The sequence below is a fragment of the Apaloderma vittatum genome, unplaced genomic scaffold (assembly GCF_000703405.1).
Source record: "Apaloderma vittatum isolate BGI_N311 unplaced genomic scaffold, ASM70340v1 scaffold1794, whole genome shotgun sequence".
Classification (NCBI taxonomy): domain Eukaryota; kingdom Metazoa; phylum Chordata; class Aves; order Trogoniformes; family Trogonidae; genus Apaloderma; species Apaloderma vittatum.
The window spans coordinates 2,779-74,867 of record NW_009713077.1 but is presented as its reverse complement, the minus strand read 5'-3'; the positions used below and the strand labels follow the sequence as shown (position 1 = coordinate 74,867).

The 72,089-nt window shown below is 43.2% G+C and overlaps 1 protein-coding gene across 1 annotated transcript; it reads left to right on the top strand.

The window, feature by feature from the left end:
• Positions 1–31,022: 31,022 nt before the first annotated feature.
• On the top strand, positions 31,023–65,806 carry LOC104273033 (the record flags this gene model as incomplete). Its single annotated transcript, XM_009868220.1, has 20 exons — positions 31,023–31,084; positions 51,607–51,665; positions 51,800–51,892; positions 53,539–53,666; positions 55,025–55,171; positions 56,319–56,390; positions 57,345–57,512; positions 57,605–57,701; positions 58,571–58,788; positions 59,859–60,012; positions 60,891–61,099; positions 62,332–62,449; positions 63,523–63,728; positions 64,340–64,457; positions 64,543–64,709; positions 64,835–64,935; positions 65,027–65,148; positions 65,237–65,317; positions 65,417–65,600; positions 65,683–65,806. Coding segments are annotated over exons 1-20 (2,628 nt in total), but the record flags the coding sequence as incomplete, so codon positions are not given.
• Positions 65,807–72,089: the final 6,283 nt, after the last annotated feature.

Here is a 72,089-nt window from a genome sequence, read left to right as displayed (position 1 = left end):
ACCTATCTACAAATATTAGAGTTCCATCTGTTTCAGAAGAAGCTTTAAAGCTCGCACTTTTGAACTCTCTTTTGTACTTTCTGGCAAGACCCACTCTATGTGACCAAGGTCATAGGTAGTTCTGGCCAAATTTATATAAATGGAAAAACAGTTCATATATTTACTTTGTTTGAAGTAATGCTTAGGTGAGGAACTGGGTATTTACCTAGCAAAATCTTTCAGACAAGTCTAATTTTGGCTACTACAATATCTCCCTACATTAAAGAATGTTTTTCTGCTTTCTGCTAAGACTTATCATATTCACATTTATTTTGGTAGCAATAAATAATATTTCTGGCCTCATCGCTAAATTATTTTGTTTGCTGTTCTAGCAGTTTGCTCATAGGATTATTAAGTAGTGTTGTAGGGGTTTTTTTTCATACAGCAAATTGCTTCTTCAAGGGTGACCATTTTAGGACTATCCTTTCCATAAGAACAGGGTAAATCTAAAGCTTAACTCACTGCAATAACTCCAGTTGGTTTTTGGATCAAGAATCAACAGACAATCTGCTGAGACGATCTACAGGGACAATCTACTGGGATAAGTGCTTCCAAATCAAGTTTTCTTCCAAGAACCGAAAAGAAGTGCCCAGTAATTTTCTTCAGAACTACCACAAAGCTACCATTGGCAACAGCAAGCAGTCAGATGGAGCACATGTCCAGGATAAGCCAGAACTTCCTAATCTCTAAAACCCCTTGCATTTTTGGTTCTGTTAGCCAGTTCAGATATTTTCCCATTCTTCTGTTTGGACACATCTCAGAACCTTGGTTCTGATTGTTGTTCTTTGCCACACCACAGCTCTGTGCCATACGTGATTTCACAGTTCTTTTCCAGTAATTAACATAATACCAAAGGGCAAGGAGAGGTTGTGGCTGAAAATTAATGCTATAGCAAAGGCCCATTAATCATGGCTTTCTACAAGCCAAATTAACTACAGAAGGTAGTGCTGATAACATGACAAAAATTAACTACAGAAAGCTGCTAAAAATATGTAAATACAGCCAAAGCCTTTGGACCTTTTGCCTTAAAAAGATTTTAAAAGAGCAAAACAATGATTTTAGTTATAGAAAACAACTTGTCAACTATTTTTCTATGCAGTATTAGAAACAGCCCAACAGTATGTTAGTGGATTTTACTGTCTGTTTACTGGTTTCTAAGCAGGATCTAATCTGTGAAGGGAAAAAAATGCTTTCCTGTTGCCCACAGATGTGAATTTATTAATGCACAATTATCAACTGCTAGGCATACAAAGCTAGAGGAGTGAAAAAACCCACTTTCCCAATATAATTAACTGCACTATTTTTCAATTAAAAAACACAATTTCCTTAACATTTGACAACAGCTTGTATCTTCCAAGCAATTAAAAAAAAAACATTTTGGGGGATTCATGCTTAAAAAAAAAAAAAACAAATACTTTTGACCTTAATACAGAAGTCACAGAATCACAGAATCACAGAAACACAGAATCACAGAATGTTTGGGGTTGAAAAGGGACCTCTAGAGATTATCTAGTCCAGCCTCCCTGCCAGAGCAGGATCACCTACAGTAGGTCACACAGGAATGTGTCCAGATGAGGTTTGAATGTCTCCAAAGAAGGAGACTCCACAACCCCCCTGGGCAGCCTGTGCCAGGACTCTGTCACCCTCACAGTGAAAAAGTTTTTCCTAATATTTTTGTGGAACCTCCTATGTCCCAGCTTGTACTCATTGCCCCTTGTCCTGTCATTGGACTTCACTGAGAGGAGCCTGGATCCATCCTCCTGACACTCCCCCTTGACATATTTATAAACATTACTGAGGTCACTCCTCAGCCTCCTCTTCTCCAAGCTAAAGAGACCCAGCTCCTTCAGCCTTTCCTCATGAGGGAGATGTTCCACTCCATCATCTCTGTGGCTCTGCACTGGACTCTCTCCAGCAGTTCCCTGTCTCTCTTGAGCTGAGGGGCCCAGAACTGGACACAGTATTCCAAATGTGGCCTCATCAGGGCAGAGCAGAGGGGTAGGAGGACCTCTCTCGACCTACTAGCTACTCCCCTTCTAATACACCCCAGGATGCCATCGGCCTTCTTGGCCACGAGGGCACATTGCTGGCTCATGGTCATCCTGCTGAGACTTGGACTTTGTATCATGCTGCAACTTTTCCCAGGAGAAGTATCTCTCTTCCTGAAGTGAATGAAATCAACCACCATGTTGAGCATTCGCTTACAGGGTAGGCATAATGTCAATGTGCTTATCTTGAAAAGAAATCGCACAAGTCACAAATGATCTTTAGTTTGCAATTTCATGTTTATAAGAATTTCATGTAATAACTAAATAAACCAAACCATTTCATCAAGTGAAAGATATAAGCTGATTTTCCCAGGAAGTCAATTAACAGTTCCAAGGACTTCATGTAGGATTCCTGTGCTATAGCTTATATATCTGAGATTTAGATATCTAAACCTGAATTAATCCCTGTGTTCCATTTAGGGTCAAAGAGAGAAGGGCTCACCTCTGAGAAGCTATTTATCTTATCCTACGGTAGACAATAGCAGCCAGGGCTATATGCTAGAGATACCTAATTCTGACTGAGAGTTGAAAGTAAATACTTCAATATTCATATATAAATTCAGGTCTATGCAGCTGACCTTGATACTTTCCATCAGTACACAAAGTGAACAAGAAACTGACTTAGCTTAAAACTTAAAACCCAACTTTCATGCTCACTATTTTTATAGACTACTGTGGGGAAAACTATGAAGAAAATTATGGATGCAAAAGGGAAAAAAAATGAGAAAAATGCAAGATTTTCTACAGAATATTTTTACTTTTTGAGTAAAACTCAGCAAAAGTCAATTCTCCACTGAAATTAATTTCATTGTGCAAGGAAACAAACTGACGACAATTAATCAAAAAACAAGTGCTCCTTCAATTCTTCAGACATGTTAACTTAAAGATAATTTCTTAAGAAAAAAATACTTTATAATAAAATTTCTTCTAATTTTAAAAACAGTTTTGACATGAAAGTTTCTGAAATCCAAAGCAGATACTCTCTGCATGTGTATGTGTATGTGTGACAGAGAGAGGGAGAGAGAGACAGTCTATCTGCCTTATCAAAAATTATGTGAGAGATTCCAATCAGGTCCTGATATGTGAGGCAAAACCAGATGTTTCAGTCCACAAAAACCTTTTCATAAAATGCTGGTGGTTTTGTTTTTCTTCCAATGTAAAAATGAAATTAAATAGTCCGATTTTGAGATTTTTTGGGCAGTAAACAGATTCCACCAGAAAGGCTTTTTACAGCCTAAGTTGTTCTGGTTGTATCACAGAAATTTAGAACCTCCCGACCACAGTGATGGGGTACGGTGCAGACAACTGGCCATCATAGGAACCAGAGCATTATTTAACACCGATTTTGCCCAGGATTATTAAGAACAAATAGTCCAGTCTCACCTCAATGTGAATGCAGAACAGCTCTCCTGCCCTTGGAAACATTCCTCTGGATTTACACTGGAGTAAATTAGAGGAGAATTCACTGGAATAATATAAAATTGTTTACAGTTTTAATAGGAAAGAAGGTTAAAAATACAAAGGGAACAATGAAGCATCTTTTTCACATTACCAGTGTTTTTAAAACTTTATCAGACTCAAATTTAGCTTTTAAATGTAGGTCAGAATCAGAACCAGGTTTTGAGTTCACCAACCCGCCCATGTTTTGTGCTTTCTGCTACAAAGAGGGGTAAGCTTATTAAATCAAAGTTCATGGAACTGGAATCTATAAACCCAAACTTACATATCCTGGTCATTGTTCAGTGTTGATTTGTTTTGTGATGATTTAGAATCACCACAAAGCAAAACAGTGTCTGAAAAGGAACAATGGGGAAGAGAAACATAAAAATAAAGAAGGAAAGAACTTCTTAGTACACCCAAATGCTTCAGGAGAAGAAATGTGTAGAAATCCATTTAACTCAGAGAACACTTATTAGTCCTTGGAGAAGGGAATATAAGTGCTATACTGTAAAATTTGGAGGTGACTGAATAACCTCATGCTGGACCAAATACAGGCCCATTAAAATCACTGGGAATCTCTCCACTGACTACAATGGGTTTTGGATCAGGTCTCTTTTCCTTTTTTAGGCAAGGCGACACAAGATGGGGTGAAATCCTATCCCCACTGAAGTCAATGGGAGTTTTGCCACTGACTTCATTTGGACCAGGATTTCACTGCTCCTCTGATATCAGAATATAAGGCGTGTTTTCCGGATCTAATCTGCTGATGAAGAGAAGAAAGGATTAAAAAAACTGCAACACCATCCAAAACACAGCATACATCATGAAATGACAATATTACCGCGTTTCCAAGTGGTGTGACATACTCAAAAGTGAAATGATGACGGAACTTGAAGCATGAGTGTGTACTAGAGGCTAAATTATCAAAATTACCTGCCAATGTTTCTTCATATTGCAAAGTAGGACATAGAAATTTAGTGGTAAATTAAAAATCAGGAGTCACATTTATGAAAAGACAGGCCCGCCTACTCAGCCCTGCTGCCATTTCTGTGGTTGATTATCTCATTAAAGTTGCACAAAAGATCTCAGAAACAAAACGTTTCCATCTGATTTTCCATGTTTGATCTTCACTCTCCATGCCCAAAGAAAAAAAAAGAAGAAAAAAAAACCTGACTCCAAATCTTTTTTCTTAAGTTGTTCTTGGACATGGATAACCAAAAAACACCAAGTGGATGCCCATCCAGTTTTGCTGGTTGTTAGGTCTAGTGGAGATAACGGTAGGGTCATGGTTCCTTCAGAGCAGCCCTTGTATGGGCTCATCACATGGTTGTGCAATCGTTGCTCTGGGACAAGGGATGCAGGGAGAGGGGGCACATCTTTTGGAGCTCACCCTCCCATCAGCATAATACTCTTGCGAAAGCAGGACTCCAGGAGCAGTTATGAAAAGCTGAGAAGGTGCAGCAGCATCTACCCCAGAGGACACCTCCCTCGATCTCTCCAATGAATTTGAACCTGAGCTGCTCTTTCACTAGGAGGCAGCCCAGGAAACACACTTGAAAACACAAAAAAAAAGGCACGTAGTGAAATGAAACATCTGAAATCTCTTGCAGTCCAGAGGCAGAAACACCAAAAAGAAAGCAATAAGGAGTGCTGTTTTTTTCAGCATCGATTGTAGATCAGAACCTGGAGACTGGGCCCCAGATGAGAGCGGCAGGATGCAGCTGACAATATCTTGAGTCATGTACCCGCTGACAAGTAGTAGTATTAAAACAGGGCAGAAAGATGCCACAACTCTGCATGAAGAATTCGTTGGCCAAGGCAGACACAAGCAAGGGAGTTCGCAAAGCCAGTAGTTCCCAGCTGGTACCTCGTGAGACCAGAGCAGATGCAGAGCTGTGTTCAGACCAGGGCCATCTCTCTGCCAGTAAAATAAACAGGAGGACCTTTGGCTCCTCCACACCAAATGGTGCCTGGGAGAGATGGTTGGCATGTGCCAGGGACCATGTTGGCACTTTCACTAAAGAGGCTGGTCTCAGCCTCCCGAAGCCCTCCTGACTCCCCCCCAGCCCACCATCCCACTGGCAGTATCACTAAATTGAATGGTAGCACCTGAGGCTAAGGGCAAAAGAAGCATAAACAAGGACAGCAATACGGGTTCCCGAGGTGCAGGGCACAGAAACTCTCTGAAGGGAGAGTTGGTTGTAGCAAGGCTGGGAAACACTGAGGAAAATCAAGAGGCAAGAGGCCAAAACAAGACATCAGGGGTGGAATGTGAGGTCCAAGAGGCAGCTTGCAGGCATGTGACAAGGTGTGCTGAAAGCAGAGTCACTTTGAAGTGATGTTAGCAATGGAGAGCAAGCTCTGAGAGTCCCAAGGCCGTGGTGGCGACCTCAGTGAGTTTGCTGTGATCTCCTGGACCCTCAGGGCTCATAGCAAAGCCAGACTGGAAAGAAATCCATAAGGAGAACAAAGCATTAAATATTTCAATCCAAGATGGAAAACTGATACTAGGACAGACCACACCAAAATGAGAAATGGGTCAAGCTACACTGTTTGTTAGTTATGTCTTCGTAGAAGAATAAATGGTAGTTTAAATACTAAGGAGCATCTGGGAGACACAGAAGGCTGCACAAGTCCATTGAGGACAAACCAGGGTGCACAGCAGTTTGCCAGTATCAGTGACTGTGGATTGACAAATATGCGGGTCAGTCTGCAAGGTTTTTTTTTTCCCTCCATACTTTTTTCCTGGATGTAATTTTGGCAACTAGATCCCTGGTAAGCAGATCTCTTAGTCACTGTCTGTCACTATTGGGCCAGTGCAGTTTCACACTGTAATTGCATCTCATAAGTGAAGTTACTCCTAAAAGCTGCCTTTGGTAATTGCTTTTTCTTCTTTGTATTGGGCAATCGTTAAAGACACAGGCACAAGTGAAACAATAGACTGGTAGGATTTCTTTCTGACGCACTGCTGTGGATGCGATCCAGTTGGCCATTCACAGTATTTTAAAGACAGTGTATATTTACCCACCCAGCTCAGCTCCAAGGTAAGCACCTACACTCATTGCTAGAGTGCTGACAGACTTTATTTACTTTTGCTGTAATGAAGTGAATTCTGCCACAAAAACGACCTTTGTTAACTGCAGGGGTATGCACAGAAGAACGACGGACACCACAGAGTAGATCATAGGAATCTGCTGCAGGGATCATGATACAGCAGCAAAAAATCTATCTTAAAAAAATATAACAAATAATCACTTTAATTCCATGCTAAAAATAGTAATGCTTTGAGTTTAAACATAGCAGTATTGCCTCCACACATGGTTTGGTAAGAACCCTACGCAATATGACCTGTGCTGGAATTCGCATTTTTAAACAGACCAAAAGCTGGAAGTGTTCTTGAAAACACATCTTCTAACAAGAAATATAAAGAGTTCAATTAGTTTAGGCCCTCAGATCGATTTTTAAAGCTTCTGAAGTAGAGAGGCATGATATGATCCACCCCTTAACTGTATCAGAGAAAGGCCCTACAAGATCAATTGGCTGAAAGTCCAAAGCAGAAAAATGTAAACTGAAAATAGGACACAAATTCCTTACAGTGAGAGAGTAATTAATCACTGAAACATGTTACCCAGGGAAGTGGTAAATTCGTCATCGCTTGGAGCCTTTAAATGCAGATTGGATGTTTAAGTGACATGCTCTAGTAGTTCAACAGCAAGTCAGCAGCCACGGTATCACTCACTTGACTAAGTCTAAAACGATCCCAGTTCCTCGCACTGCAAAACTTCTGCCTGGAACTAGGCGGCCGTTGTCACAGCCTAGGTCAGAAAAACTGGGATGGTGGTCCCTTCCAGCCCCAAAATCTATGAACCCCAAACCTCATTATCCTGTCAGCATTTAAATTCTGTTTGTCAATTCCCCTCTAATTTGTTTACGTTACATGTCATGCACGTTTAATATGTTACACACCATGCACCTTTAATATGTTACAGTTATCCTGCAAGTAACGTTTGCAGGTAAAGAGAAACTAGAACAGCGGATGCGTGTGAACAGGCAACACAGTTAATTTGCAACAACAGTTCGAACTCTGGAATCTCTTACCTTCTAAGTGCCAGCTACTCAATCTTAGTGCTTCAGTAATCAATTACAGGAAGTTTTTGCTTACTTTATTTTTTAAACCTATGAATCATTTGTTTGTGAATTCATAAATCTCACTGCTTCAGCTGGGAGAACATAAAGGTTTCTGTACTGTGTTAGTCAGAAAGACCCAACAGGCTTAACAGAGACATCTTAAATTTAGCTTTCCCTAGTTGACTGAGTACATTGCCTTAAATGGGAATTTTCAATCTGTGGAGCTGCAGTCCCTATTGACCACACCAGAAGAAAGTAATTTTATAGTGGATGTATTGCTGGATAATATTATAAGATATATCAGATAATACTGTAAGATAAATCTGATAAATAAGTTAACTCAGATCCCTGATGGCTCATGACTGATTTTTGGTATGTCAGAACTGTAGGATCCTGAATACTGGGGGGTCAACAAAATGAGCAAGGTCCAAAGGAAGTTTTTGAGGAGAGAGGACAGAAGACTGTGAGCCACCAGAAACATCAAAGGACAAAAGGAAATGGCAAGGTAGCTGCCAGTTAAAGGAAATAAATCCATGAGGTTTTACCATGGTTAAAGGTGAATTGAATTCTCAAGAATAAAACAGCACTTGGTTAGGAACTGCAGGTCATGACCAGATTCTCTTTATTTCATGTAGACAAACAGAGTACAGTCCAAATAAAAATACTTGGGTGTTTCCAAACAGTTATATTCTGACGTGGGGAAAATATAAGAGATATTTACCAATGTGAAAAGTGTAGATAAAAATATGAAAGACAGTGGAACCTCTTCAAGAACTAATTAGGTAACCAGACAGTATGTGATCAACGAAACAGAAAACATTACCTGAAAGCTTGCCTCAGTTCAGTGTTACACTGAATGATTGGAATTTCAGAAGTGTTATTCAAGAAATGGGAAAAGATATCAAATGCAAACCAAAATGTACAGTTAAGTAATTGAAAAAAGTAGAAGGTGTGGAAAAAAGGCAAAAGATCCTAAATGAAGAAGTGACAGTTAGAAAAATCAATTATCAAAAGGAATTAGATTATACTGATATCAAAGAAAATTAAGGCAGATTTCTCAGAGACAAAGGAAAAGTTCATAACAATAATAATAAAAACAAATAAATATCTGTTTTCTTTTTGACCATGATGTATTTTAATGACCTAAGTATGATTAATTTTATTTTTTTTTCAAAGAGGGTAAAAAGGGATGTAAAAGATGGAATTTGATATTACCTACTAAGGATGCACATTTTAAAGCCATCAGCCTGAGTACTTGAACCCAAGAGTCCTAAAGGATTTGCTTGGAGAAATCACTGCTCACTTGTTGCTTATTTTTACTAAATCCCAGAATACCAAAGAAGTCACCAGATGAATGATCACCTTGTGCAAACATTTGAGAGAGGCAAACTGCACCTACCAGAGTCATAATATTGATTATCCTGACATCAACCTCAAACAAAAGAATAAAAAAGAACATATGGAATTTAACTGATAACATAATAAAGGAGAATAATGTAATGAATACCAGACAACATGAAATGCTTTATGGAAAATAGCATTGCTTAAACAAACTTGAGTTCATTCTTTAAGAAGTTTTTCTTGGATAAACGTTAACTGTATAGATGTAATAAAATTTTATAGGGTGTTTGACTTGGTACCACACAACATTCTGATATAAAATTCGGCAGTATATAGTAGTAAGAAACCACATATGAAATATATTGAGAATTATCTAACTATTATACCTCAAGATATTTCTCAGTAATGTCACTAAACAGGACTGTTTCTAGGAGAGTCACAAAATGATGACTATAAACTTGAGACTGTACTCAAGTATTTGAAATTATGACTATAGAATTGCACTGTACTCAAGTATTTGAAAGGAAGTATAAAATTGCTGCTGATATTTTTTATAGATGATGTAAAGATAGTTGGAATAGCAGACAAATGTGGGGAGAGGACAACCAGAATGAATTGAACTGCTAGGTAATCTGGGTATACTCAAAGAAAAGTCTTTCATAAATTCATTAATTTATAAATCCATATGTCTAAGGAGAAAAAAATGGGCTGTTCCTATAAAACAGGAATGGTCCTCTGGAAAGTAGCAGTTCTGAGATGGAATTTAAAGCCAGAATGGGCCAGGCGGAGGTCACAGCATCAAGCAGTGGCAAAAAATGCTGCTGCAGCCCTGAGAAATATAAGGTGATAATTTCTAAGATTAAATTCCTCTTCTATCTTTGGTGGGGTCAAAGCCACTACACTGACTAAAATCCTGACATTTTTACAGGATGTTTCCGTACCCTTTTTCTCATTCACTTTATGCCCAACAAGCACAGGCAGAGAATGAAATAATCTACCGCTTATATCATGAATATAAAATTAACAATTATTAAAGCTTTGGTAATTTGATGATAGTATGCCACAACCTTATAAGAACAAAGTAATAAAAGTGACCATAAATCTACCAGAACACACAAGGACAACTATTGCCAGTAGCTAAAGCAAAACAAATGTGCAGTTAAATATTTAATTATTTTTAATGCTTAGATGGACCGAACAGCCGAAGAAACATGACATGAGAAAGATTAACTCCCTGAAAGTAAAGTTTAGGCACTTTACTGCTATCTATGATTCAGCCAATCATGACTTTTGGGTTCAGAAGCGAGTTAACAGGATTATACTTAAGGAGGCCAAATTAGATGATCTCATGGTCTCTATTGACTTTAAACTCTATGGAAAAGGACTTTGCAGTTGGAATGAGATGTTCTCAGATGGGCAATCCCAAATTGAGGCATTAAAAACACATCACTGGAGAGGTTCTAATAAACGTATGAAAAGCTGCTGAATTTCAACCTTTGTAACTTCAAAATCACTGATCCAAACATCTTCGATTTTTGTCAGTTAATATTATAATCCTTTTGAGGCATTTATCTATAAAATACCTTATGCTGAAGCTACATGGAATTTTTCTTTCTCACCATGGAAAATTCTGACCTTTCATCAAAAAAAAAAAAAAAAGAACAAAATTCCATTTTCAGCCAAATTGCTATTTTTCAGGGGAATTTTTTTTCCCAAGAGTGATCATTTCTTCACCAAAATAAATTGCTCTGTCAAAAGCGAAACTTTCATCCAAAAACAATTTTGACAGAAAATTTTCAACCCACCATATCTACAATACTGATGGTGCTATAAATAAACAGACCAAAACCACATTCACTTTAGCCAGCTACATGCCAGATAAAATAAATTATTCCCTCACTTTACCCTGAATCTTATTAAATTTGAACTGTGTGGGATGGTTTAGGAAAAAAATAAAGGTTATCTCTGGTTTGCATTCTGTAGCTATGAAACTGGATCACCTTTTTATCTCCTGTCTGTCTACAGCAGTGATTGACATTTGGGCATTAGCTTAATCTGAATAAAAATGCAAACGTGATTTGTTTCCTACACATGGAAAAGTTAAATAATCCAAGCGTGCAGATCTCAGCTGTGAAATCTGACTATGGTGGATGGAGTAGTAGGTTTTGTGGGGAGGAGGAAGGAGACCTGCAGGGATATCACACGCCACATAGGTGACCACACACCTTGAGGCCAACCAGAGGCCACTCTGGCCTCTGACATCAACACAGGAACTGACATCAAACACATTCACTGGGTCAGGTTGCCATGAAATGAAACAAAGTCTGAAAGTATCTGAAGGCACTTGAAGTATGGAAAGAACTGAACTAAATTTCTCTGTGCCAATTTCCAGCTTTGATTTCTAATTTTCTTGCTTTGGCTAGCCTGTGTCAGAATTCACATTATTTGCTCTATGGTCAGTCTTTCATTTGAGTCAGTGCTGAAGGAGTAACACTCTTATTCTGCAGATTACCTGCCAACAGCACAGTATATTTTCATACCAGAGTGTTTCTAATCATAATTTTACTCCTGTTAAACAACACAGGTTGCTTCACAACCCTTTACTTAACAAAAATCTTCTTAACTGAGGAGTGGCAAGAATTTTCTAGGACAGCAACTCCTTCTCTTACAGTCACACATTTTAACTATGCAAGTGAAAAAGAACCCACACAGGTCATGTGTAGCATAGTGCAGTGCACACAACTGTCACCTGTTAGAGGTCACTTGACCACCATCCTTCCAAACCAGTCTGGATCCCATTTATTGTTCCTACATGACAAAAGTCAGTGTCAGTCTAAAAGTGATTGCTACAGGCTCCAAGAAAAACCCGTGGGGAAAAAAAAAAATGAGAGTCACATGTAGACTTCTCTGAGAGAATATGCATGAAGATAAAGTGCTGTTAGATCTCATTAGATACAACTATTGCAGGTAGCTAGCAGAAAGAAGAAGAAGCTAGGTTTTGTCACTCTTTTAAGTAAAAATAAATAATAAAGCTGGTGGAAATACAGCTATTTTCTAAGGTTAATCATACTAGAGAATATTTTATCCTTCAGTGATGTCTGGTGATTTAAAATACACCTCTAATTTTCCAAGAGGAAATACGTCTGGGACCAGGATTTCCAGGGACCAAGCCCTACCTCTGGAGGTAACTCCATCCTGCAGGTGAAGGACATGGCTCTGAGGGACTCTGGGACAATGACACTCCATCAAGAGGTGGCTCTGAGCTCAGTCCTCTTCTCCCTTACCCTCCTTCTCTAGTCTTTTTTACATTCTTTCCAAATCTCTCATATTTCCCAATAGGTATCCACTGCAGGGGATCCATCAGCCTGCAGATTACACTGCAGAAATGATTGACATTCCAGACAAGGTCCATGTTGGCAGCATTAGCTTTAATAAACATTAGCTACCCATAGCTGCAGCTAGACATGCAGCACTCCCTGAGGGTAGAGTCCACATCCCACCCACAACATGAGGTATACGTGATAGGAAAAAGAAAAAGTGTTTGAGAGGCAGCAGAGAAAGCATTTCTGAAAGGAGGAGAAAGTAGAAAGTGTAAAAACTTGGCCCTTTCATGGTGGGAGTCTTGCTGTTAGTTTCACCTCTTTCTGGGGCTGCAGTGAGCAATGCTTGCTGAGCCTTTATCCTTTCGAGGAAGCCGCTGCCCACAGATGAGTGCTGAAGGCCTCAGGAAATCTGGTCACACTGCTTGTCCTGACTGTTTTTCCAGGTGGTAATTTATTCTTCCTGAACGATGAGATCCCGAGGACACAGGCATCTGTATCCAAAGAGTCCAAACAGTGTGCAGGACAGTAACAAGTGACACAGGAGCGTGAACAATGTGTGGCAATAAGTAACTGAAGTGTTTTGGACATGGATGGCAAAGTAAGAAGACACTCTTGCAGCAATGCAATTGGTCAACTCCACCCTTTCCACAGTCCTTGGCCAACACTGTCTGGACTATAGGTCCAGCATAGGTCCCCCTGAAATTCAGACTGTCAGAAGAAGCAATCCCAGTCACAGCCATGAGAGCTCAACAGCTGGGATAGAAACCTCAGCGTTACCACTGATGTCAGCACAAAGGCTCGGTTAGGTGTTTTCAAACCAACCCACGCCTGTCCTTCACAAGGAACTTTTACTGATGGCCATCTCTCTGAAACAACACTCTCATTGGCTTCTATAAGGCATTTGTTTGCCTTGAGAAACCAGAATAAAATCCTTAAAGTTTTCTCTGCAGTTACTCACTTTGCTGCCAGTTAATGCTCAGTACAAATAGCAGACCTCAAAATTCTGGATGCATTCAAAGACACAAAGTCAAAGTAAGGGGTGGGGGGTGGGGGAGGCAGGGAAATGTTCTGGCAACTATCCAGTCACCAATGGAACTGGAGGAAACCCTATCATATGAATCATTTAAAAATAAGATCAGTCTGGACACGGCACTGGAAAATGTACCGTGGGGAACAGACTTGTATTGGCGGGGGAATGAACAGGATGAGCTAATCCTGTAGGTCTCTTCCATCTCTAGTTTCTGAGGGCCCAGTCCTCAAGGGACCTTGCAGGTTGGTCTCATGCCACAGTAGATTGCTTCAAAGAGGATTAATACAAGAGCTACGATAAACCTAGGACCATGTTATAGCATATTTACTGTTCAACTTAACACACAGTAAGCACATTTGCAAAGCTCTTTCAGGCAATAAGACCTGGTCCAAAAGGTCAGAGTAATTTTGAAAACACCTGATGAAGGGTATTTAAAAAACCATCTCTTCTTTGACCAGACAGAGGCTCAAGACTTAAAATCCCTATCTGATATAGTGAATGTTTGAGGCTGGGATTTTGGTTTGATGTATCATTAGAGACAAGACCCAGCTGTGAAGCTTGGAGCTGGAATCAGTCTACTATGGTATCTGTTTACATCCAGAAATTTGGTCTGGGACATTATCTAGTCAGAATATACTGGCAACTTGCCTCATCCTCTTCAAAACAAATGCCCTGGATATTGCTAAGTCCAAACATCAATAAGGAATCTTTTTGGGAGAAGATGTTGGACTAGAAAAAGATTCTGAGCCTTCTTCCCAGTCACTACTTCAATAAACTGAAGTGTCAGCGATTGCTATGATCAGTATCAAAACCTCAAGTTCGCCCTTCTCTTCTCTGCTCATTTTCAACTCCCTGCATATAAATTTGACTGGAGAGGTGAGAACAGGCTTTTATCCATGCAGGCCATGAAATGAGTAAGGAGATGTGAGGTTTGTGTCTGGTTCTAGTCATCACACTTTCTCTCCCAGCTCCTTAATTTCTTTGTGCAATGGCTATAAAGGAAGCAATAGCATCTACGTTTTGCAAAACGCTTTTGAATTCTCAGTGAACTGGTGCTCGTGGAGTGCTAGTGCTGCTAGCAAGGAGGAAGGAGAGGAACTGTTGAGGGTGGTGTAAGTGGGTAATGGGACAAAACTAGCAGAGGAATATTTTAGGCTGGAAATCAGGAAAAAATTAACAATGAAGACCATTAGACTGTGGAATAGGCTCCCAGAGGGAACTGCTGGCAGCCCCACCACTTGAGTCATTTCAAATAAGACTGGACAAAGCACTAGAAAATACACTGTAGGGAACAGCCCTGGGCTGACCTTCAGGGAGCGAAGGGGAGGGAAGGGGGGAAACGGACTGTGTGACCTAACGGGTCTTTTCCACCCCTAACTTCTATGAATCTGTTACTGGCTAGTGAAAAATGTGATGTAAGGGCAGCCTGCAGTGATTGGCAGACTAAATGAAGGTCAGGAGTAATTTTTTGGATGCCTTGAGCACAGTGCGTGTCCCAAGCACTGACCACACTCACTCGGCATGTTTAGCCACCTGGCAGCTCCGCTGTAGCCAACCCAAATAGTTCATATAAAATTGAAGCGAAATAGCAAACAACCATCATTCTCAGAAATGTTCACTTTTCCTGGGATTTCTTCTTCTCTTTCCTTTTTTTTTTTTTTTCAGACAAACTGAAAACAAGTGATTGAGTTGAGGTACTTGCTGAGTGAACTCAGCCCAGTCAAGGCTGACTGGTGTCTGGTGGAACCATTGTTGGAAACAAACACACTCTTATAAGAGAAAAGTCCACCTGCTGTATTTGGATATGAACTCAGGCTACCCTTGGGGCAGCAGACTGCTCCTTGAATTGAGAGATAGGCCATTGTAAACATGGGCTTCAAAATGGGCTTGTTCCCCTGTAGAAAGATATGCATCACCCTGGACTGTCGATTTTCCCTCCTCAGTGCCTTCTTCTCACAGAGTCCTTGGAAATAAAGCTGTGTGTTGCAAGCACCTGGAAAGACCTGACCAGATCTCATTGCCCTACACTGCCAAAAACACTCTCTCCCGCAATTACCAGAGTTCTTTCATTCCTGGGGCTACAGTTGGCTAAACTGTTTACTGATTCAGATGTGCTAGGTTTGTGTGTTTTGCCGGTGCACTTGGATTGCCATTCCTCATCTTGCCTTGGCCTCTTCCAGGCTCGTCTGCTGGAAGGAGGCAAGATGAGTGCTGGGAGTTGTTAATGAAAGGAACACTCTAACTGGCAACCAATCTTGGTGGGGCACTAGAGGAAAGATGGACTGAAAAAAACATGGGCAAGAGGAGGTAGGGGAAGTGGAATCATCTAATAAAAGAAAAGGAGGCATGAGTAGCCAGCGTAAGCAGAGAGGAAAGAGGGGAAATGAAAGGAGAATCTAGTGAAGTAGTGAAAAAGCTAGAGGTGTAGAGTTAATGCACAAGTCGTCACACACAGCTGAAATGCGGCTTTTCCACTCGGGAGGATTTGCTTTTTTGGAAGGTTGCCCAAATTTTTATGCCAATTTTTCTGAAGGCATTTTTATGGGCTCCAAGCAGTAAAAGTTGCCTCTACTGGAAGCACTCAGTGCTCAGGGCATGACCTGAGGGACCAGCACGATCCCTGTGTACAGCCCCCTTGGCCCTTGGTGAACTGAAACTGCTGTGCAGGGAGTCAGACTTTGGTAAGAGGCAGCAACCTCGAGCTCTCACTGCACAATCTGAGGACAATCAGGAATGCAGCCCCCACTCCACCCTCCACCAAAAGCAAGCACCACAGCTGGCTCCATATCATCTTGAGAAGCTGAGGTCCTTCTCCTTGATAGTCTCTTTCTATGACCCTCAAATATAGGCATGGCAATGAACGTTGCCCCTTTGACTTTATGCCATAAGGTGCTTCCACTGAATTACAGCCCTCTGAAAGTTTCATTTTCAGTTACAAGTAGAGAAAAGCAGGGAACAGGGCAGTTTTACTTTCCTCCTTTGCTTACCTGGTAAAGTATCTGGAGGTTTATTTTTTCTTACCTGTGGTTTTGTTTGTCAGTCCAAGTATATCAAATCAAATACAGGTTCTGGTCAAGATGGATCTTGAGGGAAAATAATACTTTCTTTCAGTATTCTGTAGATCAGAAGAAATTAAACAATGGCTGTAATTTCAGTGGTATAAGCAGCAAGTGATGTGGGAAGAGGGATCAAATGATGACAGACAAAATTAATTATATGCAGCAAGACCAATAGACCAGAGGCTGTTATGAGAAAGAATGAGCCAATTTGAGCTGCAACCTAGGTGAAATAGAAAGCACACTGCAAATTTAGCAGTGGGGGAAAGCAACATTGCCTTTTCAGAGATGGATTCCTCAGAAAAAAACACATAAAGGGACAGTGTGTCCGAGTCTTGTCCACCATCTGCCAATGTGGGGTTTTTTTTAACTATTTGCTTACCAGATAGAAGTCAAAACATCCAAGGTCCACATGAAGTCATGACCTGAAGTACATTTAGTCATTGTTTGAAATTAAAAATGCCAGATTGGATTCTTGCTGTTAGTCTTTACAAAAAAAAAGAAACCTTCTGGAGTCCCTCACAGGGACAGAGAATGAAGATTCACATTTTGGTTTGGGTCTTTTATACCTCTGAAGTACAAAGTGAGAAGTCTACAATAACACTGGTGGTTTTCAGCCTTTTGTGACTTGACGATACCTAAAATTTTCCCAGCAGAGGCACAGTTCTCATCCAGAAAACATATACCTAATGTGTGACCTGTTGCAATCTGCAGAGAGGAGGCTGAAAACCACAGTGCCTTATGGTGGACAGAAAGAGGAGCTGTCTCCTCACCAAAGCACACTGTCAGGGCAAGCACATTCAAACACTGTGCTCAGGTTTATTGCTATTCCCAAGCTTGATCTTCTTCTTGTCAGTTAGTGTCAAAATCTTTGGCCCGTACCTCAGAAAGTAGTTTACACCTGCTTTCACTCCAGACATGGTTGGACCATCCAAACTTAGGGCTCCAGGGAGCTCATTTGGCACCAGTCTTGGTCCTGTTATTAACTTTCTGTGTAGCTCCAGCCAAATCACACCACTTCAACACCCCTCTCTGTAGAAGCAAGGATGTGATTTCTCCTTTTTCTCTCGTCTCTCATAACTTCCATCAGCATATCTAACAACATTCTCATCACATAAAGCCCTCTCCTAGGCCAAAGCTTCTCAAAAAAGTCAAGCTTCTGGTGGAGAAGACCTCGGGTCCTGTCCCACCAGCCAGCAGGCCCTCCCTCTGTGTGCACCTGCAGTTCACTGCTCTTGAGCACAGTTTCCAAGGAAGAATCAAACGCTACTTCTGCCAGGCCAAGTGCGGGATATGAGAGCAAACATGAGCCTCTGTCTGCTCAAGGCTTAACAAGGAATTCAGTTTAAAATTTATTGCATATCAAAAGGGCAGAGGAAGATGTCGCTAAGTGGCTTCTCATGGTGTTCCTTTTCTACCTGAAGACAAGGCTCACAGATGTTTTGATAGCAAAGCTCCCCTTTTCCCTTTTCAGTCAACTAAATGAAAGTTTCTTGCTCATCAGTGAACTATGTCGGAGCAGGCTGTTTTGCATTTGGTAATGAATTGCATACCATCTTTAGATAGAGATCTCTTGGACTCGTTTTTGGCGTCTCTGAGGAAAAATGCTCTCCACCTGCTGCTCTGTCCCATGCAAACACCGGCCCGGCAGCCTGTGTCACTGTCGCGGGCAGACCCTGCCACCTAGTGCATCCAGATGTGTACTGGCCCCACGGCACACCCAAAACAGCTGGCTGGACCTCCGCTCCTCTCTGCGAGTAACCTGATTTTTCCATAACGCCCTTCCCTTCACTCGCCGGCGGAAACCCATTGCGACCAGCCGCAGCTTTCCTGAGAGACAGATCTGTGCAAATATTCTCTCAGGACCCTGATCAGTTCTCAAGAAAAAGCCATTCTGAGTTTCATTTCCATTGAGGAAAAAAAACATCTCTGTATTTCTCCACTAGTAATAAACGAGGTAAGCAGACACAGGGGCACGCTGCTTTGCGCTCCTACATTTCTTAGGTTAAGAACCCCTTTGCTCTGGCTTGCTCAGTCCAGCGACCAACAAATAATAGCGCTATCTGGCTTTATGGTCTCCTCTTACCCTGTTATTCTGTGGGGTTTGCTCTGTGTCGTGAAAAGAACCTGAAGAGCATGTCTATCCTTCAGAAAGCCCTCAACGCATTAACTGTGCTTCCATTCGCTGGTCGAGCAGCATGGCTAGGAAAACAGTACACAGCCAACAACTGTATTAGAGGTTGCCAGCAAACAAAACTGGTGTCCATTTTTGGCCTGAGTTACTCCCTGTATGTGTTACACAAAACATACTGACTTCGTCTGAAAATTCAGGTCTGGGACAGTGTTGGAGACAGAATATCAGGCTGGACACAAAAGATATGATATTTGACAAATTTGACAAATTCTGTTTCTCAAAGCAAAATCCTCCTTTCTTCTTACAAGAACAGTTTATAAATCTTCAGCCCAGGTTTGAAAGTCTTAACACTTCCACACTTTCCCCCTCACAGAGCCAATAATCCTGTTTTCAGACAGGACAACCATCAGCTTTTTGCACTCTATGCTGAACAAATATCCACTTCTTTCCTCATCTCTCATCTTTGGGAGGAAGGTATTCATTTTCCTCCACGGTAGCAACGTAATATACTGCTTCAATCCTTCATTTGCTGCCTAATCCAGTTCATGTCAGCTTTTTCTCTTCTCTTCTGCTCTGTGTTTCTAACCTTGTACCTAAAGAAAAGCCCTCTTTGCCATCCATTTTTCCAGCAGTTGACCAGTCTTGTCAAAATTAACACTTTTCTTCTGATTCATTTCTTTCTCTCCCATGCTTCTCATGGTAAATAATTTTAAACTAACAAAGTAGTGTATGTATTTCACAACGCTCATTGAAATGACTCCCCAAGGTCCTTGGTAGACTCTCCACTACTTGTGTGGCTTTTATTTAAGATCAGAGCCAAATCACAGCAGCAGGTGAGTAGGACTGAGCTCAGAGCAGTGGGAAAGGGGAGTGTAAAAGCTACTTTCTCACACAGTGCCAGAAAAGGCAGAGAGGAAGGGAGGTCCACAGCACAGCTCCACTGGATGCTGGGGTAATGCCCTGGTCCTGCTCCAAGGGAAGGATTGAGATTGGTGGTGGGGCACAGCTGGAGTGGGAAGCAGCTCATGCTCCATCCTGATGCTCCCAGCAGCAGAAGCAGAAAGGATCATTCCCAAGGTCTCCCCTCCAGCCTCATGCCTGCCTGCAACCCCCCTTCCCATCCATTTTCTTCAGTCCCCTGAGGTGTGGTAGGACAAATAGGAACTGCAGAAATAGGAATGGGTTTCCCACATGGAGGTAGGGTCGGCTGCTGTGTGAAGAACAGCTGGAGCTGCGGGGCTCACACCCCTCCAGAGTAGGGGGGCTGTAAGGGAAGACCAGAGGAGGAGGGGTTGGATAGGGTATGCGGGGAAGCCAAGGGATTACTGATTCAAATGACAGTCCCCTCAAACTTCCCATGTCTCTCAAATCCCTCTGACTCCCCACTCATACCTCTCCCAAAAGTTTCGTCACTTCTATCTCCTCTTTGAAAACCATGACCTTTCTTCTATATCTCCTACCTGAAAAGCTTCTGCTTCAAACCACCTGGCTCTGTGACCTCTTATTGAATCACATACCTGCCAAAAATAACCTTAATCATCTCCATATTTCATCTGCAGTCTTCTGTGATTTTTCCTAAGCCTATTTGACACTCATGGTCTCCAAAAGCTGATCTCACGCTTGCTTACTGGAGTCATCCTGACTGGTCCCAGCATCCTTACCCCCATCTCCTGATATCCCCTGGCCCCTTCCAGCCCTTCTCCTCTCACAATCCAGCCTGCTGCTGCTGTAAAAAGAAATTTCGCCTACACTGCCAAAAAGCCTTCAGCCATCTCTGATCATGACAGAAAACTTTCTTCAAGTACTCTCTCTCCCAGATGCAGGAAATCCTGTGGGGGCTATTCAGTGACCTCCATAATGAAATAGGTCAGATTAGATAACCACAATAATCTTTCCTGGCCCTAAAGGCCTCCTGCAAAACAAATTGCATGATCTTGCACATGTAAGAACGTGGATTAATAAGGACATTGAGGGAGGTCAAACTCTGTGTTCCTAAAGCCTCCAAAACCACAGATGCCAACTGCAGTCTAAACCTGTACATCTAACGAGGGAGGAAAACCAGCATAAGTGCGAAGGAATGATCTCTGTAGCTCTGATAATACCAGCATTATCCCCATATCATTTGTTTTGTATTATTAGACAAGTTACACAGACATCCCGTATTCCCCAGTTTGAACTAGCAAGATGCCAGTGGACAAGGAAAAAAAACACCAAAGTTTATTTTTGTAGGAATTACGTGATGACACATTTTCAGCAATATATACTATATTGTCAAGTCCTCATTAGACAAGCCAAATATTTTTGTGTAATTTCTGCAATAAAATATGAAAGCAGCAACATTCAAGACAGAGAGGCTGGCTTTTGTTAAAGTAGGGCTCCAAGAATAACAGCTTGTGAATTACCAACACCATTGTTTGGAGGAAGAAAGTTGCTTGATATTAACAAATTCATTAAGCTAAAACTGACATGCCTGTTAAAGCAGCCATTAGCAGTATCAATCTTTATGGACTTGTGTCCCAAATGTACCAAACTACGCCAATCGTGGGTTCTGTGTCAAGTGCTCTGACAGAGTAACCTACAACCGCTGGGGCACAGATACATTTTGCAGCAGATGTTAATGATGATTTATGACTCACATTTCTTCCGTGTACTATGGCACTCGTACAAGTCATTTGTGCTACATGCTTGCAAGAGTCATTTCACCCATCCATAATACTAGTGAAATGCAACTGCCCCTAAGGAATAAGGCAGGAGAGGGTTGGAGCTCTTATGGTAGCAGCATGCAGGTATCTAGAACAGAGGATGAGGAAGACTTTCATCTGCTAACTCCCACCTTGCCTGAGGGTCCTTGAGCCTCTCCATAACTCATTCCCTGAACACTCATCCCAAGTTATCGACCCGGTGAACAACTGACCCACAGAGCATGTCAATGCTGCCATTCTCAGAGAGCGACCATACACAGAGACAGCAGATAAGTCCAAACCTAAATGCAATCCAGGGCCTCAGCACATGGCAAATTTTTTTTCCTTCTCCATTAGAAACTGCCAAGATGATTTAGGAGGACAGACAGCAATTTGCCCAGGAGTAATTTGGCGTGGATGCCAATACGAGCATTCTAACCCCTCTGATAAACTTCATATGATATCACAGCTTTAAGTACACACTATCAGCATCTGACTAAACAAGCATAAAGGTTATTTATTTGTTATGTTATCTGTTCTCTTTTTTTTAATCTCAAGGACAGTTACTTCTTCTCTCCATCCCATATCTTTGAGAAATCTCAGTCCAGATAGCATGAGGAAAAAATGGACTTCACAGAAATATCAAGGAAAGGTACAACAAAACACATGGGAATCTGTATTTGAAGCACCTACATTGCTGAACATTCATATTGCTTGTTATCTATTCCTTTTCCAAAGGAACTGCTTTGGTTTTCCACCTCAGCTGAAACTCCGATTAGCACAGGATACTTTCAAAATCATGTTTCTGCTGTGTAAGACTATCACGTTAAACAGTCAGATTTGAATCTGGAAGGTCACAAACTTGAGCGAACATCAAAATATAAGACTATTATGGTGGAAATGCTCTTCTCATCCCTTCAAAAACAAAGGGGCATTAACAGACATAGAGCTATTACAAGATCAAAGCTTTTGCAGATGTGTCTAATGGAAGCAAAAAATTCAAGGCTCGCATTAGCACAGGATTAGGTCAGTTCACCAAGAAATCTCTCTTGAAGCTCAGATAAATCCATTCTAAACAAGGATCATGCTAATTTTCACCTTCTTACCTGTCCAAACATGTTCCATTTCTCTTAGAAATAGCACTTCAATGTCAGAATATCGTAGAGATGAGCAACTCCCATCACAGATAACCGACATCCTACAACACCATTTATGGAGCACTATCATCTGGAAAATGCTTCTTCCCTGCAGTAATTTATAGCTTATATAGAAGAAAAATGTCAAGTTTGGAGTGACGGAGACTTTTAAGTGAAAAAGAAACTCAATGTTCACTTTAATCCCTAGGTCCCTGGGAAACTCAGCTGCCAAATATCTGTCCTATCCAACAAAGAAAGCCAAAGAAGCCTTACTCCTACGTGTCACTGTCTTCTACCAGTCAAACAGAGCTAAGCTTTAGTTGGATTAAAACAAAACTGTACAAACCACCAGAGACACATTATCAAACAAACCCTTAGACAGCATGGAGACTACCATGGCAGGATCAGATAGGAGAGACAGATCAGTGTAATACGTTTTTGTGTAACCAAAGAGTAGTACGAAGTAGCAGCAAATCATCTGTGTTATTCTTCCACTTTCCTCAGGGAATGCATGTCCCAATGAATCAAAATTCACTTCTTCCACAGATCTTTCAAACATCCAGCGGAAAACCTGCTTCCCTCTTGCTTTGTCGCCAGTGATTTAACCTGAGACCAAAGCACCCGTTCATCCAGCAGCCCGTGGTAACGGCAGCAGATAAGAAACAGGATGCAGTTATTTGTCATATTAAGCCTGCCCTACACCAACGCTGATGGATAACCTATGTGATATGCCTGTGGTCTGTATAAGGATCCTAGCACCCAGAAGAAATCAGCACTGCATTAACAACTTCTGCTGTCACTGTCAAAAGAATGACACGGGACCAAAGACCAAGCCACTGTAGCCACCATTAAAAACTCGTTATGTTTTTTTAAGAGGTGCTGTGTTGCAGCTGAGAACAGAAGGAAGAGTAGATAATAAGCCACAAGCCCTTACACTAAGTGACTGGCATATGCTGGCAAACACCGGAAAATATTGGCATGCAAAGAAGCTCGTGCTACCACTTCCCCGTTATTGCACTTGTTCTGTGTGATCATTATAACTTATGGCACACAGGATGCTTGCTCTTGCGTAAACTAGCATAAACTTCTGCAAATCACACTATCAGTTACAGTCATACCAGAAAACAACCGAGCTAATTAATTGCATAATAGGGGTGCTTGTTATGAAAGGACAGCAGATGATGACCTAGAGCTTCTCAAAGGCATACAAATTGTAGCACTGAGCTGAAAGCCCCAGAAGAGCCTGTTATTTGGAAATGTGGGTTCCTGATTTGTCTTCCACTTTACTGAATCCCTCCATTTACTCACTCTCTCTGCTTTCGGTCCTGCGTGTAGCCGCTGAGTTCTGGCACCTTGTCCAAGTCTCCCCATCCTGGGAATACCGACCCCATTGGTTCTGGAATCAGAATGACCACACGGCACTTATAACATTTCCAGACAGACATAAATACACAGATTAGTCTTTTCTGCATTTTTCCTCATAAAAACAACAGCAGCTTCGAAGCACATTGGCACAAGCACTGAGATTAAGTATTGCAACCTGCTATTGTTGGCAGCACTGCTTTGGCTTCTTCTGCTTTCCCCACCTCCTTGTAATCCTCTCTCCACTTGGAGAGTAGTTAAATGCTATGTCCATTCATGTCACCACGGAGTAGTCTTGGCAGATGCACACCCCAAGGCTGGGATGTTTTTACGAGAACCGTTTTCATATTTCACTGTTTGCCTGGCTGATCCTTTATCTGTTCTAGCAGTTATACAACTAAACATACTGAACCCTCTGTCAGATGATTACATACTCCATGCCGAATTGCAGGATGTGGAAATACTGCCAAACACAGTCCTGGTCTAACTGTGCTGACTCCAGTGCACAGCTAAGAATGAATTCAGCATTTAAACTCCTTCACATCAGTCTTTGAGAATAACTAGACGCAAATTTTTAGTAATACATCTCACATTTTGTGCATCTATGCTTTTCTAGATAGGAAGGCTCCTGTGGACACCCTCCAGCTCTGAGTGGCAGGCTTGTATATACCACTCCTCTGCTCAGAGGTACTTATTCAGCAGGCTAGAATCCCCCAATTTAAAGCTGAAGGTATCTGAGCCTAGAAGCGATGGTTGCCAGGCTCCTAATGACCAAAGAAATGTGACAGAGGATGGAGCCCTTCCTTTCACTCCCCACTGTCGAGCAGCAGAGCTGGGACAGAGGTGGAGGAGAGGGAGGCAGGAGCAGAGAGGAGCTTGTTTCCCTTCTCCCCTCGAGAGCAGCCTCCTCGCTCTGCCTGCTCCCGGCTGCACAGCAAGAGCCCTCCGTCCTGGCGGCAGCTGCCTGCGGACAGTCGTTTGCTTTTCTGCAGAAAAACTTCAGGGGATTTTTACAGGTTGCTTTTCAACAGCCTCAAGCCCAAGGAAAACAGGGGGTGGGTTTTTTCTGCAGAAGCTTTCGTTACGTTCTAAACTCATGGTTCCCCAGAGATCTGTTTCAGGAGGAAAATGCTGATTTGATCTATTCCCGTATCATTCAGTTATTGCTACTGTATCAAATCATTAATGCATCCTGAAGGTCTGGTTTGCACATGATCAGAAGTGAAGCAGAAGACAGATGATTATAGCAAGAGCTCAGAAATGCACGTTCTCCGCAGGAGAATCCTAAGAGAGAACAGACACATGGTAAGAAAGAACAGACACATGGAAAGAAAGAACAGACACATGGAAAGAAAGAAAAGTAAATATACTGTTCATGAGTTTTAAAAATAGCTATCAAAATGTTCTGTGCCTAGGATTTCAAGGTGTTTTCAAAGCATCTCTGAGTCCTCCTAGTAATATGGCTACCTGGACACCTCCCAGTCATTTTAGCCAGATTTATCATGCTTTTACCTACTGTTTTCAGCGCTGTTACTCTGATCATAGCTACCCAGCACTCTTGGTATTAAATGCCTAGAAGGTTTATTTATGTATTCATGTGTTTTGACAAGAGTGGCAGCCCCATCTCCTACCAGTGAACAAAACAACATAAAAGAGGTCTAAGCAAGAGAAAACATGATCATAAAAAGGTGGAAAGGACAGTTTTTTTAGCAGGAAAGCACTTCAAAAGTGTCTCAGAGAGTGGCTGAATAATCATCCTTGACATCCCTGGGTGACTCACAAACTGAATTGCTGAAAAAAAATCCCAGACAGGTTCTGCTAATATTAGTGTTTCAGTGTATCAGTTCCCAAAGATGAGAGACCACCAAGTGGTTCCTCTTCTCAAATCATTTCTCCCCTGCATGACTTCTGTCCTGTCCGTCGCCATCCCAGCTTCTTTGGACACTAATGATAATTTCTGAGCACAGCAGATTTAATGAGGACTGCATGTTGCTGGCGATTTAGGTGGCTGCAGCTATAATTAGACAGCTGACAAAGACTGGCTTGTTGTGTGCTTTCTTTTTCTGTGATTACATATCATATTTGGTCTGCGTGCAAGAAGAAAGACAATTTTTCTTCTTTGTCATTCTCCAAACTCCTCAAGGGAGTTGATAAGAGTGTTGGCTGCTTTCTGCCACTTACCTCACTACCAGTAACAAGACATTATCATTGTTACTGAGCTGATAAGTTTTGGTGAAGTGACACGTAAAGGAATTCAGTCCGCACCCTACCTACACCACTGCTTTTCTCCCTTTTTCCAAACGTGTTGCCTTTTGGGGGGAAAATAAAATAAACAAATATTTTCATTCTGAAATACTATGTTGCTTGTTTCATGGTAATGGCTGGATGGTATTTCCCAACACATCATGGTGTCTTCCCATGGCAAAGGGAAGCAATGTGAGGTGCGAACCCTGTGGCTACAGCAGGACACGGACGTGGAAGTCAGGTCCCTATAAAAAAGGGACGATGTGAGGGTGGTCTGAAATGGTACTTTCTAATGAAGCTTTTCACTTGCAATATTTTCTGGTTCTACTCAAATCTTTGCATTTTTCATGTAGAAGACTTGACTTTCCCATGAAATTAGAGCCTTTAAAAGAAAAAGTCAATGAAAAAGTTTTTAGACAGAGCATGCTAGTAAAACACTCATTAGTTCACTAAGATAAACACGTTATCTTCAGTAATCACTAGCAGTAGTAACTTTAACTCAAAATGAATCCAGAACAGATATTTTGAGTGAGAAGGTGGCATTTCCAAGACAGTTACTTAGTTTGGGATCATATCAGTAATAACATACTGTGAAAACTATCTGTAGAGTTGCTTAAAACTATTCTTCAACTTCAATTCACTGAGAAGAGCTAGCAGAGTATTATTATGAAGATAAATGAGTAAAATAAATTCCTTAAAAAATAACACACAATTAAAAAAAAAATACTTTTGATCTCTAGTCTGCGAAATCTCCTAGTGAAGGCAATGGAAATTATACTCTCATTGGGACAAGGTTTCTACCCTACCAAAAAAGCTCATAAATAAAGAGAAAGGTCAAGTGACAGATCCAACAAGCTGGAGTTGCTGTAGATCACACCACACCTCTCCAACCAGAACCTGCCCAGAAAAAGGCAGGATGACTTTTTCTTCCAAGAGAAGCAGAAATCTTCTATAAGCTTCCCTCCCAGACTTAACTAAAAAGGTGATGTCACCATGAACAATAGCAAGAAGTGGCAGCGGTAATACTAGGCTTTGCTTCACGGTATCAGAGGGGCAGTGGAGGACTGGAAGTGGTCTACGAGGAGACGCTTTTCAGAGAAAAGCTGCATTGTAATTCCTCCATGACCAACCTAGCTTAAGTTGCTACACATTTTCTATCAGGTTGCTGCTGGCAAGTGAGCAACAAAAAGTAACTTATACATTTTAACCCCTGCCACCATTTTCTACCTTAGGAATGCCTTGGCTATTGTTTATATAACACACAAAAAGCTGTTTCCTTCAGCATAGCCCAAGCACCTTGCAACACTCAGTAGTGATACCTCAGGGTATAATTCCCAGCACCTTCTCAGTCCCCCCAACCGGCCGCCCCCACTTGCCTTTTGGGCAGACCTCCTCCCAAGTCAAGCGGGTTGGTAAAAATAGTTCTCCCTGTCTGCCCCACTTCTGATTCATGGTCCACTTAGGTAACGTCTCTTTTAGTTACACGGAATGGCTGGGGCCTCCTGGACCCCAGGGACATTACATCTTCATAAATAAGGAGATTTATTTACAGATATAAATCAAGCCACAACGTTTAGAACATGCTACAGGGAAACAGTAAAATGCAAGGGGAAAGAAAAAAGAATAATCAAAAGTTGAGGATTCCAGCCAAATTCTTCTTAAAATAGCTCTTCCAAGACATAGTGAACATTGTATCAAACTCACACAGGATCTCTAGCCAGCATCTTGGCTTCTTTCATGACTAATTTCACTCGGGCTGGGGAGTAACAATTTCCTCCCTAGCCACCGACTAACATGGCTACAACTAGGTAGACAGAGCTCAACCCGTTGTGATTGATCAGGTCCCTCTTTAGGGCAAACGATGCGTTTCATCAAAGGCTACTGTACATCAAAACGCCAGCATCAAGCAAATCTTCCTCTTTCCCACACGCACAGCCCTGCACACCCACACATACACGTCCGGCGGACAGACCATCACCTGCTAGTGTTAACATGCACACCAGTCATCACAGAGCAGACATCTGTTCGGGATGTTGCTCACTGGATTAGTATCTCCACGCTGAGATGTCTGCAAGTCTTTGAAGCATTTATATTCTAACTCCGCACTGTCTACTAGCTCAAGATGGTTTTGTCTGCAAATGTCCCTCACGCTGGCGCAGTGTTCACTGGCACGGATTATTCTGGTTAAGTGCTAAAGCGGTGATGTTAATAGGGAAAAGTCAGCCTTGTGTAGACAGACAAGATGAAGTCCACTTCTTTCAACTACTGATAAGTGGGAATTATGGAGTCCTACAGGCGTGCTCTGCACAGGAGAAGGTTTTGGAGATTTGCCTATAAACAGTGTATGTACAATTTTCTGTTTGGCAAGAGGGTCACTATTTCAGAGAAATCAAATAATGATTTGGAAATTAAAAAAAAAATATAAAGTCAGTTACAGGATCTCGCCTTAATTATACAAAGTTTTAAAATGTTCCTCAGAACAAATGCCAAAGCAAAGTTTGAGTTTTCACTGTGATTTCTGACTATAGGCTGATGCAACTCCCTCTGAGGGCATCAGTAATATCTTGAGATTGGCCTCAGAGGTAATTAAAAATTAAACTGGACAGTGGTTGCCAAGAGGTGGTAAATGCCCTTGCCAGGTCCTTCGTCCTCTGTCCCTGGCATTGGTAGCACAGGAACAGAGACCTGGCCAGGACACTTCAGAGGTCATCACGTCCGGACTCCTGTGACTGAGCACCATCACACTCAGAAATGTCAATTCTTCCTGTGCCCACCAGTTTAAAAAAAAAAAATAAATCTACAATACATGTGAAATACATGCAAGTTAGACATTACCCTAGACTTCACCATGCTGGACCTTGGGTGGTCATGAGTAATCCACAGAGGTCCCAGCATCTTCATTCATTCAGTCTAATGGGCCCTTCTCACGTGGGCTGAGCACCACACGGACATGGGTAATTTTCAACACAGCCTGTGGAGGCTACTCGCTGAACATGAGCCCCTTCTCCCTTTCAATCCCACTGCATTGTCTTAGTGCCTTTGGGAGTGTTGGATGGGGTGCCTAGAAGATGTTTCAAAAGTGAGAGACAGATTGGGGAGGAAGGGAAGGGAAGGGAAGGGAAGGGACTCACATATCTAATGCGGACAGAGTGAATTCTATACCTACACAGCTGGCTAATGCTGCCCATGGCAGGAAGCACATGCACTGGGGTTAGACATAAGGAGAGGCTACGCCTCCCTGTTTACAGTTTCCCTTACAGTGCAGCCGGCAACAGTTCCCATGTCAGGCAGGGTGGGAAAAGGAACTTGGCCCAACCGGCTGTCACAGCACCCATGAGAGGGCCCACACGTCTCCAGAGGAAAGGCTGATGACCAGCACCTTCTTGAAGCTGTGGAGGCAACGATGGAGCATATCCCGTGCATGGGAGTCCAGGCACTGGAGCGCGCTATTAGCATGTGTGTGAGCTCCTCACTGAGAGGGAGGCCAAGTCTGCAGCCAGCTTGAGGACAGCTGAAACAGCTGCTGCAGAGCACCCAGGCGCTCTCATGCTATATTTTTATGGTGAGCAGATATTTCATGTCTCTCAGCCATGGTGATCGTGCTGCGGTGGCTGTGGTTTGCAGCTCGCTGGGCTGCCACGGAGCCGGGAGCAGGGTGGGAGGAGAGAGGGATGGCCGACACTTCATTCAGTGATTGCAGGCCTCCTCCAAGGCTCAGACTTTGAAACAAGACGTTGGCAGGCCTGTTCAGAAAAATGATTTCATCTGTGGATGAATTAAGCCAAAGAACACAGTACTTGTCCCTTTGGTGTTTATTTTAAAATAATTATTACATGTTCCCTTTTCTTTCAGGAACATTAAACACAATGCTGCACATGATTTTGTTCAGGAGGGTTGCAGATGGCTGCGATGAGGGAAAGTCAGTGGCAAATACTGACACATGCATTATGGCAAGTACTCAAAAATGAAGTTCTCATTCCCTTCAGCCCAAGGAATGCTGAAGTCTGATACCATTTTTGGGGAAACTGAGATCAATAACAGCTAGCTGATTTATTTGGTTGTTGATTTTTCTAGTGCTGGGCCACCAGTCCTGTTGTATTTCTACTCGTTAAATCAAGTGCAGACCTTTACAACAAAGTGCCAGCATTTGGTAGCAAGAGAGGCTTCCCTCAAGCAGCTGTCCTCTGAAAAACATGCAATGGTTTGAAAATGTGGTTACAAAATGTGGACAATGTGCACAGGAGTTGTTAATGTTCACAAGAAAATGTGCTGCCTCATCTCCATTACAGTCATTAACCACAGCTGTGGTTTTGCAAGTGAGGAAATCAACCCTCATTCTTAGAGGTCAGATTTGGATGTTTGCAAGCAGAGGCACAGGTAGTTCCTAGAATTCCTTTCCCAGCTTCAATGAGAACATATACAGACACTGGACAAAGACTTGCCTTTATCTCAAAAGACCTAGCACACAGACTGCAGAAGGAATTTAAAACAAGGCTTTCATGTCAGATGTTTCATATGGACCACATTTCTCACAGTGAAAAAGGAATAAAATATATATATTAAAAAAAAAAGACAATACACTGTCCAGGAAAACAAAGCAAGCCAGCCAGCTCTACAACCATTTGACTAGGAGACAGCTCCAGAGTCATTCCAGTACTGGCAGTACAGCTAAGCCAGAGTTCTCCTATAAGCCAGATGACACAGTTGGAAAAATATATTCCAGAACTTGTTATCCACCTCCTGGACCTGCCAGATTTGCCCATATGGGACCACAGGTGTTGGCTCAACCCAAGAAGGAAAAGGATGGAAAAAGGCAGCAAGATGAAGAAGTCATGCAGAATGTATCATCAAGCCAGTGCTGAAGTTGCTACAAGTGCCAATTTCGGATGAAAGGGCTGTGATCTTTGTAAAGTCCAGTCCAGATAAGAGGGTGCTTTTAGATAGATGCATGGTAACGTACAAACACAGCCTAGGACACTCCGTTTTTGCACAGGTATGAACACAGAGGTTGTCAAACCTTTGCTGGCACGGTGTGCTAGAAAGCACAGCCTTCAGCCGCCATGGCAAAGGGCCTCTTTTTGGCAGTTTACCATGAAGCAGCAATTCCCCAAGCACTGTTAAGGTAAGTCCAATTACAGGGGTGTGGATAGGCCAACGTCCTCTACCCCAAATTCCAATCCAGCCAGATGCAGCCCAGCTCCTGCCTGGAAGTTGTATAGTTGTGTGAGTGCACGAGAGTGCCCAAAATAATTGCCATGCTGAAAAGCAGATGCATTAAGAAAAGTGTGTCCAGCAGGTCTAAGTAAGTTCTCCTGCCCCTCTATTCTGCCCTGGTGTGACCACACCTGGAATACTGTGTCCAGTTTTGGGCTCCCCAATTCAAGAGAAGCAGGGATCCACTGGAGAGAGTCCAACAGAGAGCTATGAGGATGGTTAAGGGGTTTGAACATCTCTCCTATGAAGAGCGACTGAGAGAACTGGGGCTGTTTAGTCTGGGAAGGAGATAGCTGAGAGGGGACCTTATTAACATATAGAAATATCTGAGGGGTGGGTGTCAAGAGGAAGGGGACAATCTCTTCTCAGTGGTGCCCAGGATTAGAGCAGGAAATGAGGGGTTTAAGTTAGAACACAGGAAGTTCCACCTCAACATGAGGAGAAGCTTCTTTACTGTGAGGGTGACAGAGCCCTGGCACAGGCTGCCCAGAGAGGGTGTGGAGGCTCCTGCTCTGGGGACTTTCAAACCCCTCCCGGACGCATTCCTGTGTGGCTGCCCTAGGGGATCCTGCTCTGACAGGGGGGTTAGACTGCATGATCTCTAGAGGTCCCTTCCAAGTCTGAACATTCTGTGATTCTATGATTAACCAGAGAGCATTGCTGTGCTAACACGGCTGTGTGGCTTTTGCAGCTGAGACCAAAGGAGCTGAGGTCTCTCTGAATCACGCAGATGTAACCAGGGAGGAATTCGCTTCACACCTGCACAGGTCTGATTTTTCTTCCAAGCGAACGAACTAAGGCAGAGTTGTCCTCGACTAAGTGCAACGTACCTGGATTTCAGCTCTGCAGGCTGGCCTGAGGCTGCTGGCTGCAGATGAGACAAATCCCGAGCAGCACACCGATCAGCACTATATTTGTCGAAAGCAAGCCTGGGAATTTTAGCATCAAAAGCACAAAAGCCCAGCACTTGAACAGGAACAGCGTCTCTTACGTTGCCAGCTCAAGCCATCCAAAAGTTACAAACAGGTTCCCATACTCACGAACTTGTTTTTAAATAAAAATCACACCACAAGATATGATTTTAATGACACATTTGGGGCTGATTGCACTTACTGTCTGGGGTTTAAACCACCGGGGTCCACTTTCAAAAACTTTCACAAGAGGAAAACTCAGAATATGTTATTTTATGTTATTTTTCAAATGAAAGCTGAGGTTCTTATGCATTCATCTTAACTCCAGGAGCTGTGTTTTTTAAGGCACACACAAAATGTCAAGGGACTCACAATAAAATCACAAGAATTGGCAAGACTGCCTTCACTGGCTTTGGGGAATGAGCAGGTTGTTGTTGGAGCCACACATTAGAGAGAGACACACTCGCATGTTCTTAACCAGTGAATTATGCACAGAGGTATAATGGCAATCTGCCCAGCACTGACATACAGCAACAAGAACAGGATGCACGAAATTCTCAGGCCTCTTAAGCTAATGGAGAAGCTTTGTTAGTTTCCCTAACAAGGGAACCAATGACATAACCTGTCATAAACGTGTTGGGACCATTATATACACAGACATGAGATGTATTTAAACTATAAAAACCCATTTAATAACCAAAAAGACAGCTGCGTAATCTGCACATTACACTCACAGAAAGGAAATAAAAGTAAAACGAACTGGAACATATGTGTCTGGAGAGAAAAAGGGTGAGAGAGGCATGAAGACCTCTCAGCAAAATTCTTCTAGGACCTGCTTCAGTAGGAAAGCACTCCTATCCTCTGTTCTCTACAGCGCTGTGTACCAGCTGCATCTTTACAGCTTTCTAAAAAAATAAAATTCAGTGGCCCATGCAGTATCAATGGGACCATCTTCAAGTAAGGGAAGGAAGCTGGGAGTAGGACTTCAACTTGTCCACTGATGGGGGAAACCAAATGCACATGCAGCTCTAGCCAGGTGCTCTAACTTAATGCACATAAACTAGCCAGATACCACTACCTAGGATCAAGACAAAGTCCAGTGAGGTCAGTGAACTGGTCCTTATTTTTCTTTCGTTGAAGTGCAAACACCAAACTGGTGGGCACTATACGGTAGGAAAAGGTGATCTGCTCCCTTCTTCATCTACCTCTGTCTTTGGTTTCAAAGGCATTGTAGACTTACGTGCAACACAAAAACACTCAAAGCTATTTAACTGGGAATACACTTACCATGTACTTGGGGAGGGAGTACTATGGGCTATAGATGTTTTTATAAATCACATCACTTATGTTTTGCCGTCTCTATAGAGGACGTGTTTAGCTGTGTAATAATTCATTGAGGTTTTGTCAGGATCAATTTACATTTGTTAGATGCTCTGCAGTCTTCAAACAAAAGCCATAAATAACGGCGCTCCACCAGTATTTCATCTTTTTTAATGTTATGATTTATAGCCCATAGAATGGGAAGAAGAGGCAGTGGTGATGTATTTCTCTCCCAGCTGCAAGCACTGATCTTCTCAAGAGAGGAACCAATGTACAAAACTCAGCAACATCTATCCCTAATACCAAAATAGAGATTGAAAAACCCCTCTGAGGTGCCTAAATGTCTGTATCTAATTTATGGATAATTTACAATGGAAATAGACTACATAAAAATGTATACAAATTTGTAGCCTTGCACATCAGGGTAGATAGATAGTTTAACTACAAAATAATGAACATGGAGTGTCTCTTGTGAGCTGCCAGGTAGACATTTGCATTGCCCAGATTTCATTAAACTCAAACCAGAGAGAACTTGAAGTCTTCCAAACATTCTTTAACTCTATCAAGTGTGTCGGTGCTCTACAGCCGATGACAATATATTTCACCAGAGTTGCCAAAAAATTGTTTAATTTTAAGCGATGCCTGTATTGCATTACTTTTTAGAAGCTGAGCCAGCATATAGGGCAAAATCAGCCCCGTAGAAGAATCAGCCCATTGCCAATGATTTCTCTGCATCTGAAAAACCAGTTTCACACAGCCATTCCTTAAAACAAGGAGAAAGACAACAAAACCAACAATAAAACCCCTGTTGTATCCTTCTCTCCATTAGCCCTCGAGTCATCCCAACTTTGCCAATCAGGCTCAAGTGAGTGAAGAGTTACAGAGAACGTCTGTGCTGCCAAGAGCTATTTCCAGTGGACTTTGATCAAATGATGCTGTAATCCCTAATGGGAAGCATACTTCATTTGTAAGGTATTCTTTGGTGTCATTCCCAAGGAGCATACGAGTTTCTGAGCAGCAAAGCTCTTTCTCTACAGAAAGCGCTACGTTCGTGAGAGGGTCGCACCACCATGGTCAACGCGGGTTTACAGGCTGGCCTAGACCAGCAGGCTTCCCCACGTTAGTCCTTGCTGCAGTCAGAAAAGGCAGAGGTGGTCAGAGGCTGAGAATTAGCACTAGAATTTCTTCAGCCACAGCCCTTTACCCAACAGGAACAGCTAACACACAGCAGTGCTTTGCGCTCCTCTCGTTTCCAGCAGGCTGTTCTGACATTTGCACTCTGCTGCAACTTCGCTGAACTTAAGAGACTCGGGTTATTGAGAATGGTATTTTATTTTCCCTGAAGTTTGATTCCAAGACCAAGGACAATTAGCTCACATTTTAACAGGGAAGCAATTAAAGAGCATGACGTTCATAAAAATGATTTATTGTGCTATTAAATTAGGACAAAAATCATCAAAGTTCACCATAGCCAAAGAAAAACAAATATAAATTATCTTCATACTCAGTTTATGCCCCGATGCTTATCAGTCTGAAACGCGTGTATTTATTCTCCAGCGCTGCTGTGCAATTTCTGTCATTGTATCTTGCTCTTTGGAAAACTCATCATTTTCACACTGCGCTGAAAGCAATCCTTTAAATTGAAAAGATTCAAACAGTTCTTGTCTGCTTAAAACTTCCTCCAAAAATAGATTAAGCTGCCAGTGTAAAGGCACAAGTTTTGGGCACCCTCAGGCACAACCTACTGGAGTCAGGCGTCCCAGTGGACACAAGAAGAACCTCTTGCCCCCCAAAACACTCTGCTTCTTCAGTCTGTCCAGATACCTATGCATTTATGAAAAAAATTTGCTCTCATAAATACTAAAAACTTTATTATTTTTGTCATGTCTCAAATTTTTTTTCATTAACCTTTCCACTGTTTTTACATGCAAACAAACACAATTAAGTTGTTTTACTGTAATGGCAGCCTCAAACTAACATGCTCTGCCCCCACTTTCCTCCCGAGTATATTTTAAACTATAGTATCTATTTATTATGAGATATAAATATGTTAATAACTCCATAAGAAAAGAAGAAGCAATGAGAACATGTCCCAGTTGCAGAACCACAGATTAAGAGTCTTTCTACCACTGGCTGCCTCTGTGATGCCAGGAAAAAAAAAAACAAAACATTTCTGTGCCTTAGTTTTTTTAGTGAAATATCAACGCATGAACTCGTTCATACGACTCCTTTCTGCAAAACATTCGGGAACATTTTAAAAAGAGGATTTATGTCCTCTTGGTCAGGATTTTCCAAACAATTGGAGTTTTCCTTTCACACCAATGTCCAGAAGTGCCTTTCAGCAGCCTTCTGCTCTTCACTAGCATCGTTTGTAAAAATCCTCCCTGCAACTCCCTGCCAGTCCCTCAGATTTTGACCAGAGAGCAGCCTTCAGAGTCTGGCAAAAGCAGCATCCCTGCAAAAGGTCCCGTTTGCACAGAGTTCAGGGATTCTGCCATGTTATCAGAGATTGCACGACTGCTCACCCTTCTTGACATTACGAGGTGATGAGAAGATCCACCTGACTTGAGCATTGCAAATAAGAGCAGTAAAATCATCACGAAAAAAAATCTGTCCCCGAAGTGAATAGGTAAGAGGCGGTTCAGATAACCTGTGCTCCGATCCAGGACCTAAATTCAAAGCATGTGGGAAAGCAGGTCTCTGAAAGCGAGCGCCTTACTTATTAATTGCTGGAAAGACTCCTGGTTTAGATGCCTGAACTTCACGGCAGTGACAGAGTTAGTTATACGTTTAATTTAAGGGAATTGTTCATCTACTAACTTCGTGTTAAATTGTTTTGCTGAATTGGGACCTGTGTTTTAAAGTCCTAATAAATCTCCGTTATTCTGGACACTATTTCTCTTACTAAAACTTGGTAAACATTTATTTATTAAAAATTTGAACTTTACAATTTGCAAGTAGTTTTTATAGGTTCCTTAAAAAGGCTCATTCACGACTTGGAAAGCATCACACATTATCACATCAATGCAAAGAAAGCTAGTAAGACCTCAAGTACATCTGTTTTCTAGAAAATAAAATTTAAAAGAAACAAAGTGTTTCAATTTCTTGTTTCCTGAGTAAATGATCCTTAGTTATTTGAAGAAGGAAAGCATTAAATGTTCTGTCTCTATGATGAGTTTTAAATAGATATTTTCATTTCATTACCCTGATGGAGCTGCCTGTCAAGATAATGGTATAAATTGCTCCTTCAATCTACATTTACAAACCGATTTGAACAGCTTCAGTAAAGACTTAGACAAAAGTCAAAGGAATCTGATGTAAATCAACAATGAGATTAGTGTTCGGATCTCCTTTAACAGACAGGCTGTGCCGCAGATGAACAGACTCATGTTTCAGTTTCTTTTCTGGTTTGCTTTAATTTCCCTATTTCAACTCCGTTTAGATTTTAAAATTATGAGTGACAGTCTAGAAAGATTGCTCTGAAATAGATAATTAAATATTTCCAGAACCCCAGGCACTACATCCTAAAAACTTGCATTCACTGAAGGACTGAATTCAGAAAATTAGTTCAAATGCTGAAATCCCCTGAAAATCAGGATTTTAAAAAATGGAGATTTTAGAATACTTTACATGTGATATGAATTTAAAGGGCAAAAGTATTATTTACCTTATTAACTAGCCTCAGTCTCATATAGAAAATGTTATTTTTAGATTTTCATTTCCTAGATATAATACAATAATTTTTCTTACTGTGTTTAGTTTAGTTTTTTAATCACTTGATCATTATAGTGATGTCCATTTTCTTTTGTTCTTTCGCAATTAAGAGGATTTGGGTCCTTCATTACCTTTTAGCAGCACATTCCAGTACTGGTTTACCTTTTAAATTACTATACAAACATTTTTAGAAGAAAAACGATAATTGGATATAAATTTGCAGTATTCATGTTCCGAAAAATGATTAGAAGCCTTGAAAAATGTTGACATACCTCACTATTCTGTTTTGCTCTGGTTTAAATATCGGTGTATTTACTAAAGCTGGTTGGAAAATTTAATCATATATAATATTCTTGGTTTTCATCAGATTTGAATTCTTTCCAGGTTTTTCAGGACTCTCATTTCTCTATACGTCTCAGAAAATCTGTATTAAATGAGGTAGGATTTATTCCAAGTTACTCAGTGCATATCTTCAAAGAAGTACGTTATGTATATATCTTTTACAATAACTTATTATGTAAATAGTTATTAATACAGAATAGTTGGGAAAAGATACTTTAAAAATGTTAGTCTTTTAAAACGCTGCATGAGAGAGAGATTCCAACGAACGCGGTGAATATCTTCAGTTGTAGTTCATGCACTATTTTGCATTCATCAGATTTAACTCTTGAGGTTATTTTCTCCTTTTTTTGTTGTGGATACGTGTTATCTGTTATTTTCCATAGCTAGAAATTAATTCCTGGAGGGCAAGATTTTTGCCTTTCTGACTTGCTGCATTGATACATGATTCTTCACTGCAAATAATCTGGTTCGTACGTGTAGTGCGAAAACCATTCGTGAAGAGAATGTGGATGCTCAGACTCTGATCTCACAGCTCTGGGCACAGAGGACAGACGGCTGCAGCCACCCGCAGCCCCCCTCAAGACCCTGGCTCTGCTTCAGGACCCACACAAGGAGCTGCGGCAGGAGCACGACCGGTTCAGAAACCTTGAACAACCAGCTCAAGGTCAGGGGGAGTTCTGGGTGCAAGGGCTTTCGTGATAACCTTAGCGGTGATTCTTAGATGTTAAGACCTGTGGGTATCTCCTTCCGCTCCCAGCTTTAGGCACTTAAGCAAGGCTGGTTTCAGACCCAAGTCACTGCAAATTCCCAGTATGGCCCCAGGAGAAAGATGGGGTTGTGGGAGTGCAACCTCAGGAGGTGCTTACGTAGGTTGTTCAAGGAATTTCTTGCATCTCAGCAAAATTGATCCAGGAACAGAAGTACAGTGAGAAAAGTGGCACATCTGGCTCATGGATTTTGCCAAGGGTGCTTATTATAAGTGTGTTTACATAATTTCAGACTGGAGTGGAAATCCTGTTTAGACATATGCTTTGTTACTTTTGTTTTTACTCTCTGACTAGACTTCCCATCAATCTCCGTGGTTGTAACCCAAGGTAAAGCCCTGCAAGGTAAAACCCAAGGTTTTACCCAAGGTTAACCCGAGGTAAAGCCCAGTCAAGCACTGCATGTAAACACACCGAAGTTGAAACACCCAAGCAGCCCTTCTGAAGTCAGTGGGCTTGGCTTGTTAAAATGGGATTATTTGGCATGTCTGTAATGAGCAGAACTTCAAACTGCTCAGGCAGAGACCAAAGGCTCTGAAGGGAGCAAGGCAGGAGGCAGCAGCAGTTTGGTTCTCTAGGTAAGAGGAGTGAGAAATAGTTGTAATGACTGCTTGAAACTGCTCTCGCTTACCATGAAGCTGCAAACCACCTGTCATTGCCTGAAGCTGCCCAGATACCAAAGACAGGAGTGACCATGGCCAGTAATTATGGGGATTGGTCCCTTGCGAAGGGAACTAAGCTGCTGCAGCTTTATGTAGGCTCACTCCAGCAATCAGAATGTTCCCAAACTTCTCGAAAAATTGCTTTGAAATTTTGTTTTATGCTATGTTTTGAGCTGTGCTTTTTTTGGGGGGAGATGGCAGGGCAAATAATGCAAGAGCAAAGAAAAACAACCTCAAACAACAAAAGGCTCATTCTAGAGGTGCAAAGAAGGAAAGAATGATTATCAGGGTCTCAACATCTGGCCAACACAGCTGAGTTTTGATGCAGATCTTGGATTTAGTATGATACTAAGTGCAAGTAAGGCCAGCCTTGACCGAGCTAGTGTTCATTCAGCTTCAAGCATAGCTGCTTCCAAACCCATTTTCACAGAACCACAGGATCACAGAACATTTAGGATTGGAAGGGACCTCAAAAGATCATCCAGTCCAACCCCCCAAGGCTGTGCCACATCACCAATTTCTAGTACAGGTTATCCCTGAGCACAGACTAGGTTTTTCCTGCTCCCGTTTTTCCCCCCTGTGTTTTACTACTTAAATTACAGTATACTGAATATTCCCCTTGACCTCTATTCATTGGTCTCTCTTCTCCTTATATGTCACTTTTGGCCTTGCAGCAGCACAACTGCCTGGGCCACAATAACAACAGGAAAAACACTGCTGACAGATCGTTGTTTTCATCCGTGATTTAACATCGGCCCTGCCCAGGCTCTGTTCCACATTGCTCAGGAGCCTAAATCAACTCACGAGGCAATCCCGCCTCGCTCAGCAGCAGGCATCCTCCTTGCTTGGGGCAAGAGGAGAACGTGCTTAAGTACACCAAGGGGGATAGACTTAAGGACATACTGAAGTGTTTCTCTGATTTGCAGCCTGAGGAAAGCAGCTTTACTGGATCTGCCTACTAGATTGGTCAGTCTGGAATCAGTGGTTAAAATGAAGGCAAAATGAGGTCAGGCACCAAAGGAGTAATGAGAGTGTGAAGAGGTGAAGGAAGATCATGGCTGAAGAATACAGGGATAGCCTGTAAGACAAGGGGAAGATCTAAACTACATCCGAGAGACAGGATGGGGCAAAGCCAGGGATAGGAGGGGAAGTGGGATCAATGCAGAATGCACTGGGCAGGGGCACACTGTGGGGTGGGAGCAGGTAGGGCTGAAACAAGCCGGTGAGAAGGCAGAGGTCAAGGAAGACGTGATCAAGGCTGAGGAGGAGGTCTAAGGCACAGGGACAAGTCAGGCTAGCAGCCAAGCACAGAAATGCATTTACACTAGTAAACTTAAGCTTTCTCTGGTTGTATCTGTACCATTAAAGACTCAGAGCTCTCACTGCCTTGTGCTAACTCTCAGCCTGTACCTGGGAAATGTAAAGTGCACAGATTCGCCCATGTGCAGGTAACCTGTGCCCTGGAACTGTTTAAAATATCAATGTAAATGTGCCCAGAGTTTCTTCCCCAAGCACCCATTCAGTAACCATTTGTTGTGTTACCAGATCTATCTAGCCTAGGGTCCATTTCCCACGTACACAAGAGCCAACGCCGGTTAGGAATATTCTCATTCATACTAACGAGAGAATTAAGTTAATACTACATCATTGTCAGAGTTTCACTTTGCAACCTCAATATTCTTCTAATATAAAAGGTCTCATGCCATAAAGAAATTACTTTGTCAATGCACTTTTCTGGCGGCAGGGAAGATATGTTTGTTATTTGTCTCAGTATTGAAACAGGACCAGGAGCCATGAGGCAGGAAGGCCACCAAGGGACAGATCCCATCTCAAGGCTACCACCACCTTTTCTGCAGCAATTACAGTTTTCTAAATCCACCTTCCTTGAGCCTGAGGAAGGAAACTCAGCTTGACAAGCACGTTTCTCATCAAGCCATCAGGGTGTTTGCTAAACGACAAAACCACACAACCCCTTTTCATGGAGGGTTGTATTGAAAAGTGTCTTTCCTTTTATAAACTGGCCCAAGTCTCTCAATCATGTCTGTTTTCTATGTGTGATCATTGCAGTGAAGGGAGAGGAGTCAAAGTGATTCAGTGCTTGGAGCCTCATCCAAGATTCTGTACATCTTGGATCACCGTCCTGTTGGAAAGCAGGAGGATGACAGGAGACTCTTCTAGCAGAATGCCTCAGATTGTTTGTCCTTGCACTTAATCCACTTTCTGCTTCCTCTCATGCCAACACGAGCAGCAACCAGCAGCTTTGAGACACTGGAGGTTTTGTGTAGCTCTTGCACATTATTTTGCTTCGATTTTTCCTCTCAGTGTTGGTTGTCTTTTCCTCCTTGGTGATATATGTGGTGGTAATAAAAGTTGTGCCTGTGAAAACAATACTGACAAAGGACTCAGTTCAGTTCACTGGGGAATACAACAGGAATTATACTGAAGGTATCCAGCTATTGTAAAGTCATGGAATAAATTAGATTTGAAGAGACCTCTGGAAAGTCATCTGGTCATAACTTGTGCTCAGAGCTTCAAAGTTAGATCAGGTTGCTCAGGACTTTGTTCAGTCATGTTTTGAAAATCTTCAGGGACAGAGATTGCACAGCCTCTCTGGGCAATTACGCCAGTGGTTAACCACTGATTGGGGGGTTTGTTTCCTTATACTCAGTCAGGATTTCCCTTGCTGCAGATTGGAACTATTGCCTCCTATCTCTTTGTCATCAATATCTGGGAAGAGTCCAGTTTTATCTTTTCTGCAACCCTCCTTTAGGCAGCTGGACACAAGAGTGAGATATCCCCTCTGCCTCTGCTTCCTCAGGCTAAGTAAACTCACATTTCTCAGCCTCTCCTCCTATCTCATCACATCCTCCAGCCCCAAACCAGCTTGGTGGACTTGGTTGAACTCATTTGAGTTTGTCTGTGTCACTCTTGCACCGGGGGGCCAAACCTGGACACAGTACTCCAGCGAGCAGCAAATAGAAAGTAATAATCATTTGCCTCAACCTGCTAGCTATGCTTTGGCTGATACAGCCTTTTGCACAGTAGCCTCATTGCCACAGGGTCACATTGTGGATTTCTGTCCCACTTGGTGTCCACCAGGACGACCAGTAGGCCCATTTCTGCAAAGCTGCTTCCTACAAGTCCAGTCCTCAGCCAGTGCTGGTGCATGGGGTTACTCCATCCCAGATGCAGGACTTCTTGTAAAGCTTCCTGAGGTTCCTGTAGGTCCATTTCTTCAGCTTGCCATGTCTCTCTCAATAGCAGTCAGATCTGCAGCACACCCCATGCTTCCCTTAACTTGGCATCATCCACAGAGGTGCCTGCCATCCTGTCACCCAGGGCACTGGTGAAGGTGTTGAACATTATCCATCTCAGTACCGGCCGCTGGGGAACATCACTCAACACTGACCGCCAGCCAGACCACTCATTATCTAACTCATTAAGCACTTAGAATCATAAAATCATAGAATCATAGAATCATAGAATCATAGAATGTTCAGGGTTGGAAGGGGCCTCTAGAGCTCATCTAGTCCAACACCCCTGCCAGAGCAGGATCCCCTAGGGCAGCCACACAGGGACACATTCAGGTGGGTTTTGAAAGTCTCCAGAGCAGGAGACTCCACAACTTCTCTGGGCAGCCTGTGCCAGTGCTCTGTCACCCTCACAGTGAAAAAGCCTTTCCTCATGCTGAGGTGGAACTTCCTGTGTTCTAACTTAAACCCATTATTTCTCGTTCTATTGCTGGGAACCACTGAGAAGAGATTGTCCCCTTCCTCTTGACACCCACCCCTCAGATATTTCTATACATTAATAAGGTCCCCTCTCAGCCTCCTCTTATCAAGGCTGAACAGCCCCAGTTCTCTCAGTCTCTCTTCACAGGAGAGATGTTCAATTCCCTTAATCATCCTCATAGCTCTCCACTGGACTCTCTCCAGTGGGTCCCTGTCTCAAGAACTTGCCACCAAGACCACTCAACTCCAAGCCCAGCAGCCCAGCCAGCTTTTCAGCCACCCTGTATTCAACATCCCCTGGGCTTGGAAACCGCTATGTCACCGCTATGTTTCCCAGTCTCTGCTGTGTGACTTCCACTAAGTCACCCAAGCCACTGAGACCAGATGCTACATGTTGTTTAAATAAGTCAACCTATCCCAAAGTTTTCAGGTGCAGCTCCACCTGGGGCAAAACTCCGCTTGTATGATGATCGAACTAATAGCACTGCCAACAATTGGAGCCCATGCTCAGAATTAATAAATAAATAAAAATCAAAGTAAACTTTTAAAAAATATTTCTGCAAAGATGTTAAACTCTAGCACCTAAATCTTAACAGTGGTGCCAGGCTTAAGTCCTTCTTTCTACAAAATAGTGACAAAATCACCTAAATCTGTATATTGCAGGTGTGCCAGTGGCGCTGTTCCAGCACTGAATGTGAATTTTTAAGAAAAAAAATGTAGTCAGTTCGTTATAAAATTTTTACTGCTACAAAAATGTCCATGCAAGGTGATTTACAGATGAGGAGCAAGCCATGGCAGCGATTGGATGATCTCTGTGAACGATGCAGCATGCAGGTTGCTGAATTGCTATTGTCTTTAAACCTGCTATATTTTGAGTACTAGATAGTATTGAAGTAGCAGAAACCTGTGCCCAGTGTCAAGACACACAAAACTTGAATAATTTTAGATAGCACAGAGGCTACACAGGGGTCAAACTGATCAGAGCACAGGTAGGATTAGAATTCAGCTGTAGAAAGAGAGGCAAAAGCCTCTCAGTCATCCCATTGTCCAAAGAAGTTTTTTCTCCTCACATAAAGGCTAAAAAAAATCATTGCCATAATTTTGCATTAGGATTCAGGGAACAGGACAGGCACCTTTGTGTATAACTTGCTAACACGCATGCCTTTTTGCATGTGTTTTCTTCATGCCTCTGTAACACAGGGGAGCATCCTAGGTCCCAAACAGAGATAGCATATTCCTGCAGCAAGACAACAATCCTTCTCTAAGCCCTTCTTCTGTGATATTGGTGCACTTTCCTGCTGCCAGGAAATCCAGGCTCAGCCTGAAACTCCGTCGATGTGGGCTTGATAGAGCTGCAATGTAAGTTTTATGGATACTCAGCAGCTTGCCACTGCCTGCAAACATACCTGCCTCCTCGGGCAGGGACGCTCTCTGCCTCAAACCCTGACGAGCCCAAGGAGCACGATTTGGTGGCCTGAGAGGTGGGAAAGTGGGGGACACAACCCTGCAAGGTGGGGCTGGCAGCAGGATCATGCTTTCTTGCCCCACCAAGGAAATTTTCTGCGGAAAGATCTCTAGGCAAAATTCGGCAATGTGACCTGAGCCAGAAATTCACTCCTGGAGGGAAAGGGGGACCCTGTGCTCTGGTGCTGTGCTGGGGACTGGCTCAGAGCAATTCGTGAAGGGCAACCAGAGCCAGAACATGCACAACTCCAACTCGTCCATCAGGAGGAAAAGGGAGACACCTAATGGGAACAGGCAAAAAAACTATCCACAGCACAAGTGCAGCTGGAAGGGAAAACATGGGTGAAAGGCAAAGACCTGCAATTACTTCTGCGGTGTCCCAGGGAGGTGTGTAAGCATTTGGGAAGGGGTTGGAGGGCAGCGTCTGCACAGGGTCTGATGCCAGCAGCCCCATGTTTCCTCTTGCAGCCACGCCAGGGGCTGGCTGTGGGCAGCATAGATGCTATTTCTGCAGCAAAGCTGCCCCTCTCCTGCTGCACACATGGAGCCCAACCCTGCATGGGACCCTGCACCCAGCTCCTTGGAGGAGGCAAAAGACCCTCAAAACTGTGGACGGCTATTGCTCTTAAGGCTACTCTTTGAAATGTGATCAGCTGAGGCAGCTGTTGTCCTACACCAAAAATACCATGGCTGCAGGTGACAGCAGTATTGTGCATAATTAATATCATGCGTAACACCATGTAATTAATATCATTAATTGATATCACGTGTCATCATACCAATCTGGATATGACGGGGACAATCAGAATCAGAATGGTTTCTGACAGCAACCACAGTCTCAAGGGAACCAAAGAGGACACTTCCCCTCACTGTGGACCGCAAGCGCCAGGTCCTACTGAGAGGCAGGGATGTCTGACAGGTCCCACAAAACACAGACAAAGATCCATCTCCTCTAGCACAGCACCAACTTAATTCACCAATTTCTGCCTGTAGAAAAGGCACATAAGCTGCCATTAACACGAGGCAGTGACTCCACAGACCAGCCTCCCACTACTCCACTCACAGGCCAACTGAGCCTGGTAAGTTATAGCTCCTCTCGAGTCATCCTGCAAAAAACATTCAATTCTAATCCCTTGTAACCATCTAAGGGAGCAAGCACATTTTACAGGTTTTACATGCCTGAGGGGCTGCCGGGGGCTGCAGCTCATTAGGCTGATGGAAACAGCACATGCTCCCCCCACCAGTGGAACAGTGAGAACAACCAGCTGGTGAGGCCGAGCGGTAGATCACCTCCACAGCCAAACAGGCAAGCCTGGAGATCTCACCAGAGAAGAGAGCAGCCGAGCAAAATCGGGAAGAAACCTCACAGATCACTGTTAATGACAGCTGCTCAGCAAGGAACAAAGTGCTTCATACTGGTCATGGGCCGAAGCCCATGGTTGTCCACGCTAGCCATCATCTTAGACAGATGTACAGCGTTAGCTTGCCAGGGATTTCAGGCTTTTGTAGTCCTAACCCGTGTTGCGGTAACCCGAGATAGGAAATAGAAAGCGACTTCTTGCCAGCATTCCTGGATGAGCTTCAGGGTGAGAGCTGTCTGCTCCTCTCCGGCCAAGCCATGCCTATAACTGCATGACTCTGGGGAAGAACACGAGTGTTTTTGTGGTGAAAATGTGACTCAGCAAGTTCTGCGCTCAGCTGGATCTTGGAGGCAGCTGTTGGTGTCTGAGATGGAGGTGAAATGCCACCAACTGGCTGATGGTAGCTGGCCTGGGTGGGAGAGAGCCGACCACCCACTCAGGCTGCAACCAGCCCCACTGTGGGTGCCTGTCACGAACAGGGTGAGGAGACACTGCAGTTTGAAGCAGGGAGATACTGTGGAAAGAGATGGAGATGAACAATGAGGGTATTAGGGGTAGTCAGGGAAAGGAAGGAGCACAGGGGTACTCCGTCCAGGAGAACAGAAGAGGGGAAGGACACATTAGGATGGGGCATCTTAAGGGGGAGCAAGGAGGTTTAGGGCCACAAAAATGATCAGGAGGTTGGAACAAAAATGGTCAGGGGGCTGGAACACCTTTCCTATGAAGATAGGCTGTGAGAGTTGGGATTGTTAAGCCTGGAGAAGAGAAGGGTCCAGGGAGACCTTACATCAGCCTCCCAGTACTTAGAGGGGGCTACAGGAAAGCTGGGACAGATTTTTATTAGAGCCTGTTCTAATAGGACATGGGGTAGTGGTTTTAAACTAAAAGAGGGTAGATTTAGATTGGATATAAGGAAGAAATTTTTTATAATTAAGGTGCTGAAACACTGGAGAAAGTTGCCCAGAGAGGTGGTAGAAGCCCCATCTCTGGAAACTTCAAGGTCAGGTTGGACCTGAGCAACCTGGTCTAGTTGGGAGGGTTTGGACTAGATGATCTTTAAAGGTCCCTTCCCTCCCAAAACAATCTATGATTCCATGATTCTAAGTTACACTGATAAGTCGGTATCTGTTGTGGCACTAACTGCTCTAAATATATCAACTAAATATCTAATTCTTTAACACAGGCAAGTTTTTTCTCTGGGTTCTTCCCAGTGGAAGGCTAGGTACCCTTGACACAGGGCACCAGAGATAGCAGAAAGGGGAGAAGCAGGTCTGAGCTCTGCATGCCCAGAGATACTTGTGTTTAAATCTTACTGAAACAGAGGAGATTTAAGCGAAGACTTAATTGCTGCACCTAGTAGAGATCCTTTTTTGAATAAGGCCCTTCAACAAGAAACGTGAATTAGATACAATTTCTTCCCAAAACATCCACCTGTGAGGACAATTTCATGATCTCTGAGGTGCTCAAGTATATTAGTGACAAGGCTACATAGCCACCTGGGCAGGGAAAGTGCTGAACCTCTCAGACGCCAGTTCTGCCACTGGTGCTCGTGGAAAATAGCATATTTTTTTCTCCAAAGTAACATTCAACTACTTCAGCAAGACTGCTGCTGAATGCAGGACTGCTCCTCACGAAAAAGCTGACAAGCTCTCATTTTGGGCTGGTAGCTCCTTCATACCAGGTGACAAACAACAATTCTGAAGGCCACTGCCAAGCCAGCATCACAGGCACTCCAGAAACACGGGCACCTCAGCTCCTCCACCTGCGCAGAAAAGAAGCATTCACGTGCCTTCGGCAGAAAATAAACCCATGCAATCAAATACCAGAGCGAGGTGGGGGAAAAGTCAGACAGATTAAATAGATGGATCAGATTCCAGCACGCCCTGAAGGTCGCTCCATGCAGGGTCTGCTGGAGCGAAGGTGGGAGCAGCGTCGTTCCTCCAGGGAGGATGCCAAGCTACCAACCTCTTGCCCATTAATCCTGGGGAGCAGGAGGCGGTGGAGAACGCCCTGCCAACGGTAAATGTGGTGATGGGGCATTGGGGGCATATATATGCATCATTAGTCATCCGCAAGAATTTTGTTTTTGTAACCTCTGCATTTTTATCTGTCACTTCAAGCAATAAATATGCACTCCCGCCAGTGATTTGACATTACACTTGCTTTGGATGGTTGCCTTTCCCAAATATTAATAGTAACTCATTGTGGACACAGCATTGGTATTTAGTTAGATCAGACCAGCTTCTTTTAAAAAACAACTTTTAGTATAAAGAGAACAGATGTTTTTAATTTACACAAAGAACAAAAACAAGGTTCTATTGTTCGGTTACAGTGAACACAAACATTACAGGCACACAGAAATTAACACCAATAGCGCGTTAAAAAAAAATTAAAAGCCCATCATTATACGGGTCTGCTTATTTGCACTTTTTCCATCACTTTTAATGATTTAGTGGCATGCAATGATAACAAGTGTTGCTTTCTGGAATTTGTATTAATTTGAGTGTGGCACATTTTAAAGATAAAAATTGCATAAACACAAGGACAATTCCTAAACACACGTTATACAGATAATAATAATAATAATAATCATAATCATTTTGTAATAACAAATGAGGAATGTAAACCCTCACAGTTCAAGGCATAAGACAGCTACTAGCTTATGGGGATAGGAAGAAATTGCCTTTTTGAGCTGATTATTCTGTGCACGTTCCTTACAGGGTATATTTTCCTCTGCACCACCTGCACACAAGAGTCAGGCCTCAGTCCTGTGAAACACAAAGTGTGCATACAAAAACAGACAGAGCGTTTTAATTATATCAGTGAGGTTATCTTGTGGTATGGTATGAATTTAATCCCAAACTATCCTTACATGCTATTATCCCCTGGGGATTTTAAAGCCTTTTGAATGCACTTACAGGCTCTCGGAGCATACAGGTGAGAGCAGAGCTCAGGCACACGTCCATGCCAAGGTGACCAAGCCCTTTCCAGAACAGAAGTGCTATCCTGCCGGTGGATGTTGCTTGCACCTCTCTGTGTCTTACAGACACACACTCTAATAAAATGTTTCTCAGAGATAAAGCTTAGCTTCATTCCCATTTCTCACCTTCTGAACCCACAACCTGTATATCTATATCTCAGCTTGCTCCAAGGCACAGCTCTTCCCATGGACAAGCACCTCCCCTTCTTGAAGATTTCCTAGTGGTTCTCTCTAGTTGGTTTTCACATCTTAGGTGACCTTCTCGAGCAGCTATTTCTAGGTTTAGAAATACTGACATACCAGTATTTCCACTTCTATTTCAGATTTGCCAGTCATGCAGCTGCAGCAGGACAGGGAGGCCAGGGATCCCTTATATTGTCTTCCCCGAAGTCTATATAAGCAAAGATTCTGCTTTCAGTACTTTAAAACCAGACGTCATCCCATTTTCTTTCCCATTGTCCACTCATTATTTTTTTGTCCAATAACAGATGCCATTTTATTCTGCCCCACACTCAGATTAAGTATCAAAGTATGAGGCTCACTTTAAAGGTCGTCAAATGGGACCTAGTGAAAAAACAAGTAGAAAAACTAAAACCAACTTCCTTGCATTTTAACCAATGGGAAAAAATAAAGTTATACGTACAAGAGTCAGGATAGAAGAACAAAAGAGTCTTTTTCTGTAGCATTCAGGTAGCTAGGGGATTTCAGTGCCACAGAACAACAGAAAGACAAACACCATGACTCAAAGGGCTGGAGCCTTTTTCCACCACTAAAGGCAAGCCTCACTGGGAGAGATGCTATCTGTGTCCTGCTCCAAGTGGCCAGTTTTAAACTTTCAATCACATTATATAATACAAAACCCAGTTCCAGACCCATCCAGAAAAAAAAAAAGGAAACCAAAACACTACGTTGTTACGGTACCTTTCAGCTCAAAGGAACCCAAGCCATGAATCATCTTATCCACCACAGAATGCCATCACCTCAACGTCGAAACACAGCAGCTGTTTATTACCTTACAAGAACATTAACATGGGTGCACTTATGCAGCCAAAACAGCAAGGAAAACTGAGCAGACAAATATAACAACCTGGATTGCACAAGCTTATCCTCCCTACCTTTATAATGAGTACCAGAGGGACTTTAGGGACTACAAGCAGCCGATGCTTCCAGCCGCCCAGCGCTAACAATGCTTTCCGCAGCACTTAAGCGATCCTTGGAAGCCAAAAGCATTTGACCTAGACTTGCTTTGCTTAGCTTGGTTGACAGCGAGGCCAAGAGCTGGCTATCACACGCTGACCACAATTGCGATGTCACATCCAAAGTCGTTTCTGCCACATTTAAAATCACAACTGATGCCAGAAATAGAGTAATCGCGCTGCTCCGAGTTGTCCAAAGACTCTGAAATTCATCTCCTCAATGCTCATGCAAAGAAGGCAGCTAACTGCAGTCGTGTACCTGTCCTGGTGGGTTGCTCTTCATTAATAAATTGCAATCATGCTCTCTCAAACATGGCTCCCTCAGACCTTGACTCTCAGTATCTTGGAGAGATGCTACACGGCTCTTGGAAGTGGCTTATCAAAATTGGAACTGTTTGCTATCCAAATATACTGAAGTTTTCACTCAAAATCCAAAATCTCATTGTTACACCACACTCATCACTGTGGTATCTGAGTACTGCCATTTCCAGCTGAATTCCAGCCCCAGCTGGATTCAATGAAAAGTCACTCCGAGTCCGGGGATGCAGAGCTAACACAGGCCAGGATCATGAAGCGAGTCCTGCGTGGGCTAATGAGAAGTTTGTTGCAGAAGTTGGACTTCAGCTCCCGCTGGACGAGAAAGGGTCTTGTGGCCAAAGGACATTACTTAGGAGATTGCAAGTCCTGGGGCTTGGCTCCAGAGCACTCACACGAGTGTGCCACCAGCTCCCTGCCATGCGAAGTGACCGTGTCTGGCAGGGTGGGTTCTGCTGCCACTGCAGAGTCCTCCAAAAGAGGGGAACAGAGGAGGAAATTGCACTGATTACACCATGTCCAGTGAGTAGACGTGCCCACTGGCTGCTGTGTACCTCGGCGCAGTGTGAAGTACGCTGTGAACACAGCCTCGCTCCTACAGCACAGCTCTGCTCATGTGTGTGAACCAAAGCAAGGCAACAACGGTTGGGTGGTGTCCCAAACCGGGGAATGGAAGGAGATTAAGCCCTGGGTTTCAATGGCTAAATCATCAACCTAAATGCCCTGTACTTCTCACCTCACCCGTTATTTTTGCTTCACTGAACCTCTCAGCCTTTCTGCTTCTCAGGGCACTTGCAGCCCCAGAGCCACAGCTCCCAGCAGGCACAATGATTTTCTCCTCCCAGGCAGTATGTTTGGCCATTTACAGACCTGCATGTGGTCTGACTGATCCAGAGATATCAGAGCTCTTCTGAAAACAAGATGTTTTCACCAAAACACTCTCCCATAATCAAACAAATCAAAGGGCAACCTAACTGGATCCACAAAAGTAAAACATGTAGCTGCCAAAGAACTGCTGTTATCTCTGGCATGGTTGGGTCACCGGGACATTTCACAGAAACAAAAATGTATTTCCTGTGTAGACCCAATTAAAATACCTCTGAGGAAACATTTCATGTGCTCTTAAGACCTGAAGCCAAAGCTACCCAACTGGCTTGTAAGGAATGAGATTACTTCCCAGGGCTTAATGGAAAGCACCGAGCACCCTCTGCTGCACTCATTGCCATCAGGCTCAGCAGCAGCAGCTGACCTTGTAGATCCCTGGCAGAAGGGAGCTGTGCCCTCCCAGCAAGAGGGCGGCTGCCTCCCACTGCCAGCAGCTCAGATAACGTTGGAGGGCAGTGCAGGATTCAGCCCAGGCATCCTTCCACAGCAGAAGCCACCAGGGCCTCATCTGATTCACAGACAAGCTTTAGGGAAGACAGCACAAATGCTGCTGTAAAAGGTCATCTTTCCTCCTGGGTCTGACCAAGTTTCCTCTCTACAGCTGGATCAGCTTTACTGGGAGGAGGAGTTTGCTGCCCATGCACAGGGGTCTGGGGTCAGATGGAGACTGTGTGTTACTCACTATGCAGGTAATGACACTTCAGTTGCTGCCTTATTTTTTTTTTCCATTTTGATCTTTTTTTCCTCTGTTCACCACATCATTTTTTCATGTACTTATACTGCAGGATCTGGCTGCTTTTCTTGCTGTTCGGGCTGGGACAAGGGAGGCAGATGGCTCCCCCAGGTTGGTGAAACTTGATAAAAGAATAGTGGGGAAAGGCAAGGATGAGAACCCAGTTATTTTGCTTGTAACACGATGCGCCTCTTCTCTGCCCTCCAGTCCCACTGACTCATCTGCTGTATATGTGCTCCCACCAGGCTTTGTAGAGAGCAGTTGCCGCTCCAGGATTTTTTGGATGAAACTGAATAAACTCTTGCTCCAGGGCAAGTTCTTCCAGCTGGAAATCAATGGTGAGTCACAAACGGCTGCCCTGAGTACCATGAAGGCTGGGGATTCACCTAAGTGATCACAGTGTCTGTGATCTGGATGCTGCTGCTGCCATTCACGTGATAACTCATAACTTACCCCAAAGAACTTGCAGAACATCCTTGCCACCTAGACCTTGCCTATCCCACCTCAGTTTGGCCAATACCCCTACAGATGAGTAAAGTTTGTATCTACAGCCTTGCCCCCTTTGCCCCTTATAACTAACGTGCTGAGGAAAGGAGAAAGGATGGTCTGAGGAGGAAGGATTGACATTTCTATTTCATTCTTTCCTTTGCTGAGCCCTTACACATGTCTAGTGAAGAAAACAAAGGTGACATTGCAGCTTGGATATGTCCTGAATAGCACAAATTACAACCGCAGTGTAGGCTGGGTAATACTCAGAAAACACACTCTTAACAAGTGCTCAGTGCTGCAGCAATTAAATGATTTTTTTTTTCATTTCCTTTTTATTTAACACCACAATGGCAGTTAAATACCTTATTTCAAATTGAACACAGGGTTTCCGTTTTGCTGAGGAAAACAAAAAACTGTTTAAGCAAAATGAAAACCAGAGAATGTTCACATCAGATTGAAAAAAAGTATGTGATTTCACCCCAAACCAGATTTCTTTCTGTTGAGATCAGTCCACTTTTTTTCCGGGTTTGGGGCTTTTTCAATTGATTTGGAGGCAGAACTGAAAAAGTCAAGTACAAGGGTGTGGGGAGAAGTAATAGCAGCCACTGATATTGCTGGAAAAAACAGACCAGCCTTCAGGCACAAAAAGGTTGTTTGCTTCTTTCAGCTGTATCAGTTGGTCTCATAAAAGCTATTCCTTCTTCCAAAATTCTTCTCACTTATCTCCTTAGTCTATCCTGGCTGCAAGAATACATCTACTGAAACAGCAGTTATTAGTACTGTTCAACTTACAAAAATGACAGACAAATCTAGAAATTACAGTGGCAGCTAGTTAAACCCTATCTGTTTGTACAGATTCTTGTGTCTAAACCAAGACCAAAATAGTTCCTTAATCACAGGGAAGATAATTAACAAAATATGATGTTATTAACTCCACCAGCCTCACGAGTGCAGTGCAACCAGCTTCCAACATGCCTGTTACTTGTTCCCCCCGTAGCTTTAACAGCACTACACACCTTGCCAAGGAGCGATGAGCAGCAAACCTCAGCAATTTGTAGAAGTGCCCATGACTGCATCATTTGACAAGAGTAAGCAGTAGATTACCACTTGACTATTTTTAGAAATGGATGGGCTTACTAGCCCATAACTGTTTTCTAGAGAGTAAAATCAAGGAGGAAAAATTCTATACGATGTCTCATAGAAGCTCTCCACGATAGTACTTCAAGGTGGTTGCAGCACAAGCTTCTGGACACAAAGAAATGAGTGTTAAAGTGAACATACTGTAGGTGAGTTTGAGAAATGCCAGACTGTCTCATGCACTCTAGCACACACCAGCACGTCTTTGCCAGCTCCTTAACAGCACATACAGCTGGAGAGCACCCAACCCAGCTGGACCTCTTCTCCTCTGAGAGCTGCATGAAGCGACCTCAGCACCACTCTGCCCCGTGACTAGCCCTGAGTTTTCCATCCCATGTGTCATTCCCTTTTTCTGTAGATCCTTATGCTGGCCCCATTCTGCTGGATGAGAAACTAGCATCACGCTGTGGCTACGTCCTGTCAGAAGACGTGTGGGGCAACCCTGTCTTCCGCGCGTCAGTGCTTGGCTGTCACGTGGTCAACGAGGTAAGACCCAGAGATGGGCTTGAAAACAGCACAGACAGCACATCCTCTTCAAAAAGACAAGACTGAGATATTACATGGCATGCTAATGGCATGTTTTGAGAACTCGAGAAACGTGAACGCAAGGAGTTAGTGTTGATGGTGTGTAGAAATGAGAAGGCGATGGCTCTCCAGTGCGAGGTTTGTTCAGTGTGACTGATGTGGGATTTCCTCTCTCCATGAAATGACACTTAGCCTAATGCCGCTGAGTAGCTGCCAGTTCTCAAGCATATCCTTGTAGCTGCTGATTTGCCAGAGAGTTTCTTGAAAGCCTCTCTGGAAAGAAGTAGGCATCTGCTTGAAAAAGCAACATTTGCACTGTGATTCTGGCAGATCACTTCCTGGCTTAATTTGTGTGGTAATGTGCCTGTTAACACATGCCTAGGGACGTAGATCACACACATCTATTAGACCCAGATTTGTCTCACATAACTTTAGCCATCTAAAAGATAATGTCTAGCCTAAACCAGTTGTTTATGCTTCCACAATAGTCAATGGAGAGAAACGGGCATCTCCGGAAGGTGATTCAGCCCTTCCTAAAATAAGTGCAAAAGTGTAGCCTGGATTTCTAATTTCTAAATGTTAGTTGAGCTGAAATGTATCTAGAAACAGAACATATGAGGGCAGAAACTTCACTGCTTGTCCATGTTTAGTCTGGTTGGTCCTGGAAGCCCCACAGAAAAAATAAGGTAAAATGGGCAGAGGTTATGCTAACAAGAACCGGGGGTGAGCACTGCGCTGTGCAGCAACCAGGGTTTCCAGACTGGAAATTTCTCTGGAAAGACTTTGTTTTCTATGGAAAAATACACATCCATGTCAGATAGAAGCACTGTCTATGGCTTCATGTGTGGCTCCTTGAGACAGACAAAGGATCAAAAAGAGGTCTTAGTGAAACTAGTCAAGATACTAAACAGCATTTGTAAGATAGATCTGAACTGCCTACATCAAACTAAAAGCTCCAGTACTTTCTCTCCAGGAGGAGGCACGCAGCAGACATGGATGACAGGAACATGATCCAAATGGTGAGGCAGGTCAGATCTTCCCCGGACTAGTTGCTCCTTAATACTGTGGCAAGAAAAGTGCTGAGATGTCACCTGAGGCAAAAGCTGTGAGCACTGAGGCAACATCTCTGGCTCAGAAAGCCCCTGCACACAAACCACTCAAGACAGGGTGGTACGTTGGGGGAACTGTCACTACAGCTCTGAACCTGTTCTCATCATTATAAAACACTCTCAGAAACAGGACGCTGGGCTGGATGGTCCCACGCAGCCGCTCCTGCGACCTTCCACACCATCTGCTGAATTGCCTCTTTTTCTTCCCAGGCAGACGAGCTGTTTTCACTGACTGTGAACATCAAGGTCTCCTCATTTTCAAGCATGAGAGCAGCTGTGACCTACATCTACCCTATGTACTGCTCCTACTCTTCCTGGGCTTCAAGAGAAATTGTGTGTGAAGAAAACTACATGGAGGTAAAAGCTTTCCCACTGAAGGTGAAGCTGCATCTGAGCTTCCTGCCAGACACAAACACCTCCACAAATTCCTGACAGAAGTTGATTTTACATTATGTACCAGGCGTAATAGCAACCTGCTGATATTCAGCACAGAGTAGATGCTTATTAGTAACACATTTACATGTCAGAGGTATTTTGAATCCAGTGAAATTCAGTTAAATGTACAGATGATGTAAGTCAAGCCACGGCATGCAAATTGTCAGCCAGCCAGGCCAACCTGTTTGGCTCGTGAGAGTACCTTTATGTTATCATGTGCTTCAGCATCTGTGAGAATGCCATCCTTATATGTGAAATGATAGAACCGAGAGTATGCAAAGCTACACCCCCTCTGCACCACACACTTCACAGGACATCACTGTGAAACAGAACTGGCCTCCTGCTGAGTGGTACGATTTGGCTGTCCAGCCTGCTGCCAGCACCTACACACTAATGTAGAATTAAGGCACTGGACAAGACAAACTTCACTGTCTTTTGTATGTACCTGCTACAGGCAGGATGAAGAAAACATATTTCTCCTGTTAGGTCTCAAGGCTGTGCAGTCACGTCTGGGGGTTGCAACACACTTAAACCACGGTACAGATGTCCGAGGCAAACACCAACTTCCAGCTGGGCGTCCAGACCTTGCCTCACTCTGCAGCACATGCTGGCAAGACCTACATCATAGCATCTACCTCAGGAATTGGGGATCCTGCATTTTCAGATGTTCAGCCTGCATGGGAAGAGGGAACTAGTCCCGTTAAAGCCAACTGCCTGTTTCCCCTCTGTGGAGAGACCCAGATGCCCCTGAAAGTCTCCAGAGTGGGATCTAGTTTACGACTTACCAGATATGAAACAGGACTTTTGATTTACCTGCTTATATACAAAGTGTGCCCTTTGCTGTGCGCTCACTGTCACAAATGCCACAGCTTTAACATTCATTTTAAGTAATAAAAATTATGGCCATCAAGAACCTCTTTGGAAATACTTTCATCACCTCCAGTGAATGCAAATTGCTAAGTCCCAACAAACACTAGAGAAGAAATCTGAAAGGCCTCTCCCCGCTCCCCATGGCTGTAATAATTCTACGGATTTGTTTGTTCCCAAAGAACCTCTTCTGTGTCCCCAGGTGTCAGTGAAGACTGACGTCCCTGCAGTTTCAAATGACTACACCGTGGCGTGGATGTCAGCACTGCCAGAGGTATGAAGGGGAATCTTTCCTAATAGTTCCTAGCCTCCCGCTTCCCACTAGTCTCATGAGTCATTCCTGGAGCGTAGCTCCATCTCTGTCAAAAAAAGGAAGATGCCAAAGACTTCACCAAGTACGGAAAAAGTTCTCAAGTTTTCTTAGAGCCCTAGACTGCAAAAAGATGTTTAGGTGGGCGAACTGAGCCATATGCTTGTTACGTTAGTGGAAACGGAGTTCAAGACAAACAAAGGTAGGTGGTTCTTCACACAATGGGTAGTGAATCCATCAAACTCCTTGCCAAAAGATGTTGTGGCTGCTAAAATCTTGCTCGATCTCAAGAAGAGTCTGGAAAAGTTGACTGAAGAGAAATTCAGTAAGACACACAAAATACAAAGAAGCTACAGATAGCTCAGGAGTGCCTGAGCTGAAAATTATTTGAGGCTGGAAAATATTAGGAGGAAATATACACGCTTGTCCTATTTTTCTCATGTCTTGCTTGCTCCTTATGCCCATTTTTCCTTTTGACTATCCTCCCATATGTTTATCATTTCAGAAGGCTGTTCTAGACTAGTACAGACATTCTTCTCTTGTTATGTTTGATACACTACGGCTACACACTATAGAAGGTAGTCTGTCGTTTGACCTCTGGACTGCTCCAACAACCGATAGACATGAAAGTATTCATTTTAGTTACAGGACAGACATTTTGTCCAAGGGGATTTGTTCAAGGCCACCAGTCTAAGTTTCTTTCAGGGCTGCTATAAGGCTATCTCTAAAGACTTAAAGAGCTTAGAATTCCTTATCTTTATATATATCAAGGGTATTCCATGCCTAGAGTGAACCAGTAGTGTCCTGTGTCACTCCAGTTGCTCCAGCTTCCAACAGGAAAACAGGTGCTACAACGTCATAGTGTTTTAAGAGGCTTTGGTACACTCAGATCTGATACAGCTCCTCTCTCTCTTGCAGACTCAAAATGTTGCCTACCAGCTGTGGCAACTGATGTTTGTTTCTCCATCAGGGAGAAAGAGAATACTGGTAAGCGATGCAGCAAAGCTGGGCTACAGCTTCAATAACACGCTGTCCCGAGTGTACCTCCGCGCGCCCTATCACAGCAATGAGTCTGACACCAGTGTGGTGAGTTGTTGCTCTCAATCAGACACAAAACTCTTCTGTTTCCACTGCCTCTCTAGGACATTAGTTCTTTTCTTCTGCCTACATCCCAACAGGTCAGTGGTGTAAATATGAACATGGTCACTTCCACTTCCATGTACAGGCAGCGGTGGCTGCTCTTGCTAATTGATACGACGGTCTCCTGTCCTGTTGGTAAGGATTTCTTCCTTGTTCACCAAAAATAACCACCTAAGAAGCTAGTGGAGAACACAGTCTCCCCATTTCCCTCATTCCGTAAGCGAAAAAGTTTACAAGCTGCCCTTGTAGCAACATGAGCTAAGAGTCTGTGGCTTTAGTCCCGGACAAACACGTTTCCTGCTGTGATGCTGCATTACTTGTGTTCCCAGTGCAGTCCTGTGCCTTGTCTCCAGTTTCTCAAACACTCACATTAGATGGAGGGATCTGGAGACACGTATAACTGCTGCTGAAGGGCCAGGGAGCCTCCCTGGACTAAACCCACAGCCTTGGCTCTCCCCTGTCCTACAAATATACACAGGGCATGCAGCTCTGCATACTTGGGACTCATATAGTCCTTTTTGCTGGAGAGGCAGAACTAGCCTGGCTTTTTGCAGAAGAGTGGTGGCTGCTCCTTTTGTCTCTCACAGAACAGTATTAACGTGAACAATTGATGAGGAAGAAGAAGGATTTAATTTGTCATGATCTTGAAAGCAGTATTTCAAGGAGAAGGTCCAAAAAGGTGGCTCTGTGGCCCATTCATTTTGCCAGTAAGGCAAAACTCCTGGGACCAGAAGAACAACCGAGCAGGGAGCTGGGTTCATGACTGTTGGTTCTTCTGAATAAATCAGTCACCTGAAACTAGTGATTCAAGTGTACTTTGAGTGCCAAGGTATCTGCCACAAAAAAGCCATCACTTGGCTAATATCCTAGAAGGTGTTTCATTAGTGAAAGCTGTAAAGGTACCCTGGTGAGAAAGAGCCAGGGAAAGGCAGCTGTTGCAGAGCAAAGGCTGACCAGTAACTCCAATTACCCGGTCTCCTGGGACTGTCTCTCTAACTCAACAGATGGCATCAGTTTCACTGATACGGCACTAACGTGGACTGTGCCAAGTGTTATCCCCACATTAGTGGTTCAAGAATCCACCTTTCTGTCCAAAAACATTTTAATGGGAGTCGATGATCGAGTCATAGTAAACCCAGAGGAGAAGAACTACTTACTGGAGCACAACAAGACACACATCAGAATAACTATCCCTATTGGAGCAGAAGGAGGCAAGCTACAGGTTAGTATGAACCTGTCACACACCAGCACATTTGAGGGCCTGCACCATTGAAGATGTTTCTAAATCATGATCATTCCATTGATTGTTGCTTAAGATTCTTAGATATTTAAGATACTTAGATATTTGAAGACCTAGATTCTCCTTCTCTGTGTTTTGAAAGCACTTACTCAGAAACTAAGTATCTATGATTACAAAACATGACAGAAGCAAGCGACTGTCTTTTGTTAATCACCTATAAGACATATTAATAAATTAATAGTGAAGGGACTCCTGGGCACTGGAATTTAATTATCTGTGTTATTACATTATGAAACTAGTCCTGGTAAACTTCTGACCTGGGTCAAGGAGTAATTTCCCAGGCAATTTCCATGCAGAAAGCATGAGTTAGCATGGAGAAAGTTCCCAGAACTAGTTTGGGTGCAGCCACCTGCTTTGGACATAGTAATATTTCTTGTCAATCCATAAGTTACAGTACAGAGGCAGAGTCAAAAGAAGTGTTCAGTAGAACGGAATAGAATGGGTTGAGTTGGAAAGCATGTTTAAAGGTCATCTAGTCCATCTGTCATGGGCAGGAGCATCTTTCACTAGATCACAGTGCTCAAAATTTCTTCCAACCTGATCTTGAACACTTAAAAAGGAGCTGGCAATATTCCCATAAAGCTCTTTGCCAGTTCCATTTGTGAGGATGGCATTGTTGTATTTTCGACTTGTCCCCTCCAGAAGTTCCCTTTTTTGTGTATCAGCGGACACCTACATCGCTATGTGTATTGTTACACAGACAGGCTTGATCTGAAGAGCTGTTGGAAGCACAGAGAGAACTGGGACAGAATGAGAGATACAACTTGCAATCCAGAGATTGTTAAAAATAAATAAAATAAAATGCAAATACATTTACTTACTAAACTTAATGAGGACATGCCCCCCCAAACCCGATACTTCCTTTTTAGGAATCTCAGCAGTATTCTGAACCAAACATTTTCTATTTCTAAAGTAAGAATTTTAACCATATTCAGTCATTTCTCTATTAAGCTGTTGAGAATTAAGACTTAACCACAAATTTTACCTCCTAGAGCTCCGTATCTGGTGGTGTGTATGGAGTAATTTACAGTATTGCCTTGTTTTTGGAGCACACGTGGACAGATGCAGATTGGCAAACCACTAAGTATACTGTCATCAAATCCATCACCACACCTTTCATGCCACAAATACCAACCGTAATCAACAGTAAGTCATTCCTCTCATTGACTTTTACCAATCTCTTGCTTTTGCTGTGTAATATGTTGCTCTGTTTGACCTCTGCCACATACCTACATTCACCAGAACATTCTCACCTTCCCCTTCCAGTTTGCTAGCCAAGGCCAATATTCAAAGTATCTTAAAAAACCCTAAACTTTTAGCCTTGATGGTGATATCATTTATCACCTATCATTATGGGATGACATGAAAATTATAAGTTGCTGATAAGAACATAAACATTTCTTTCACACTAACATCCAGATTTTTCCAGTGAGCACTGGGACCCTAGAATAAAGAAGCTGTGTTGTGCAATTTTCACACTGGGGAGAAGAACTGTCTGAGGACGGTTTGTTGGTGGCATTTTCTCTCCAGAATTTCCTGCATTTGTTATCTTGGGAGCATATTTAAATCATTGTGCCATCCAGTGGTGCAGTAATGTAGGGGGGGTTAATTATATTTTTCAATACATAAAGACATTAGGCATCTCGGGAACTGTCTGCATAACTGATATAGAAAGAAAAAGGAGTCTCTGAGCATACATTATGAGTTTTTCCATATTTTGTGTGGTTGAACTGGATTCTAGATTTCTTTATAGGAAGGTCATTGCATGTCTTAGTGCATCTCTAGAAAGTTACCGAACCCACTGTCTATAAAGTTGTACGTATTTGTTGTTAATCTCCTGCAGCTTGAAGCAATTCTCATGTACTCAGAGTCCTTCAGATCTGACTAGAACACAAACACTCGTTAATCAGAGCCATTAAAGAGAAGGCTGTTGGCTAAGTTTCCTGGAACTTGAATAGGAGGCCACCCCAACCGTCTTCGTTACTCGATCCACATCAGCACAATCTGATGTTCTCTCCCTGCAGACACTCTGCCAGAGGAAAGGCTATTTAATGTTGCACTTGGACACTTTCTTCCTGATGTCTCTCTGGTGGCAATCGCAATAGGAAATGTGCCATTTACCCTGAGGGAAGCACAGCTCCAAGGGTTTAAGATTTACGAAACTCCCTTCTCGAACAGAACGAAAGGATTTACCCTGGAAATCTCTTTTGATGACCCGTATGTCCTAAAGGAGGTAAGACGCAGCAGGTCACTTCAGCAGCTGAGTGCAGGAGGCAGGGCAGTCCCTTTTCAGAACAGTCTGGTTTTTATTAACTAACAACTGTTCCTCAGTCACAAAGGTGTCAGTAAATCTGAGCTCATCTGAATTAAGATTAGAGTCTTGCGCAGCCCCACCTTGCTCTCCCTACGTCTCCAGGAGACGTGCAGCATCGAGTGCGATTAAATGGCATGAAATATGCCTCCCTTCAGTGTCTGTCAGCATGGACAATGTCCAAGCACACACCCAGGAGGAAGAGGTTTGTCAAATCTATCAAATGCCGTCCCTTGAAGCAGAAGTGCCTTAGAAAAATTAATTGATTATTGCAATCTTACCAACTTGCAGTAATTCCTGGAACTACTGTTTATGCAGAGTCATTTGACCACTGGCACAGGCCATGCAACGCGCAAGCACGTACAGGCAGAGTCAGGGTATTCTAAATGTGATTTTGTCAAGCTTCAGACCATTTCTAACCTAAATATTTATTAAAAGTATAAACTCACACAGGGAATCAAACCTCTCACTTTAGCGGGAGGATGCATAACTGCAACTCCTCTACCACTGTTTTGGCCAAATCACGCAGAGCTGCAATGCTAATTTCTGTTACAACGACATTGTTTGTGAGTGCACAGGATCAGGACTTGCACTTCCCAGCTTTCAGGACTTTCAGGCTGCAGTCAAACCACAGTTCAATTGCATTAAGGATCACAGCAAGCCAAAAATTTTCAGTAGTATTTCTTTCAGGTTGAACAGCAGGTTTTACTTTGGGGGCACTCTCAGTGCAGTAAAAGAGGATATTGAGAGGGACCTCTCATAGCACCTCCTCACACCTTCTGTCTTACTAATTACACACTGTCCTGGGTTCAGCCCACATTCTGAGTAGAGAAGAATAAGGGTTTCATCCCAGATCTCCCTCTACGAGCTCTTTCACCAGTGGGCTACAAAGAAAACATCACTGTGTTCACTTCTGCCTCCATTTTCTGAACAGGCATTAGATTCTTCATATTTATGTTTGGCCAAAAGAGCTGTTGAATCCAGTCCAGATTTCTGAATAGTTTTAGACCAACTGAAGCGATGCTTTTGGAGAATGAGCTATTTGCAGGGGAGAGGAGGATGTCGGAATAATTCTTTAGTACTGCTTAGGATACACATTCTTGTCTGTGCTGGAAGCCATTGCTACTGCAGCCTTACACTTCTCTCTCTTTCAGTATGTGAACAGAAATGAAACAAAATATACCCTCCTCATTAACTATACTATAAGCGTGGGCCAGGAGATGACACTCTATCATCATTCTGCAGAGGTGGAGTGTGTGATTGCTGATATCGGTAAGCTTCCCCTGATATTAACTGGTTTGCATCAACAGCATAGATTAGATTTTCATTGAATTCAGACAGAACAGCTTTAGGCTGAGGATGAGAGCTTTTGGGAAAACCCCACCCTTCAATAACTCATTATTGGTAACATGGCCAACTTGCTGCTTTTCTGATGGCAGCTCTTCTGCATACTGGCAAGACAGTCTGCCCTCGAGACACTAAGAGCAATAAAAACTAGTATGTAAAAGAAGTTGGCTTGCAAGCTCAGCGAACAAGATGCCTCATAACTTGAACATACATCTACTGGCAAAACTTTCAGACTTTGCTACGAGTTTGTTTGTCCTCAAACGTAATTCTGCCTCTGTGTCCAGGGCAGAACTCAACTAACTCAGATCAATTCCTGTGAACTCCAAAGACACCATTTCTATAAGGAAACCATCATCCACTAAAAGTCGTACTTAGCAGATTATTGAACCAGTCAGGAGGTCTGGTATTTTGCCAAACCTTGCAGAATTTAGATGCCACAAAGGTGATTGAGCCCTGGAACAGGCTGCCCAGAGAGGTTGTGTAGTCTCCTTCTCTGGAGGCATTCAAAACCTGCCTGGACACATTTCTGTGTGACCTGCTCTAGGTGATCCTGCTCTGGCAGGAGGGGGTTGAACTAGATGATATTTCGAGGTCCTTTCCAACCCCTAATATTCTGTGATTCTGTATGATTTAGTGATTCTGTGGCAGTCTCCTCACTGTCCTATTTTATCTTTGATATAGAGAAGAAAACCCAAAGAAGGCTGACCATAATAACATATGTATCTCCATAGCTCAGCTTACCTTACGGAAACAGGGAGTAGTCCTGGAAGCAAGTTGGCAGGTCAACATTAGAGCATGAGGATTCCTGATCCCATCAGTTGTGAGCTGCTACATCTGCAACACAGCCAAAGCCCCGCAGATGATGCCAGCACACACATAACAACACAGCTGTAGTGCCAGTGCAAAATCTAGCCCGGGTAAAAATCCTTGCCTAGGCTAAACATCATTGCTCAAACCTTCCTTCATCGCTAATTCTTCATCTCACCTTCTTCCTGTAGAACTGCCAGCAGCAGTTGGTTACTGCGATGACAAAAACCTCTATCTAGCCATCCCTACTCTTGGCTTGCACCAGTACTGGAACCTGTATGTTGGTAACAAGCTCCTGAACCAGCATGTTGTGCTTACCAATGGGTATCTTGCAGCTACCAATTCTACCCACCTGATCTTGCAAATACCTCTGTTTGCTGTGGGAGTTACCTACGAGGTACGTGAACTGTATAGCAATGCCTTCTTTAAAGCATGTAAGACTGTTTGCTCATACAGCCACAGTCCCACAGTCGCAGTTTGTAGTGCTGTAGTGTGACACATATTGCAAAACCTCCAGAGAAAAGGACTCTTAAGCTGGTGCAAGTAGGACAAGAGGCATCAGACAAGTATCGTTCTGGTAATGCCATGTATTATGTAATCTGCAGGGCTAAATTGTCTCTAAAAGATATCTACCAAGTCTTCAAAAACAAACTCCCTAGTATTTTTAGTAAGATGAGGCAAAATGTCCCATCTGCATTGAGCCAGAAGCAATATTTCAATATCACTTTTCTGAAAGAAGGTCTTTTAAAGCAACATTTTGTAGAACATGGCAGGGGAAAATTGATGCTGCAATAAAAATCTAAACTATTCTACAATAATCAAGCAAAATTTATCTTGGTGACAGTGACCAATTAATTCATACAAGAAAAAAATTCTGCCTCCATGTGACATTAGGCTTAGTCTTCACACTGACTTAACTCGTGACTTGCTGGTGGCACAAGCTAAAGAGCAGAACTTGTACATATGGATCAGGGACATTAACAGGAGACTTCTTCACCTCCTTCACAGGAAGTGTCCTTCCAGAAAATTAAAGCAAGGTTTGATGTTGCCCTAAGGAAAGTGAGAACTATGGAAACCTTAGAAATGTTCTCTGTGAGCTGCAGTTTTAATTCTTCTGCGTTTATAAGTAAGTTATACAACAAACCGATCAATCAATAAGAAGATTTGTGATTCTCCCCTTGCATTTATAACCAACTCTCTGATTTTCTCAGTATGCCACCCAGATGGTACCATAATGATATCTGCCCAAATGAAGACAGTTCCTGCCATTGATATGAGTAAAACCAAACTTCGGGATAGTTCTTGCAAGCCTAGAGAGTATAATGAAGGACATGCCTTCTTCAAGTTCCATGTCACTACCTGTGGCACTTCAGTAAGGGTAAGCCCATGTCTGGAGCAGATTCATCTGCTGCAAGTCTCTGTCTCTCCTGCATTTTCCTTTTTGTTCCCCTGCCTCAGCTCCTGAGAAGATCAGATTTTTAACGAGCTTTCCATGTACCCTAGTTTGAAGGTGATCACATTATTTATGAAAATGAAATTTCTTATGAGAAAGAGACTCTTCCAGGACAGAGCATACCAACAATCACAAGAGATCCAGACTACAGGTAGGAGTTACCACTCATTGACACTGCTCACTTTGGTACAGCTGCTGGAAAGTAAGAGTGAACACAAAAATTACCTTTTCTCCTATTACAGACTAACTGTCTTGTGCTACTATCGAGCAAAAGAGACCCTGGTGCTAGGTGCCTTCCCTAGTGATCCATCCACATCACCAACTTTTGGCTCCGGCACGATGGTACCAAGATCAAATATTGCAGGTGGGCAATTTTCTTACTCCATTTTTAAACCTCTGCGACTCTTTCAGTCCTAAATTCCCTTGTTAAGATGTGCCTTGCTTCCTACTAGACAACCTCACTAGCAATTCCTTTTCCGCAGTACACAGAAGGATAAGGCAAGCCCTCAATGTAGTTTCGAGAGTGTCCAAAGGTAAGTCTCCGTCTAAGAAAAGCAGAAAATTTCCAAACTAATTTTAATTTAAATAAATTTTTTTAAAAAACCAACAAAATCCCCTGACACTTTCTCAAGATGAATCTTTTGTGGAATTCTATGAGCCCAATGTGTCAATACTCAAGCGACCTGTGGAGCCTGTGTTTCTCGAGGTGGAGCTGAAAGACGAGAATCCCAGCACTGAGTTATACCTGGAAGACTGCTGGGTAACCGGGTCTCTAGACTTCAACAGCGCCCCACGATGGAACATCACTGTGGATGGGCAAGTAGTTATTGAATGACCGATGCACTCAGCAGCAAAGCCCTGATTTCTTCTAGATCTGTTGATCTGTTCTTTCAAATAGGTGTGAGATTAACGGCAGTGAGTATGTTGCAGAGTTCTACCCAGTAGCTGCGAGCCCCAGGGTGAGATACCCTTCTCATTTTAAAAGACTAGCAGTAAGGACCCTGGCACATCGATTGGAACAGGTGAGATTAAGTGAGAGGGTCAATCAGGGACCCTATCTGCTGACCTTCTTACGACCATTTAAAAAATAGCTGATTTAAAAACCTCAGAGACTTAAGACCTAGCCAGTGTTCAACCTGAGTAGCCTGAGTGTTCCACAGCTTTAATTTAGTTCTCAGATCTGCTCTGCAACAGAGTTTCCGTGACTTGAGATTGGACTTGCTGGAGTAAACCAAAGAGTTTGGTATGTAAATGTGATTTTTACATGGTGTTTCTGACTTTTTATCGGATCAGATTCATAGCACTTCAGCTCAAAATGTCTAGAATAGAAAAGTCAAGTTACATGCCATAACACCCACATGAAGTTCAGCTCTGTTGTCTCCCATCTGTCACAGCCAGTCAACAGTCTCCCCAGATGCCAAACCAAGCAGGGAAGCAGAGTCTAACACTTTTGAGGTTCTATCCTCCTCTAAGAGGCCTAAGAAGAGCAAAGAAAACCCCAGGACAATCATTTGAGGGTGCTTTGCTCCTAGTGTGCCCAGCTGAGCAGACTCTAGCACACGTACAGACACCAGCCATGGCAGTACCCCTGCCTGGGCAGATCAAGCAACCACGTAATTTTCTGACTTGACCTATCATAAGCAGTTCAACTCAGGCACTTGCTAGAAATGAAGATGATGCAATCCTGGCTTGTGCTGCTTCCTAAGTACACAGCTGCATGTAGCACTAGATTGAGTTTCTCTCTGGCTTTGATGCATAGCCTCACTGCAGCTCATGAGGTTTTAACTTCTGTCTCAGCCTCTCAGTTATCAAACCGCCTGAGGGCTTCTTTGACATGAAATTTGAAATTCAAGGCAGATTTAGCTAGCAAAACCTAAGTCTAGTCAGCTTCAACTTCTCCAAAAGGTGGATGAAAGGCGAAACGATTTGACATGGATCAAGGGGTTCTCTTTCTTCTTTTCAGGTGTACGTGCACTGTTTGGTGGCAGCATGCTCTCCTGCCAACATACTACCAGGCAGCTCCTGCAGACGACGGTGCAGCTCAGGCAGGGAAAGGAAGGGTAGGTGACCAGGGCAAAAAGGGCCATTGCAAAGCACTCCTGACCTGTTGTGTTTAAAGGATTTAAGACCTCTGGATTTGGCATCTGAAGTGCCCCAAACATGGACTTTGTAACGTTACCTTTAGTTCATACAGAATCACAGAATCAGCTATATTGCAAAAGACCTTTAAGATCATTGAGTCCAATCTTTAACCTAACACTGACAAGTCCTTGACAAAACCATGTCCCTAAGTACTATGTCTGCATGACTCTTAAATACCTCCAGGGAAGGGGACTCCACCACTGCCCTGGGTAACCCACTCCAGTGCCTGATAACCCTTTCAGTAAAGAATCACAGAATGGCCTAAGCTGGAAGGGACCTCAGAGATCATTTCAATCCAGTCTCCCTGCCGCCAGGGACGCCACCTCTCAACTACATCAGGCAACACATGGGGACCAAATGGGAATCGAACCCTTGACCTTAGCATTGTTAGCACTATGCTCAACTGACTGAGCTAACTGGCCCCCTAAAGAAATGCTTCCTAACATCCAATCTAAACTTCCCTTGGTGCAACTTGAGGCCATTTCCTCTTGTCCTGTCACTTGATACCTGGTAGAACAGACCATCCCCACCTCACTACAACCTTCTTAAAGGCAGTTGTAAAGAGGTCTCCTTTCAGTCTCCTTTTCTCCAGGCTAAACAACCCCAGCTCCCTCAGCTGCTCCTCAAAGACTTGTGCTCCAGACCCTTCACCAGCTTTGTTGTTCTTCTTTGGACACACTCTAGTACCTCAGTGTCCTTGTAGTGAGGGGTCCAAAACTGAACACAGTACTCAGGATATGGCCTCACCAGTGCCTTAACACTTAATACCTTAGGATTTAATATGCAGCATGTGCATATTCTTCAAAAAACCACACAAATATACTGTGTATCATTCTCATTCTCTCGGTTGGCCTTTCCAGGTCACCGTTCGGCCAACCTCCAGGGCTACATACTTGCTGGACCAGTTTGGGTGGTTGATCCAGATCTAAGATGACACACATGTAAACTGAATTTGGTAAGAACATTGGACCTTATGTAGTCCTCCAGAGAGGTCACCATGCTTTGTGGCACAAGCGATACATAGCCTGTCCTTCAAGACCTTAGAACTATAAGTTCTGGGCCAAGAATTAAAGAACAGGAAGGGTTTACAGTCTCTTGCTCTAAGCTTGAGTCCATAAGAGAGGAAAAGAGAGCTACCTGCCAAGCCAAACACAGGTGGCATGGCTCTGGAGAAGATGCCAGCAGCAGGGCAGGGAATGCTGGAGCTGGGCTGTGGCAGCCAGTTTTGGAACCAGATATTATTTCAACAGGTTTTCAACTGGTCTGCCCCCAGTCTGAAAGAGAATGAATCCAAAGTTTTAGAAGCAAACCGCAAGGCATGCTCCAAATTCTTTGTAAGGGTCCAAATCCCCCAAACTGCTAATGTTTACCCTATAGCTTCTTCGTCTGTCCTTGGAGAACCAGAGCTATTCATCTCTGTGCTCCAGCCTCACTTCACGCTGTGTGTGTCTCTGACAGCACCTGAAGGCTCTGCTGTGCTGGCTGCCTTCTAGACGGTGAAACTAGACACAGGAGCTACCTCTTCCAGTGGCCACCAGAACTATCTTGCTTGAAGTGAAAAGACCAGACAGTGGGACTCAAGACAGCACTACAGCACTGGAAAATCCTAGGATCTGCTAAGAGGACTAGTAAATGTTGTAACCTGTTGCCTCTCTTCAGCATCTACAAAAGAAAACTTACCAGAAAATAACCCAAGTCTGCAAAACAACACTTCTTGCTTCTTCCAGCCTTTGAAATATGGACTTGCAGATCGTTAATGCTGTTCCAGCCTTGATTACAGATGCTTCTTGTAATACTTCCTAAAGTGACTGCCAATCCTCCCATGTGAATGTAAAGTGCCAATCTTGAAAGTCAAATAAAAACATATACAAAGTAATGTAAGTGCAGAACATCTCCTTGCTAGTGTGCAACAGCAATCTTCTGGTGTATCAACATCGGCTTCAAAGAGCCCACTACTTAGGGATTCTTTCATATACAACACGACATAGTATTTTCTTTTCATGTTAATGCAGATTTGTGTTTATAACATTGCATTGACTTGAGCATCTTAGAAACCTGTTAGTTCCTCACTTTTCTCTCGCCTGCCCCTATACGGAAAACACTAATTCTACAAAAGAGAAGATGGATGCTCTAACATAAGTGAACATGACAAATTATCTGGTATTTTGTTTTCTGTGCCCACAGAAAAAAAAAAATAGTTATTTTCTAGAGATCAAGGACAAAGCAGACACATGGCCACCTGTAATCCCTCTCGAGTTGTGCCTACACCCTAGCTGAAGGTGTGCCTGCAGCACAAGTAGGTGATCACCAGCAGCTCACACACAGGTGGTCTCGTACAGCCTCTGTCTTCCCAAGCTGGCGGGTTACACACACTGATTAGTGCTGGTTTGTGGCACGATTCCCAAAAGGTGCCTGTGATGACTGCTGAATAAATGTAGTCTTAAAGCTGTATCTACAGAAGGACTGAGTTTTGTAAAAAGGAATTGGAGGGATCCCAGGACCCCTCTTCAGCAGCAGCCTGGGAGATGCCTCCCTCTCTGCCGCAGGAGCAGTGCACTCTGCTGTCCAGAGCCAACACTGCACAGCCCAGCAACCTGACAGCTCACACACGTTTTCCAAGAGAGCGCATTCCCCATTTTCAGCGTTTCCACTAACAAATTCATCCGTTTAGGTTAACTCTGTGTTAATCTAACAAGCAGTCCTTCTGACATTTGTGAACCAGGATAAAGGTTAAATAATGATGATTAAACGCCAGCTTGTCTTTTCCCAGAGCTCAGAGGACACTGTTTAGTTGCAGCAGATGAGCATCAGGTCTGGTGTTGCACCGTTAAGGATTACTCACTCTGTAGACTCACAGAGTAGATTCAGGTAAACTTGCCTCAGATGATCATATGCTGTCAGGTGGGCCTCCAGCAATCTTCATAAAAAGCAACCAGCTCCTCCATCATGCGTGAAAGCCACAGGGTGAGGTTGAACATGTTCTACTGATCCTCTGTTAAAAGGATTAGTCAGACCAACAATCATCTGCTAACACAAAAGAATATAGACTACTATCTTTTGACTAGCAGTCTTCAGTTCTGAACACTGCTTTCGCCTGTTTCTGAGCCCTTCCTTTTCTGATAGTCAGGGAGAGCACGACCTGCAGAGCTAAGCTTGATCAATGCAAAGGTGTTTGCCCTCCATAAAATCTGAACAGTGCACCTTTCTCCACAAATTTACATTTTACCACGGTTACCTACTAAATGGGACAGTGCATAGTGCAGTCCTCAGTTGTAACAGGTGAAGATTCTCAGGATGTTAACACTGAGTGTTGCCCAGCGAAAGCACGTGGAAGAGGAAAGTATTCTGGCCACTTGCTGACCTGGCCCTTTCGCCTCAAGGTGCCGCAGCTTTCCCTTTGGAATGGCTCTCCCCGTTCCCCGCGCTGCACCTCACGCTCAACGCATATGAAACACTTCTCACACTGCTCCGTGCCCTGCTAACCTGGGATTTTATCATCTTTTCCTACCTTTCTGCAAAAGCAAGGGAAAGGCCTTGCAACGCCGTGAGCGGCATTAACTCCTCCTCCCGTGTTTCAGTCGAAGGACAAAGAGGGTACCAGGCAAAAGCATGGGGTGATGATGTTATTCTTTGCCTTGTTTGCAGAGCAGGCTAGTATCTTAGAGGCTGCTGTTCCAGATATTAAAAAAAATATAAATCTGTAATGCATTAAGGAAGTAATGCGGGTTTTTTTCTGCAGGTTTAGAGGTAAATCACCAGGTGAGAACACTGCTACTTATTGCCAAATTAATCCCAGCTACGGGGAACAAATGGAAGCGAGGGGCTGCCAATGAAGGAAAGAGTCAAGGGCTTTTGGGGAGTAGGTTTATAGGTAGGAAACCTCAGTAAAGCAGCTGTGAATTATTCACCTCTGAAATATTTCTGGCCAGAGTAAAGAGACATTCAACGTACATTAGCAGCAACCACCTGTCAGACCTCTTGGTACAGGGCCATGACTTTGACGAGCAAGCGCTTCGCCAGGAGCAGGCAGACGGGACTGACCCAGGCGCTCTGAGGAGGTTTGTAATCATCAGGCAGAGACAACCCCTAAACCTGGTGAAGCTGTAAAGCCCCAGCACCTCCACAGTGCAAGGCATCCAAAGCACACAACCCCCGCTCCCTTTATAAGTCGAGAGGTTGTCTGAATTTCACGTGGAAACGCTACATAAAAAGAATTTTACTACACTCCATTAGACTTTTCTTATAGGACTATGTACAGGAAACCTTGCAGGACAAGGGGAGTTACTAAATGCATCCTCCTCTTCAAGTTTTTTTGGGTTTTTTTGGTTTGTTTGAGTTTTTTTCAGGGCTTTTTCTATTGATAATGGTGGTTATGCCCTTTCAAGAGTCCTGAGTGAAAGAACTCTCCACAGTACTATTTAATAATGTTGGACTGAAACCCCCTACTAGTCTTGTGATGGAAACCCAGAAAACCGACTCACACGTGCACATGAAAGGGGAAAACGTGTGCGAGAGCCCTCCCCGGCTAGAATTACCTTGACAGAATTCCAACTTCTGCCAAAATGCACTATGACAGCTCATCCGTTTAGAGGAGACACAAGGAAATACTGTGGAGAACCTGCAATAAAATCGCTTCCAGCTCAGTGAAATGTTTCTGTGCCAACAACAAATGGATTCTAAGTAACCGAGCAACATTCACAAAACAACACAAGCTGGGAAGTAAAAGGGATGTTATTACCAGCATCTTTGTTTCCTAAAATATTTGCCATGAATCTTTTTATCTGTATCTTGTAATTTAAATAGTGCTCTGTTGCAGAACCACATCTGTGATCTCTCCTCTAAAAGTAAAATTTCACAGGTCATATGCAAGTGCTTATATTGTCTTTTCAGTTTTCTTGGCACAGCAAGTCAGGAACAAGTTCAGTTCTAGCTCACCTTCTCACCATCAGCAAAGAGCTGGTATTTCTCCTCAATTTTTAAGACTAAGGTGCCATGAAACAGGCCAAGTCCTTAAACTACTAATGCTTCGGAGAGAGAGCACTGAGACATAAAAACAGACACAAAGCACATGCTTAACGTGTTCAGAAAAGTCCAAAAGTAAACTTAGGGGGAAAAAAAAAAAAAAGGTCTTTGCTCTGACACGACAGTCTGTTTTCCAAGCCA